Raw genomic sequence first — 72,089 nt, 5'->3', positions numbered from 1 at the left:
ATATCCCCAAATATCCTTCAATACAAAGGATTTATCAAGTCTCAAATGTGGATCTTTCATTGGATGACACCCTGACTTACCTTAAGTGTGACTCATTCTTGAATAATTTGGTTCATGCAGAAGGGAAAGGATAAATGTCCCACAGGTCTACAAATGGATATCAGTTTTTCAGACTAAATTTTATTCTTGGCTCCTCCCCTAAATCAGTTTTAAAGATATGGCCCATATCAAGATCAACAAACTTCAGTGTGAGCTAATAAATAGTTTAGGCTGATTTTTTTCCCCTCAGGGAAAATTGGGAGTTCTTAAATGAGAACAGATAAACTCATGTGTTTCCCACTAGGCTTGGGGAGAGTGTCAAGTCCCCCAAGTGGTCGGAAATACTGTTGGCTGTAAATATTCTGTAGAAATAAAGATAACTTTAAAGAGCAGGAATTGTAGTGAGATGACTCTAGTACTGAGATCCCAGCACTATGTTAATAGAGGAGATCTCAGTATTCCAACGACCATGAGTACTGCTTCCTGGAGTGGTGCCTGCTGAGGTGTAAAGGAGTGTGACCTTCCAGTGGGGGCCGGCCTCTGTGTTCATATGCCTCACAGTTCTAGCTTCACAGGCTTTAGAATAATAGGAATCCGGGTCCCGGCCTCTTGCTTGTCATCTGCTGATCATCACCAGCTTGGAGTTTATATTTCTCTACCTCCCTCTTTGTGTTTTGCTGGCTTCCTTTTCCTCTGAGAGGATTATTTAATCTCAACTCAAGGAAATTTCTTGATGTTGTTATAGGTATTTAGCGACAGCAAAATTTAACTTAAACATGACGGAAATTATATTTAAATGCTGTTTTCTAAGTGGAATCATCCTGTTTGGATTTTCCATGTAAATAAAGCTTTGCATTTCTAGCCCTTGAGGTACAGTTTAAGTCACTGAAAGATGTCTGCATTCAATTGAAGTACTATGTTAACCAAACAATAGCAAAGCAAAAGAAAAAAATCTTCTAGACTAAAAGGCACAATCTCCTCCCCACTCGTTAAACCGGTGCATTTATAATGAAAGAATCTTGGTCTGATTTTATTGGCAGAGTGGTTATTAATGTCTAAGTAAATTAAATACTTCATGTATTTTATGTAAAAAAGAAGTAATTAGATAAATATGAAAGGCTCATTTTTACTTCCTGAATTAGATGCCCAATTCATTTTTCCTATCAACAACTATGACTGACATCAACCCAAAGGAGAAAGGGTTTATTTGGACTTGCAGTTCAAGACGGGATATATCCATCCTGCTGCGGAAGACATGGTGGCAGGATTGTGACTGCTGGTTTCATCACAGCCCTATTAAGGAAGCAGAGAGAGATAGGAAGGCAGGGCCAAGCTATCAGCTCTTGATGCTCAGTCCTGAGATCACTTCCTGCAGTTTCTAAAGGTATCACAGCCTCCCATGACTGCACTTGTAGCTAGGTGTCAAACGTTGAAACACATGACCCTGTGGGAAATATATAACATTCAAGGCACAGCGTCTCCTTTTCTGTGCTCTTACAGAAAAACGTGCTTCCTTTTCTACATGTTCCTTTATTCAACTTTATTTGAGTCTATTTTATTTATCCATTCTATTTGAGTCTTCAGTCAGCTGTATACTTAATTTCCTTGAAAGTCATACTTACCTACTTTAAAATAGATTTTTTTTCTCTTGGAAGCACCATTGGAAGTGGTAAGAATTCCAGCAGCATCGCCATTATTCTGCATTTGAAGCTGCTCGTGGTGCTTGCTGTCAGCAGTGGTCGTGGAGCTCTGTAAAAGATGTCCATGAGAGTGTAACAAGATAAGAAAAATCGTGTCTCATAATTGTGGATTTTCGGCTCATCTCTGAATCAGGATTTTGTTCAGGCTTATATCCTCAATGATTTTGCTTTTCTCTTTCCATATTCTAGAGCACGTATTTACAAAGAAATATAATAGGTAGAATAGTGATATGTTGTCTTGAGGTGTCCATGGGGCATACAGCTAGGGTTTTCTCCTAAGGAATGTATGACAGAAGTCTACCTAGGAGAACACATCTCCTTTTATGGCCTGGACTATACAGATAAGACTCTAACCCTCTACTGGACTCTCTCATTTTTCCTTTGAATCTCACACTTCTTAATATACACTTTAAAAAGTTCCTGCTGTATATCCAGTAGATATCTCCTAGCCAATACAGCCAAGACATCCAATACTGAACTTATTATCTTTTGCTATAAACATATCCTTCCTGGGTCTGCAGGGGTTATTTGGGCCAATTTGGTAATTATACTGGCCTGAGAAACATCTGATATTTCTGTGCCAATGTCCACCCACCCCGCAGCCCTAATGACTGGTAGTCATGCCAAGCTTCATATTCAAAACGAAACTTTACTATGACTGTTACCATCTTATCATTTTTGTCCCTTGTTTTTTTCTCACTGGTAATATCTTGTATTAGTTTTAATAATCTTATAAACTATTGCAACAATATATCACTTGACCTTCTGTAGACAGTATTAAATCCCTTCATAACAGTGTAGCTAGAATGATCTGTTAAAAACTAAGATAGAATTATGTTACTTGTTGAATTTAAAATTTTAGAAATTTCTCAGAGTCTCTTCAGGTGAAACATACACGTTTCAGCATAATATATAGGCTTCTAACATCTGGTCCCACATCACTACCAGCCAATAGTTATTTATTTCTTGGTGATATCAACATGCTTAATAGCATTCTGCACTAAGTTCATACATCTGTGTAATTACAAAACATCTCTGAAATCATTGTCCTATTTGTATTACTATTTATAGTTGAGGAAGTGGGTTCAGAGCTTTTAGGAATTTATCTACAATCACTCAGCTAAGAAGCTATATGTTTATCACATAAACTCAAATGGCTTGATTCCAGAGCAGCAAATGCTCTGTGAAGTTCCTTCCCATTGGCAGGAGAGAAAAATTGCCAAGGAGTATATTTCTACTTCTCCATATTTGGAGCACTGTTCCCCAAAATTGGCCTAATGTTTATTTTATGATGTATGCTAAATATTTTCATGCAGGAGTAATTTATTTTCTAATAGTGTAATGGATATTCCAAAATTCTACCCCAAGCACAAGGTAAAAATTTAGCAGTAATTTAAACCTAAACTATAGCATATCTGTTTTATTTCATCTTCTTACTTATCTTAACTAACCATTATTTTGAATTTAATTTTAAAAGTAGTCAGTCTTGTTGACTCCCTGGAAATGTCCGAGTCGTGCTGGCCAGGGAAGCAGGTCTTCTTTGATTATACTCAGCCATCATCAGAGGAGCTTCCCATGGCAGCAGATGGGAACAAATAGAGAGACTCACAGGGAGACAAGATGCTGAATATTAGAGACCTTGGAACACTCCATTCTAAAAGGAATGTCTACATTGCATGTCTCTCTTCAGGGACCAGGTAACTGTGAAAGAGGAAGCAGAAATAATGTGAGAGGATATGGAGGACAGCAAGAAATCAAGGGCTTCTTGATCCATAGTAGGCCTGGTATATATATGCTTTCACAGAGACTGAGACAGCATACACAGGGCCTACATCATTCTGTATTATATGGAGATCTAGAGATGAAACAACGAGTGAACCCGTGTCCCATCCTTAACCCAGAAGATATCTCCAATGATAGTCCTTGCTTATGGAAGATCCCACTTCAGGATGTGTCAAGAAGAACTGGTCTGAAAAAGTGTGTTATTTCCCTAAGAAAAGTCCGGCTTTTCTAAACTTGCACTTCTGCTTAAATCTACTTAGAAACAGAGTACCAGAGCACACTGTGGTGGAACATGCCTTCAGGACTCATGGGGGCAGAGGCAAGAAGATTTCTGTGAATTCAAGGCCAGTCCTTACAGAGCAGGGTCCAAGTTGGCCTGAGAATTTGCCTCAACCTATCCAAACCAAACCAAACCAAACAATTCGAAACAAAGTGAAAAACAACGCCCCAAAATCAAATAGACAAAAATATGACTGTTCCTTGGTTGATGAAGAACAATTGAAATTCCTGAATTTCATGAATGCCTGTCAAGACTGTGGCATTCAATGTACAGGAATTGTGGTTATTTTGCATAAGAATGAGCCTATACACATCTATCTATGGAAGAGAAAGAAGTTTGTGTGTCCCAAGACAAAATAAACAAACAAGCAAACAAACAAAAAACACAAAATGACATAACAGTGAGACAGAGTTGGTGAAAAGCTGATGAGTGGGGGTCAAAGGTGTATCTGAAAGGGTAGGTGGGTGAGTGTGCTCAGAATCAAATAAATATGCTTGTTCAAAATGAAAAATCAACACATGCATTTTAAAAAACAGGCTGAGAACTATTTCTTCATTCTAAGAAGAGGCTGAAGTGCTCAGCTTCAAATTAAGGACTGGTGGAAAATCTACAAATTCTGATAGCCTTCATATACCTTAATTCTAAACGGACATTGCCAAGATGCAGAATTAACAAGGAACTACTAAATGGTGAATGTGATGAACAGGTCTTTTGGACAACTCAAATTCGGCAAATGGCTTTGAAGTAATAGCAGGTGACACTTATCACTTTGTTATGGATAAGAAGGGAGGGGAGGAGAATGAGGAAGAGGGAGGGGCAGAGGATCTTTTGTGGCTTATCTATTAAGGGAGATTTGAAGAGCAAAGCATGCTTTCTCTAAAATATTGATTTTTCATTTTAAGTTGAAGCCAAATATCAATATAGGTGAAATTGGTAGTTCCCAGAACTGATGAGAATTCATAGACCTTAACAAAATGAATGCATGGCTTGATCTTAATCCAACATATTTACAAGGAAAAGAGAGTATTGATCAACTCGCTTTAGGACACCATCTGAAAATTACTATTGTCTGCAAATAGCCTTATCGCCAAGAAGCATGTGCATGCTATATTTTGTTCATTGTGAGGGAATTTAACTTTGTATTATTTTGTTCACTGGAAAGGAATTCTCAGAAACTTTTCTGTTTTTGAGAAATGGCTTAATATTAGGTGTGTCAAGGAGATATGTTTTAATATGTAATATGCGAGTGCTGAGCTTCTGCTCAGTTGTAGAATCATCTTTTAATATATGAATAAGTACACTATCTCTGCCTCAGTTGCACTCTTGGGGATATTAAAAGTATGATGTATTGCTCATTGTTAATCACAAAGGAAGAAGATATCTCTATAAAAATTCATCTCATTGTTATACTCTGGGCTACTAAAAGATAAAACCCAACCTTCTGGAAACTAGAATGATTCCTGCAGTGTCTTTACATCTGTTCTACTTTTCTTACAAGTCAGCTTTTATTATTTTGAATTACAATTCATAAAAAATTTCATAGATACAACAGTGACAAAAAGTAGACATGCTTTAATTGCTTCACACATAACATTTACTAATTACCAACTTGACACACATTATTTGTCTAAATTTACCCAGCTATAAAGATAGCAGCCCATGTAATATTGTATTGTATGACAGATAGTCACCCAGTCCTCTTATTTTAGAATGGTCTCTAAAGAGGCCACAGAATGAGGTTCTATATACTATAAAATTGCAGACACAGGCCTTTATATCTGTTTGAAGGTATTGAAAATAGAAGAAAACAGAATTGTCCTTATTAAGTTAAATTCTGGAGGAAAGAATTAGCAGGGAATCTATAATAATGGTTATAAATGGGTAGCTTCTAAGGGTATTTTGTTTTCTATTGAGTTAGTTTTGCAGAAATGTTGAATTGAGACAATAAATACCAAGTATCTAAATGCTATTAAAAACATAGTTAAGGAAAATACAAAGCAAGAATCTGACACTCCACATACTGTTTTTCAGATATATAGAATGCAGTTCAGAGGGAATGGCTAATACTTCACTTGGTTTAAGAGCAATTAGTGATACTATTTTATAATGCATTTTGTGAAATTGTATAATTAGGAAGACGAGTGCCAAGTTAGTGTTAAAGATACAAGCAGTTAGGGACTGAACTTTTTGTGGACAGAAGAATTGGAGAGGCCATTTTAAAAATGGCAACCTTCTGTTACCTAATCATGAGTAGATGCATCAAATATTGATGAATAGACAAGTCACACCATGAGATTTTCAGTGGGTAAAATGAAAAAACAGACTTGATTGTGGGAGTTAGTAAATATATTTAGATGTCCATGACAAATAGAGCAGTCATTCTAAGGGGTGCTAGGAATTGGGAGTCATTAATTTGATTTGCATGTGATAGGTCATAAACTTGATCCACTAGCCTATTGATTAAAAAACTCCAAGTGTTTCATAACTGAAGTAGTGATTTGAACAAATGATCGAATGTCCTATGTGAGGGGATAATGAGAAGCACTGTCAGTTTATCAGGCCAAAGAAGCCTCTTCACTTACCTCTAAGTCAGCTAGACTTCTTGAGCATATTGCATATAACACATTGCTTGGAACACTCAAGATGACCAATAAAAACATATGGAGTTTAATTATAGTTTTATCTGTCACAGGTCTATCCAAGTTCAGGTGTAATTTGTTTGATTTATGTAGTTTATATAAGAATATGTGAACAATAGGGCAAACCAGAAGACTCTAACCTTACTAAGATTCAAATAAAATTATAAAATAAAAATTAGTTAAATCATATATGTGCCATTCCTTCATCCATCTAATATAGAATTAATTTTTCCCACACCCTTGTTCACTTGTATACTTATTCATTCATTCATTCATTCATTCATTCATTCATTTATTTTTATTCGATATATTTTTTATTTACATTTCAAATGATTTCCCCTTTTCTGGCTTCCCACTCTCTGAAAGTCCCATAAACCTTCTTCCCTCCCCCTGTTCCCCCATCCACCCCTTCCCACTTCCCTGTTCTGGTATTACCCTATACTGCTACACTGTGTCTTTCCATAACCAGGGACCACTCCTCTGTTCTTCTTGGACCTCATTTGATGTGTGGATTGTGTTTTGGGTATTCCAATTTTCTAGGCTAATATCCACTTATTAGTGAGTGCATACCATGATTCACCTTTTGAGTCTGGGTTATCTCACTTAGTATGATGTTCTCTAGCTCCATCCATTTGCCTAAGAATTTCATGAATTCATTGTTTCTAATGGCTGAATAGTGCTCCATTGTGTAGATATACCACATTTTTTTGCATCCACTCTTCTGTTGAGGGATACCTGTGTTCTTTCCAGCATCTGGCAACTATAAATAGGGCTGCTATGAACATAGTGGAGCATGTATCCTTATTACCTGGTGGGGAATCCTCTGGGTATATGCCCAGGAGTGGTATAGCAGGATCCTCGGGAAGTGATGTGCCCAGTTTTCTGAGGAACCGCCAGACTGATTTCCAGAGTGGTTGTACCAATTTGCAACCCCAGCAGCAGTGGAGGAGTGTTCCTCTTTCTCCATATCCTCCCCAACACCTGCTGTCTCCTGAATTTTTAATCTTAGCCATTCTGACTGATGTAAGGTGAAATCTCAGGGTTGTTTTGATTTGCATTTCCCTAATGACTAATGATGTTGAGCATTTTTTAAGATGCTTCTCAGCCACCCGAAATATTCATTAATTTCTATTGAACACCTACCTTGTGCTTAGAATTGCTCTAAGTTTTGTTTGTTCATATGTCAAAGATTTTAGGTGTAAAGATGAATGGATTTAGGGATCCCAGATAGTCAAAAGCCTTGTTCATGAATATGTCTTTGAAGGTATTTCCAGAAGAGATTTATATTTGAATTGGGAGATTAAGGAAGGAAGATTTTTTTTTTTTAGTTATGGCAAGTAACACACAATTGATGGAGCACCTAGACAGGATAGGAAGAGGAAGTGTTGAATTTCTACACAGTAGTTTTTTAATGATTTCTTTGTTTTTATTTGTTGTGCATTGCGTTTGCCTGCCTGTGTGCACTATATGAGACCCTTTGCCTGTGGATGCCAGAGGGCAAATCCTTTGGGACTGGAGTAATAGGTGTTTGGAGACAGGTAAGTAAGTCTTGAAAATGGAAGTTGGACTTCTGTAAGAGCTTATAACCTCACTCTGAGCACCTCCCAAACTCCTGACACTGAAATATTAATTTTTCCACACTGGAAAGCACTTTCAATTACATGTATACCAGCTGGGGTTGAAAGCTGAGACACAAACACCCTTCTGTAAGCTTCTAAGTAAGTCTCAATGTATCACTTCTGTGATTACTCATTACGTATTTGACACTGGGTAGGATTTTAGGATCCAGGCTCTGAAGAAATTCTTGTGGGCTGGTGTCATGAACGACTCTTCTTGGAACAAGCTAGAAGACAGCTGTATGTTGTCTGTCATTTCTACTAAAAGGTGTCATCATTTTCCCTTCCACAATAGCACTTTCAAAACTATCTTAATGACTTTGTCTTCTCTCTCAATCTTTTGCTGCTGAGGTGGAGACCTAAATCATTTTCTTACAGTAAAGTTTTACTTAATGTACATGGTAAAGCAAATTTCCTGCTTTCCTTCAGAAATAAACAGAAGCACATGAAATGCGCTAATGTGATCCCAATTAACACATTCATTAAGGATTATTTTGAATGCAGTAATGAACTTTTTGCTTCTGATTGAAGATGGAACTCACAATGATAAATTAGTGAGTATATCTGTCAAATGATTCTAAATTATAGGGTTGAATGAATGCCACTAATAAAAAAAAATCATTCACCACCCACATGAAAATGAAAAGTATGAATCCAAACTACCTGAAAATTATCCTTCACATAAATATAGGCCTTTTTTTGAGGAAATGGCAAATAAAAATGAAATTTGAACACTAACATGGCTTCTTTGTCTTGATTTATCAGAACAAGAGATAGAGTTTGAGGTATTAGGTTGCCTGTGGTTCACACAAGGGAAACTATTAAACCCGGAGTAAGGCAAGGGCCTCCCTTCGCTTCAGTGTACTGGGTGATGTTAACATTGGATGGATTATTTAAGTTTACCGATTGTTAATTGGCTGGCAAGAATGTGAACTTGCTAGAAAAAGGCTCCAAATATGTTGAAAATCCCTGTGAAAAAGTCATAATGAAACCCATGGTTTCCTAAATCAAGTAAAAGAAATTTATCAAAATAGACAATAAAAGCAAAGACTGTGACAAGCGTAGGGGATGAAGGACATCATGTAATACAGATGTTATCATGTCATACAGATGTTATAGTCAACTTGTCTGAGGCCAGGAACATGGAAATCTGAGTTTTTGCTAAAGATGTTGATTTTCATGACAATGGTCATTACAAATGGCTTTTGTTTGTTGAGTTCTCCCTTGGCCAGGCAATGTTCTAGACATGCTCAATATGTACTTTTACATTACCAAGGGGGAAATTATTAGTATATTTTTCACTTAGAAGAAGTAGAAAACATTGATCATTTTCCTTTTTCCTTTTTTTTGCTTAACTATAATTTATTTAGTTTTTCATTTTTTTAATTTTTTAATTTACATTTCAAATATTATCCCTTTTCCTGGTTTCCCTTCTGAAAACCCCCTATCCTACCCCTCTTCCCCTGCTAACCAAACCACCCACTCCCACTTCCCTGTGCAGGCATTCCCATATACTGGGACATCAAGCCTTCTCAGGACCAAGGGTCTCTCCTCCCTTTGAGGTCCAACAAGGCCATCCTCTGCTAATAAGTATCTGGAGCCATGGTTCCACTCACTAATTTACCATTGTCCCATAGTGGTTTAGTCTCTAGGAGCTGTGGGGTACTGGTTGGTTCATATTGTTGTTCTTCCTATGGGACTGCAAGCTCCTTCAACTCTATGGGTCCTTTCTCTAGCTCTTCCATTGGTAACCTTGCATTCAGTCCAATGACTGGCTGAGAGCATCCACTTCCGTATTAGGTACTGGCAGAGCTTCTCAGGACAACTATATCAGGCTCCTGTCAGTAAGTTCTGGTTGCATATACAATAGTGTCTGGGTTTGGTGACTGTGTATGGGATGGGTCCCTAGGTGGGGCAGTCTCTGGATGGTCATTTCCTTATGGAATGTGGAATTCTCGTGCATATTTAGAATCTTTCTGTACTTTTCCGAATAGTTCCTTTCCTTGAAGAACCATCTTCTTCCTTTTTTTTTTTAACCATAATACATATATATTTTTTATTTTTATACTGCGGGTCATGGACTAAAGTATCTCAAACAATTCTCTTTTAGATCTATAATCTAGCCTTTTTTGCCATTGTGAAGTTTTCAATAGGATGAAATATTTGTTCTTAATAATGACTGTTACCCCACCCACATTTCCATCATTTTTTATATTATGAATTGAGAAAAATTGGCTGACATGACTATCTAGTATCTGACTTGAATAGCTAACCAACTTCACTGTAGTTCAGAACTTTTTATAGCTTGTGGTTTTCTATCTGCCCACTCAAAGGTCTTTAAAAGGTAGAGAATGAATTGTTTCTTTTGAATCCTCCCCAGACTCTCTAGTAAAGCATTCTGCCAGAACAGAAATCCAATAAATGCTGTTATTTAGAAAAATGAGATTCTCTCATGTTTTTAAATACTACTGAAAAAATGAGGTGCCTTTGCTTCCCTTGTTATCACATCCCAAGGTCTATTAGTATTAACTGTTGGGGATATTAACTTAGATCCTTATCTGTGTATCTCATGCCATTTCCTCTTTGTCCAGAGTCTTTCCAGTGCAGCTAACTCTTCCTACATAAGAAAGTTTTATTTTTTCTTTCAACTGTCTCTCAAGATGAAATAATAGACCTTTAAGCTATTATTTATGGCTTAAAAAACTTTTTCCAGTTTAATGTTCAAAGGAATTAGGAGAGGAAACATGCAAACAAAATCAACCCCAAAGGGTTATTTCATTCCCTTGCGGTTTTATGCTAAACTCACATCATACAAATATTCTCCAAAATTGTTGTAACGATTACTTTTGAAGGGTGTAGCTGGGTTCCAAGGTTCTGTAAGCTTAGATTTTTTTCATAAGCTATACACATTAGTATTCCTTTCTTTGCTGTAGTAATGTAGTTTTGTTTAAACAACTTTTGATTAAAGAAGTATAATGGGAAAGTCTAAATTCCAAAAGTGCCAGATTGCTTCTGTCAGAAATGCTGGAGTCTGTATTCCATTTCTGGAGTGTTTGTCCCTATGAAGTCAGAAGTAGGTCTATAGAGCTAGGTTTCATTGTGGCAGTAGAATAAGATATCTGTACTAATAATGGATATATTTCAGTGTTTCCCCTGAGTAGACCCAGTCCATAATCCCTGTTTTAAAAAAATCTTCCTTTTCATGTCACCTTGCAAAATGAATCTTTCCATTTGCCACACCCCGCACAGTTTAATACCACTCGACTTCACATAAAGCACCACAAGAGCTCTAAATAAAAACTGGATAGGGCTAAGTTGTGGGCACATTGTGTTTAGGATTAAGAAACTAAATTCCATAGGTAATGGAGTCGGATTTAACTGTTCTATAATGCTAAATGGTGAGGTGTCACGTCAATCATCTGTCCAAGAAATAGAAGCTGTAAAAGGAGAGTGAGATGTATTTCAGATGCCTAATCTCACAAGCAAAGGGTTGGTTCCTTTAGGAAGGCTAGTGTGCAAACAGCTACTCTCCTTTTCTCTGTAGGGGACTCCAGAAGTTAAGGCTGCCATACAAATAGGCTTATTTGCCCGAGGATTAGCTAGGTTTCCTTGGAGACAGGATAAAGATTCCCCTGCTATAAATGGCCAATTCCTCATATTAAATGAGGAGAAGACAAAACTTTAAAGCAGTGAAAGATTGAAAGTTGATGCCTTAGAGAATGTTTCTGCTATATTTACTAGAGAAATCAAGAGAGCTATAGCAGAGAGGTAAACTTCAGAATGCTCTCAAAGAGAACTACCTATAATATCAAACACCTTCTCTTATTCTCAACGACCAGGAAGTTTTCAACTCAATTTTATATTTGAATGTAGTAGCTATATCACTCTAATTCCCTGATAAGTTTTATTCTTTGTACTGAATACAATTATTTTGCCATCAACATTAGCTGTATTATTCTTTAAGCCACAATTTTTGAAGGCAGTAAGATGTAATTAATAAATAACAGATAAGACCTCCTCTACAAATAATGATTCTCTCTATTCATTTGTCTAGTATGAAGGATGACCCTGAGACGGCTCGGAACTGAATTGTTAAAGTGTATGATTATGCATTTTGTCCAGAGCCTCAACTTGATGTGCAGTGCAACTCCCATTAATGATGATTGTCTAATTTAGAGCTTCATTAATGAGCTATAGACCACTTGTAAGTTTCACACTTAGGGAATCAACCACATCTAAAGTTGTATTCTCTTCACCTGACAAGCTAATAAGGAATTACCTTCTTTCATCCACTTAACCCTTTCCATGTCATGGTTGGAGTTCTCTTTCCTTAAACTTATCTAATGCCTAAAGCAACACAAACATATATATATATATATATATGTACTTGTTTAATTAATTGAATAGTTGAGAGTTTAGGTAAATTTTCTAGGATTATAAGTCTGACAAGAACAGGATCTAGAATTTGAAATGGGAAATTCTAGCTTTAGAGTTGCATTTTTTAAGACAGAGAATATACACTCAATCCTAGGAAGTTACAAAGGCTTTGTAAAGAAATCAGTGGACTCCCTACAATATCCAGAGTGAAGCTATATAATAAGTAAGCTTTACATAAAAATATTTGTTTGTTTGTTTTGTTTTCTTAATAATCTTTAGTAGCTATTTTTAGTCATTTCATTAGTTGAAGGCAACATGCAGACACTTTGTCTTATGTTCATAAAACTGATAATTTGAATGTGAGCACTGAACTAAGTTAAAAATAAATAATTGAGATTTTTAAAATCACTGAACATTATAGTAAGATCAGAATGCCCTAAAAGCAACAGGTAATAAATTTGCAAATTTGAAATATCACCAACACCTGTGATCTCTTAAGTATAAAAAATGAATAAGAATCCATAAACTTATTGATAACATGTGTTAGAACTTGACTTTGAAAAATGAGAAAGATACTGGAGTATCTTTTAGCCTGAAGCTTGTATGTGTATGTGTGTGTGTGTGTGTGTGTGTGTGTGTGTGTGTGTGTGTGTGTGTGTGTATGTGTATGTGTATGTATATGCCTAACAAACACACACACATCTGCGCACGCACACACAAACATTATAATATTTTTATTGCATGCTATTTTGTAAATTTTCTGTTGTCAAAATGTCCACTTTTGTGTCCCCACTTTTGTGTATATTTGTAAAACAAGTCTGTAACTGACAGCCTCGAGTTGCACCTAGTAGTTTCTTGCTTCTCAACTGAGTCATGGATGCATTGGGGGATGAATGTATGCTACATTCCTTCCTTGAAGTGTAAAGACTGAGTATACCCCAACACTGTGAGAGAAAGTTAAATTGAAGAAACAATTATATATAGAAATCCTAATAGAGAAGTGACTTTATCTTCCAAATCAATTTGAGTGGACATATTTTCAACAGAGCATCAAAAGGGATACTCAGACTATTTTGCTGACAAGTTAACTGTTTTATCTACATCAGAAAGCTAGTAACCTAAAATGTCATTGGTTTCACATAAATGGCGGGAGAATCAAAGGACTGTGATAGCTTAATGATAGATTTAAACAAAGATAGTTGTCTGAAATGGTAGACCCTATGTGGAGAACTGAAGAGCTAGACCATATCAAAAGTTACCCATTTTCAAAAGTGAGAGAAACATTAGAATGAAACATTTAATTCCTCAAAAGAACAGATTCTGTTAGAAGCTTTACATGTAATAGGAAAATTTATGTATACAAACACACACACACACACACACAAACACAGACACACAAACACACAAATTTTCTCTCTTACTATTCAGGCCTTTTTATTTTACTTCTGAGCTTAATGAAACCTTTTTGGATTACTGATTTGCCTTTTCACATTCTTTGGAGCTGGGTAGATGCCCCATGAACTCAACTGTTTCAGTTTGTACTTTAGATTAATTTCCTGTTGATCAATATTTGTTAGATGATTACCCCAATTCTCTTATACCATATTATTGACTGTAGTTTATGAAATATATCATGAGCACAAGCTACTGATGAGTCTTATATGCATTTTTGTACATCTTTCCCTAGATGGCAATACTCATTCTTTGGGAGAAATAGTTGGGAGAAATAGTTATGCCTGAGTGCCACGATTAGATGTAGGAAAAGCCATACATCTTGGATTGGGTCCTCTGAAGACCCTCCATGAACATCTTGTAGATTTTATTTAGTTACAAACAATACTTTGTCCTTCATCTCTGTTTGTCCTAAAACCTAGTTATGTAGTGCTATACAAATGAAACTTTTTTTTCAGAATATACATCCTTAATGAGTAATTATATACCTTAGCAAGAGTTTCTTTTCTAAATAAAGTATATCTGTTCATATTTTGATTCATTTTTGATCTTTTTGAATCATAACTGTTAATAAAATGTAGCTTTTAATAGAAGACTCTCCTCCCATTAATTTTTCAGTTATATTTAATAATCGAGAGGCCAGGACATGAAAATTACTTCTTAGAGATGTAAAACCATGTGAACAATGTCTGTATTTATCATAAAATATGGAAGGAAACATGAAGAATGATTTGAATAGACCCAAGAAAATACATTGTTTTTAGTGTGTGAAGGGTGAGGTTCTAAAATGGTGGTAGTCTCCATGCGCTTTGGTATCATGGTACCAAACAATACAAACGATAACAAAAGGCACAACACTGAAGCTACTGAAGTTTAGATTGTTTATGCAATTTACACAGAAAACATACTTGTTTTGGAGTTGAGAATCCTATGGGAATATGTCTGATGGCAGAGAGGATGTGCAGCTTAGAAACACAAATGTACAGTTCTTCCCTTGGGGTTAGGATGTGGATGTGTTTTTCTAAAGTGCCTTTTGCATTTACATCCATAGGAAATAGGAGAGAAAAAAATTACCATCACTCCAATTTTCTTGTCTGTTTCATTAATCATATTAGCAATGTTTAGGGAAAACAGAGACAGAACAAAACTCAATTCCAATTGGCACAGTTCTGCTTTTCAAGCTTCTAGGATGCTCTTAAGACTCCAGAAATATACTATATCTTCAAAGAAAGAAATCATGTAAAACTCTAGCAAATGCAGTGTTTAAAGGCTCTGAGTTCATCTTAAGGTATATGACATACTGCAGTTACATGGTAACACAGTATAATTTGAATATTTTAATGAATATGCAGGTGACAGCACTCTTAACTAGAGATAGTTTCCTAAGGAAAATAAGCATTTCATTTGTGCTGAGGACAGTCAAGCCTTTATCCTATCCAGGAATTTGGATATCTGTTGTCACCTGTGGTTCATCAACAAGTCTGTATCTGGACTTTAGTTGTTCTTTCAAAGGTCAGCTTTCTGTCCTCACTATTGCTGCTACATAACAGTTCCTTAGCTTATTCACACTTTGATGCTGGAAGGTTGTCCAAATATGGGCCAGAGAGTCTCAGGGCGGAATGCTGAGATTCCTTTTATACATCAGTTACTCAGTCCCTGTCTTAGTCAGGGTTTCTATTTCTGCACAAAACTCAAGACCAAGAAACAAGTTGGGGAGGAAAGGATTTATTCAGCTTACAGATTCACATTGCTGATCATCACTAAAGGAAGTCAGGACTGGAACTCTAGCAGGTCAGGAAGCAGGAGCTGATACAGAGGCCATGGAAGGATGTTTCTTACTGGCTTGCTTGCCTTGGCTTGCTCAGCTTGCTTTCTTATAGAACCCAAGACTACTGGTCAGGTGCCACCCAAAATGGGCCCTCTGACCCTTGATCACTAATTGAAAAAATGCTTTACAGGATCTCATGGAAGAATTTCCTCAAGGGAGGCTCCTTTCTCTGTGATAACTCCAGCTTGTGTCAAGTTGACACACAAAACCAACTTCACTTTTAACTAAAAACTTCTCGTATTTTTCTTGTGCAGATCCTACTTGTAGATTATTATGGATGCCTCCAAGCCCGTGTGTGGGAATGCCTCTTTTCCTGATATTTTCTATTATCCTAGCAACTTTTCAATTGAATCTTACTAATGCATTATTGCCATGTATAATTTCCTGTACTTAAAAGCATTTGGAAATTTAACCTGCCATTGCATTTAATGCCAATTGCTTCTTTATGGTCTTCAAAGGCCTAAGAGATGACCCCATTATTTTTTACCCAGAAGGAAACATATACTAATGGAATAGAAAGTTCACTAAGGCTTCTCAAGACACTTGGAATATAAAGGCACTACAGAATATGAGCTCTGTCTTCAAGGGACTGGAGTCTAATTTGGGAAATTTCAAATTTATATGTAAAAGAAGTATTTGATTCAGACTAAATGCTACCTATGCACACATTATTATTTTAATGTAGACACCTTGCTACATTGTACTTCTTACTCAAAACAGACCCTATTTACTCTTATTTGTTTATTGTTTTCTATTATGTGTTCCATCTATAATTAATTTGAATATTAATAACATAAGATCTTTGACATCAAGAATATTTATTAATTATCAGCAAAAATATTCAGAATAGAATTAAAAGGCAGAACCATTCATTTAAATGGATGTCAATAATAATAATGTCTGCTAATTATACTCACTACATATATTTTTATAAGTTTTCAGCAGACTGAGACATAATCCCGACAATAATCCAGTAATGAATTATGTATAACATAAGCGAGACCAGAACACATATACTGAAGAGAATATTATCAAATATCTCTGCGTTGGGCCATTTGGTAAGTGTATATTTGGGGAACACTTTAAGAAAATGGTGCAAGTGTGAGATTAAGAATAGAGGATTCCCCACCATGTAATAAGGATACATGCTCTACTATGTTCATAGCAGCCCTATTTATAATTGCCAGATGCTGGAAAGAACCCAGGTATCCCTCAACAGAAGAGTGGATGCAAAAAATGTGGTATATCTACACAATGGAGTACTATTCAGCCATTAGAAACAATGAATTCATGAAATTCTTAGGCAAATGGATGGAGCTAGAGAACATCATACTAAGTGAGGTAACCCAGACTCAAAAGGTGAATCATGGTATGCACTCACTAATAAGTGGTTATTAACCTAGAAAACTGGAATACCCAAAACATAATCCACACATCAAATGAGATACAAGAAGAAAGCAGGAGTGGTCCCTGGTTCTGGAAAGACTCAGTGAAACAGTATTTGGCAAAACCAGAACGGGGAACTGGGAAGGGGTGGGAGGGAGGACAGGGGAAGAGAAGGGGGCTTATGGGACTTTCGGAGAGTGGGGGGGGGGCTAGAAAAGGGGAAATCATTTGAAATGTAAATAAATTATATCGAATAAAAAAAAAGAAAAAAAAAGAATATGGATTTGGGGTTGGAGAAATAGCTCGGTGCATAAGAGCACTTTCCTAGTATCCACATGCCAGCTCACAACTATCTGTAATTTCATACCTAGGAAATTCAATACCTACTTTTGGTCTTCTATGGGCACCAAGCAAACATAATGAACTGTATGCATGCTGGTAAAACAGTCATAGAAAAAAGTTAAAATAAAATAAAGAACATAAACTTTTGAGCCAATGAGATAACTCAGTAGGTTGGATACTTGCTGTCAAGCTTGATGATCTGAGTTTGATTCCTGGGGTCTTCATGGTGGATGGGGAGGACTATCTCTTCCTCTCCATCCCTGTCCACAGGACAAATTCACAAGTTGTCCTGTGAATTCGATGTGAGCATTGGGGCATGCCATGTACATAGAAGCATATAATACACACACACACACACACACACACACACATACAGAGACAGAAAGATAGAGACAGAGAGAGACAGAAAGACAGAAAGATGAGACAGACACGCAGAGACAGAAAGAGACATATAAATAGAAAGATAGATAAATAATAAAAACAATAAAACATTTTCAAAAATCAATATGGACTATGGAGTTATAACTATCCAGATACTATGTTAACTTCTGAACATTGGTTTGTCCCTGTGCAAATAATATTACTGTATATTTTCAATGTATACAAAGTATAATTTATGATTATATTTTCTTAGAGAACTTCAATGATGGCTATTAATGAAAAATATGACTAGTTAAAAGAAAAACAATTGGAAACAGGTGATTCTATATGCTTGTATATTATCTTCTCTGGTTATTAAGGATTAAAAGGAATGATTAAGAGCAAAATCAAGTTGTAGTGATGCTTTTAAATTTCTTAAATATTATTAGTTGCCATGCTCTGGTTGGTGGACCTTGCCTTTTTATTCATTGTGTCTGTTTCCCACATATTTATTCCTATTTCTTTATGTGTACTTCTGTAAAATATTCTGAGCAAAGCTTGTTTTCCTGGAGCTTGTAGTTCTGTAAATGGTGACTTTATAACAGTTCTGACTAATCATGAGGAAGGGCAGTGTGTGGTGCTTTAAAGATCCACTTAAAGGGCACCAATGCAGTATAAGGGGAACCAGAGAAAAGAATGTGTCCCAGTAATTGAAATTTAAGGTGAAATTAAATGACCGGAAGGATGCAGGAAGATACAGGGAACAACTTTTCAAGAGAGAGATGCTTGTATATAAAGAGCCAAAGGGCTTAGAGATTGCTATCTCTGCGATGTGATTGGAAAAAATGAAATATGAGGCAGGTGTGTGGCTGAAATGGGACATTTGCTCCTAGCCTCATTCATCTTCCATATCAAGGATGTTGATCACTGGACTTTGATCTAAGAACAATTAGAAGACTCTTAAGGGGACTTTCAAGCAGACGATGACATCATCTGTGTTTTAGTTTAGTATTTAGTGAGTGGAAACTTACTGTTACCTTGGGCAGCCATATAAATTTCAGTTTTCTTAGGTTAATTATAGTGTTCATAACAAGAGTCCTCCAAGAAGAGAAGAGAAAAGGAGAGGGGAGGAGAGGAGAGGAGAGGGAGAGGAGAGGAGAGGAGAGGAGAGGAGAGGAGAGGAGAGGAGAGGAGAGGAGAGGAGAGGAGAGGAGAGGAGAGGAGAGGAGAGGAGAGAGAGAAGGGATTCATAAGGGATTCTTTATCTCTAAACACTAGTCCATGCCCCCGTGGTAGTTAAAGTTCTAGGACTTTTGAGGTCAGGATGGGGAGAAGAATATAAAAAACTTGTGAATGACAGACAAGAATGTAGGAATTAAATTATTCCATTTTTGGAAGTTGAGATTGGGAATTTTGTCTGACTTTCAGAAACTTTTAGATTTCTCAGGTAATTTCAGTTACAAAGACTAAAACGTGCTGTGAAGAGGATATATAATTTCATTGTTTTACTTGGGGGAGCATAGATGATTCTTAGTATGTAAAATGATGCTCTGCACAGTGACGGTAACTGGGTTGTGAAGAGAGAGACCACTGTGAAAACATTCTCTCTAAAACACTAACATTAAATCAGAAACCCATATGCCTACAAGAAGAACAATGAATATACATTTACTACTATGGGTCTTGAACTTGCAGTAACAATAGAACTTAATTGTTTGGGTCAGCTGAGACCCTCTGTCTAGTTATTAAAGATCTCCGGATCCACACCTGAAATTTTCTTATTGAAAAACTTTGTGGGTAAGCTTCCTTACAGAAAAAAGCACTAAGCCATACTCGAGGGTTCTTTCAGCACAGTCCTTTATATAAGCAAGAATGTCCCAAAGAGAACAATGCCAAAGGCCAGTCTGATTCATTGACTTATCCTGGAAAAGGGATAATGGATTTGACTGTAATAATCCTAGATGTATTTACCCAGCACCCATTAGTCAACTGGCACTGTTCCAAGCAAACCGTCCAGGTAGCTAAAGACTGGTGGTTTTCTGCAGAGATGGAAATTGAATTGTTACCTGGGGTCAACTTTATGGGGAGACGACCATTTTGTTTTATTAATGGCTTGAATTCAGCTCCCTGCTGCAATAATTCAAATTCTGGAGTTACAGACCTTCTTCCTGTTTAGATATTGACTGAAAAGGGAGTCCTGTTAGAGCTGGCTCCTGCTGCTAGTTGCAGGAGGTTTGGATTTATGCTAATGAGTGGGGTGCAGGCTTTCAGGGATTTGCTTTCATTGTGAGAGCCCAAGGAAACTTTCCAAGGCCCTTGGCTGGGCTTCCCAATAAGAGCAGAAGTCTATATGCACCATGCTGAAGGGTAATTATTAGTCTCAAAGCAGAACTAAATAAAGAAAACCTAATGGAAAAGTTTAGTTTCTTAATATAAAATTCTCTGTCTGAGTAAACAGAAAGTAGAGGAGGAATACTTAGCAAGCCAGGGACCATAGCCAGGAGGTGAGAAAATACTTCTCAAGCTAGAAGATCCAACTTAACCACAACTGAAATAGAACTTCTGTAACTTTTAAAAATAATTAGCTATCGGGCTACCCACTAGAGTGACCAGCTTTAAGAAAGTGAATCCCAAAGAATTTTGAGAGTTTTCTAAAGTAAAGAGCTTACTTGAGTCTTTTTCTTAATCATTAAATTCCTGGGGCTTATATGCATTCTTTACTGACAGCAGAAAGCCGAGGGTCTATGTACAAATCAATTCTCTGTGAGGACAGACACTTTGCTGAATGACAATAGGGTTATGGACAAGTCCTTTTGAAAATACAGTTGTGGGACTCAGAGAAATAGCACAACCCGGTACAATATGGTCCCATGTTAAATGATGCACTAGGCCCTTCTGAAGTGAATTTGCAGTACAAACATAAGTAAACCAAAACCAAAAAGAAAACAAAAGAAAAATAAACCCATCTTTATTTTGAAGATACAAGTTATTAAATCTGAAAAATTTGAATTCATTTTCAATAATACCACAAAGACCCAAAACATCTAAAAATCCCATTGAGGGAATTTCACTGCTCCCAATTTTAAAATCCTTTCTGTCTTTTATGTGAGGATAAGTCAGACCTTCAAGTTTATTGAGATCTTTTCAAAATATAGGCAAAAAAGTTAGTTTCCTAAATTTTGATTTAGCCATTAATGCATTTAACAGCTTCATTTTTTTCACATATTCCTTTGAAGAACAAGATATGTTTTCTTCCAATTCTAGTCTATGTAACATTATGCTCCAAATTATAGCATCTCTATATAGCATAGGCTTACTTAAGTTTAAACTTTCTATTCTCCTACTCTGGTTCCCCAACCAGGAGTAGTGAGATTACAAGTTTGATCCATATCCCTAGACTAGCTCTTTGCTTGGAAGCCTATCCATCAGTTTTGAATATAATCTTGGCAAACTGAGTCATCTGGGGAGCTAGTAGGCAGCAGAAGGCCTTTAGCACACACATCAGCGTTGACCATGAAGCAGTCTGCTTGCCTAAAGTTTTCTTTAAGAGCTTTGTAAAAAGCTAGCAAGTCTCTAGACTATGGGTGCAGATTGTTCATTCAGTATGCAGGTGTGGACTAACTACTGCATTTATTCCCAACACATTCCTGTGTAAATAGACATTACCTGTGCCCCAGGAATTTCAACTCGTCAAATAGGAAAAGACAGGCTTAGCTACATTCTAATGCTATCAGATAATTTGAGGAGTCCAAGGGAAGCATCCACATGTTCCCAGGGAAATCAACGTCCCTTCTTAGGGTTCCTCATCTCATTAGTAAAAGAACATTGGAATGAACCCAAAAAGAAGCTCGAGGCCGATTTTATTAGAGTTTAAAAGAAAAACCCCAGCGTAGGAAGCTGTCATTTTTTACAGCTGCCTAAAGAAAGAAAATATAGATGAAGAAGAGAGACAGTCATGGTGCTGGTCAGCAGCCGTATGGTGAAAGGGCAAGGGTGAGGGTTGGAGATGTCTAGCTTTAGAGAAAATGAGTAACAGGACCCTATGTACTGGAGAAAGTCCTTGGGCTCTTGGTACCACCCAGAAGGCAGAGACAGAAAGAAAAAGATAGAGAAGTTATGCTTTTTCGAGTCAGGACTCTGACAGGCTGGTGGACCTTAGGAGTCTCTGTGTGGCCACATAGAGAGAGATTCTGCAGAAAATAGGAATTACGGGGGCAAAAATGTTGCATCGTCTCATTAGAGGGATAATTATGTTAAGGGATAAATTATGTTCAAACTGTTTAAAAATTTTATGAGAGGTAGCCTCTCAGTCAGGTGACTTGCCTGTGCTGCTGAAATGCTGGGTAGAGGTTCTGCGTTGTGTTCCCCTGAGACGGAAAAAGCACAGATCATTGCTTTTGAACACTTTCTACTGAATTGGGTTCATCAAGAATGCAGGTTCATATTGTTCCTCCTATGGCGTTGCAAACCCCTTCAGTAACCAGAGTACACATGGAGGGACTCATGGCTCCAGATGCATATGCAGCAGAGGATGGCCTTGTTGGACATCAAAGGGAGGAGAGGCCACTGGTCATGAGAAGGCCTAGATGCTCCAGTGTAGGGGAATGCCAGGACAGGGAAGCAAGGAAGCAGGAGTGGGTAGATAGGTGAGCAGGGGGAGAGGGAAGATGGGTTAGGGGGTTTTCGGGCTTGGGGGAAACAGAAAAGGGGACACTATTTGAAGTGTAAATAAAGAATATACCTAATTTTAAAAAAAGAAAAAAAGGAATGCAGGTGAAGCAGCAGTTCGTAGTTTGAGACTTGCCTCTGCCAAAATTTCTTCGGTTGCAAAGATCATAGCTACTTCCTGGTTTCAAATGTGACAGTGTGACTGCCCATCACAGAACTATGAGACAATGCTTGGTGAAGTTGTGGGAATGTACTGCTTAAATGAACCACGGCTCCATGGCTTGCGATTTTGTATTGGTACTATTACATTTACTACACTGGTTTTACAAGTTGGTATTTGCCTTTTTTTTTTTTTTTAGAATGTAGGCTTCTTGAGTCTGTTTCTATTTACTTCACTGTACCCCAGCAGGCTGTCTTCTTCACCTGCATGAATGAGCCTTCAAAACGAATGAACTCACAGCTCACCTTTTTTTATAAACACCATAAGGTCAAAGACATTTTTCATTTTCCTCTCAGCTTTATTGCCTAAATTTGGCAAGTAAGAATTATGTGCTTTTGCAATGTATATCATGGAATTATGATACATAAAATCTTTGAGAAATAATTAGATCAAATTAATTATCAAATCCACATCTCGTATGTTTATCTTTGTGATGATAACATTGAATATCCTTTCACTTAGCAATTGCCAAGTGTATATTATTAGTAGCTGTAATTACCATGTAGTACAATGGAAGTCTACTGTATTCGCACCGTTTAAGATAATTCTTGTTCTCTTTCAACCCACTTCTGTCCATGACTGTTTATCTCCTGTGGCCTGGTGATCATCATTCACATCTCTATTTCCATGAGTTTGCATTTATACGGACAGGTGGGATCATGCAGTGGTTTCTCTTTCAAGCCTAACGTTTTATATAAAAGTTTCCTTCAGGTTTATCTGTCCTGTGGTAAATAATGGCATTTCGTTGTTTTTCAGGCTGAGACTATTTCATTTTTTCCTTTATTTACCTAGGTTTTATTACTTATAGCATTTTATTTAACTCAGCTTTGTTATGTCATGTTGATTAGTGAGTGAGACAATAAGTATGAAATGCGGATTATTTTTTACTCTATTATGGGTGGCTGAATCATACGATAATCCCAGTTTTGATTATTTGAGGAATCCTCACGGTGTTTTGCATAATTCATGGCAAGATTATATCCAGGTTAGGAATATAATTTTCCTGCCACTGCTTACTTTCTGAGGTCTAAAAATAACTGTAATGACTGAATAGAATGGTGAGTGTTTCTGACAATGAGTCTCTAGTAATGACTAATTTAGAATACTTAAGATAGTGGTTGAGAATTATACCTATCATGTGTGGAATGGCAAATGGATTTGTCATACTAAGTATATAGGAAACAAGGTTATATGCATCAAACTATAAAATCCTAGTGTATTTTACAATCGTTTCTGGTCCTTTCTCTCCAGCTGTAATCACATACCTAGTACTTGGCTGCTATTCCCTGGGCTTCCATGACCACTGGTTGGCTCCTCACTTGACTTCTATGAATTTTTTTTTTATTAGCTCACGAGGGCAACATGCCTGCGTAGCCGTGTCCTTACAAGACAAGAGCCACTATTGCTACACTTGTGGAGCTTGAGATTCCTGGAAGCTGGCATACCCTTTACTTGTGACATACCCTCTTGCAGAACAAACTTCTGTTTCAGAAGTCCTGTTACCCAGATATCTGGCTCCGAGTACAGACATAATATAAGGAAGGATTTACATTGTAAAGCCCCTATATGGGATGGGATAGAAGGTGGAATGTTGCCTAAAATCACAACTGAGTTGACTAGCTGCTTTTCATTCTCTTGCTCTCTTCTCTTTTCCCATTTCCCTAAGGAGCCTTCTCTTCATAAGCCACCTTCACCCATTTCCCCATGGCAGAGGTGCCGCCAGGAAGCTTCACAACAGGAGTGATTGTTCCACTGAGTATTTCTACCTAGCCTTTCTCCCTTTCTCTGCCTCATCTTCCTCTGTTCCCTTCTTCCTTCTCTTCCATCCTCAGTCTGACTTCCCAATGTCCACTGATGTTTTCTGGGCCCAACAACATTCATGACCTATCCTTGTTTCCAGCTAAAATGGTCTTAGGGCACCTTAGCAGCAGGAAAAGTTTCCCTGTTGTCCTTTCTTTGGCAGGAAGAGTGCAGCCTCACTGTTGAGGTCAAGCTGAAAAGTGATTCCCTGCTGGGTAGACCCGTGAGCTGTGTAACACTCCCTGCTGGTGTTACTAAGTATCTTCTCTGGCTACATAGCGTATCTGTCTTCACAAAATTTCCCAAAATACATGTATCGTTACTTAATTTCTTACTAATTCAATTTATCAGGTATCTAATACGATTGCATAGGTATATGATACATTCTGATTGCCCTCCTACCTATATGCACCCGTCCTTTTTCCATCTCACCGCTTCCTGACAATCATATATATCTGTTTTGTTTGAATTTCCATGATTTGAGCAAAGCTGTCCGTGTGGCCTTAGGGTTGGGATTGTCCCTTGGAGCCCAAAGGCTACATCGTTTAGTATATAATTGAAGAAGGTAACATTTGCTTTCCCTCAGCCCATTAGTAGTAGTAGCTCATGGCTCATCTGAAAGGAGCAGGTCCCATGATCAACTTCTTCATGCACATCTGACTGCTGGGAGCTCCCATCTTTCATAGGCCTAGTATAAGTAATAGTAGTCCCAGTGTGTTTGTTATAATGTTGCCTCTGGCATGCTGTGGCCTTTCAACCTGTCTTCCAGCCCTTAGATTTTTTTTTCTGTCACGTTGAATATTTTCTGACTACTGTGGAGAGTCCTTCATAAAACCTATGACCTCTTGAGGTATGTGCAACAGGCTTATAGCACTGGTCATGGGGTGATCTCTTCTGAGGAAGAGGCCTCAGGTTCAAGTAGAGAGTGCTTGGTTGTCCCTGTAATAGTCATATTGTTATTGCACATGTGGCTATATCTTGCCCGGCAGGGTGGTGGTGTAGTTTGTAGAATTTATTGCTGGGTAAAAATTTATTCCATTTTTCCTGTAGCAGCCTTCAGCACTTGGAAAGCTAGCCAGAAAAGAAGTTCTAGGCTCAATTCTACCTTGATTCCTTGGCATCTTGCAACCATGGAAAATGGTATAGTAGAGTCTTGCCATATAATTCTTGGGGAAAACAGAAAGTAAGAGGATGTATTGTTTGAGGGTACTGAAGCCCTCCCTAACCAATAGCTCCTATTGATATATCCCACACTTGACACTAGAATTTGTGTTTAGCATCTCATTGCTTTTAGAAACAGCAACCCCAGCCACACAAGAATCTCCTTCCAAGCTCTCAGTTTTACATTTTTAGTGGGGTTAAATGACAGTACGTTCCCAACACCTTTCTTAGTTTTGGTTATCCCTATCCCACCCTATTCTTTCTCCTTCCTTAAAGGCAAACTACAAGAGAAGGTTAAAATCCGGAGCCATTGTTCAAAGTCCCTGACTGTACCACCGACCAATCAAATTCTGCCTTTGAGAGAAAAGTCACTGATGTAAATTATATAACTAATGCCAGTGACAGGTAAAAATCTTAAATTCTTCTTGAGGTGTAACAGTGGACTTAAATTTGTCTTTATAACTTGTATATATAGCACGTGTAAATATGACAAAACCTAGTTAATAGGTTTTAGCTCCTGGTTTGTCTTTGTGTGAAGTATTGGCTGTAATTAAGCTCTTACATTAATATTCTTTATACAGCCGTAGGTTTTGCTTTGCATCTCATCTTGAGCACTGTTATTGCTTGTTCTTGACTAGCTAATGCAAGAAGCAGGTAAATAATTTAAAAGGTATAAAACAAATAAAGTGAACAGTAACTCTTTTTCCCATTGTTGCTCCATAGGGTCTGCTTTGTATGTAGAACTGTCATTCTTAGTTATTATGTTTTGTGTATCCCACTGGAAAATTTGCTCAGTTTAAAAGATATTTAATGCAAATTTCCATGCGCAAATGTATTGTTCATTACCTTGCTGTTTTCTTTTTGGAAAGAAGTATCACATTTAATTTCTCTCTCCCTTTGTCTCTGTTTCTCTGTCTTTCTGTCTCTCTGCCTCTGTCTCTCTGTCTGTGCCTCTCTCTCTCTCTTTCTCTCTCTCTCTCTCTCCCTCTCCCTCTCCCTCTCTCTCTCTCTCTCTCTCTCTCTCTCTCTCTCTGTGTGTGTGTGTGTGTGTGTGTGTGCGTGCACGTGCGCACATCCACATCCATGTCTCATTTATTCAAAAGTCAGAGGACACTGTGGGAATTTGTTCTTTTCTTTGACTGTGTACCTACATCTTAGGGACTAAACTCAGATCTCTGAGCTTAGAGGCAGGTAATTTTACCCATGAAACCATCATCCTTGTTTAAAAAATAGAAATCTTTCTAGTTTTTAAAACAATATATTTTGGAGAAAGCTCCAAATGGCATAAAATTGTTGACTATTTTTCTATGCATACATACTGTTAAATGTTGACAAATTTGGCTGCTGCATAACATTTTATCTTTTATACATTCAAATGTGTTTAAGCAGCTCTACTTTCATGTTTAGATCTTGCTAATATATTTTTTAGAAGCTAACACAGTGTTTCTTAATATATATTTCTGAGAATACACAAAAGGACATTTGTAAATAAACTTCCTCTATGTTACCTATGCTGGGTCAAATATAATGTATATGTGTTAAGTTTTTCACTCTTATGGAATTCTTAGCTAATTCCTCATAGTTACTTGATAAATTTACTTAAATTCTAAATATGAATTTTATATCAAAGTTTTAAAAATATTAAAATGTAGTAAATCACACATAAAGTAGCATTTTTATCAACTTAAAAGTATTACAAAAATTGTGTGTGCATATGGGGAGAGGGGTGAACTCATATACACCTAATCACAGAAGAGTGATTATATTAGGTTTACAGCCTTTTAAACAAAATCATCTTCTATTTTAGTGTATTTTAAGTTGAAATTAGTTGTGTATGCTACTCACATCCAACAAGGCACCCTTGATACCTTCTGATTTGTTCTCTAACCACACAATATTTCCCAGGTCTAGTTCTATATAACTGCAACTATTCAATTTTGACCCAAATAAAGTTTTATTAGGTAGGAATTGGAGAAAATAATTAGTTAGCGATTGGATACATGCCCGAAGAGAAAATGGCCTAGCAGATCTGTACACCTCCACCAAAAATTGGGGACAATTTATTTCCATGCTCTGTGGTAGACAGAAATCCAATCAAGAAATGCACCCTTGTTTGGAACCCTCTGATAGACTTTAGCTTTCAATTGCAAGGGAGCCTGCAGACAAATGGCTGCCTGCCTCTTTTTATGGTGTTAAAATTCTTGCTAGCTGGAGAAGACTCCAAGGAAATAGTAGAGAGGGAGGTGGCTGTGTGTGACCCAGCACTTGCTGCTGGAGTTTCTCTACCACAGGGAATTACTCCTCCTCTCTTGAATGGGAGTGACAGGCTCTATTGTCTGTCTCCTCTAGGTCTCGTGATGCAATATAAAATGGTACTATGGGAAGAGAGCAATGGTTGAGTAATGTAGGGATAACATAGGATTAAACTATGAAACTTAGAGTGGAACAGAAGGAAATTAAGAATTATATGAAAGGCCTACTCTTAAAAATTTTAACCCAACCTGACCCTGAAGAGGCTTACACATCTTGAGGTTTCCTTATAGCTATTATTTTGTTTCTCTTCAGAGTAGTACTGAGCCTAAGCTACCAATAACCAGCGAGGTGAACAGATTGGCTGCTGTTTTCTGTATATGTTCCTTGAATATGGCTTAGTAGCTCCTTTTATCAAGAGATGGATCCTTTCCTTTCTATTTTCTGAATCAGACCTACATTTATATCTTGCTTTGTTTAGTTGTGTTTAGAAAGAGTGAAAACCTGTTCTAAATACATCATTCTTCTTTTACGTTTTGAAATCCTGCATGCTCCCTAAAGTTAACTCCACATTAGAGGATTAGCAGGTGAGCAGAGTTAAATTATCAAGGCTGTCATGGCCAAGTCCCTAGGCAAGAGAGCAAGACCCAATCTAGCTAATCCAGACTAATTTGGCTCTAGACTCATGTGAAATAGCAAACTTACTTCATTAAAGACACGAAATATTATAATTTCTTATGGTACAGACACAGCTAACATCAGACTATGGATATGCAGATAGACAAAGTAGTTTACATGAGATAGTCCATCCAGTGTCTACTATATAAAAACATGAAAATTCTTTTCATTTTTCTTCATTGCCTTTGAATTTGTAGGTATCCCTTTAAAACTATACACACATTTCATTTCTTTATTTTTGAGAATAATAATGATGGTATAGCATATTTTTCCACTATATGTATCATTTATGTATATTAATACATATATATTTTTCAGTACCTGTAGCATTCATAAGGTTTCTTGTTGAGTTCTATTTTGTGTTTAAATGATTAAATGATGAACATGACTATTTAAAAAGGTCAACTTAAGAGCTAGGAGTTAGTTTTCCTCATTTGGCTTGAATGTATAAAAACAAATTTTGAAATATAGCTACTGGATGCTCAGTAGTTTGAGCTTCATGATGAAAACTCTTGGGTAGTGACCTTCATGGCTCAGGAATACAAAAATCACTCCAATCTGCTCAATATTTTTATTACCTAGATCTCCTATGATTACCAAGTTAATTTCTTTTAGGTTGGTCTTGGCATTGCTTTGGAGTTATTGTGGTCATTAGCTTTTAAGTAATTTGAAAAATTCTTGGAATCCCACAGAATCTACCTCCTTGGTTAGTTATGCCATGCCTAGATTTAACACTGACATGCATACATGTCATGTCTTCCATATTATCACATTGGCTCATGACTGACTATACTGAAGTACTGTCTGAAAGAAGAAAAGGCTAGTTCCTCCCAAGTCTATGAGTTTTTGAAGCTCTTCAAGACCTTTCAGTATGACTTCCAGTGGACTTTTCTTTAATCTTAGTCACTTCTTATTTAACCCATTGAGCTAACCTACTTTTTATGCTAGGAAAATGAGAATGAGTTCTTTTTGTTTCAAGTTTTGAGGTGAAAGAGTCTTTAAGGATCTATTAGAAAATGAAAAGGTCCTTAGCATTCTTTTACAAAAGTTAATTTTGTGTCAACGTTTCACCATACACTATTAATTTAACCAATATTATAGGATTATTGTATGAAAATTGTATAACATATTGGTTTGGGTTTTCTGGTGAGCATGCCTTGAGATAAAGATTAAAAGATAAGTCGCCTCTTTCTCTTGAATGGATGAGGCTTCATCCTATGGCTAAGTCTAGTACATGAACTAAAACAGAGCCTTTGTATTACTTGTAGAAAATGCAAAGGTGCTGCAGTACTCAGTGCATTTATTGCAGTATTGCATGACAGGATCTAGGACCGGGAATCAGAGTTTAATTTGAACTGGGCAAAGTGATTTTTCACATTTTTGGAAAAAAAAAAAAAAAGGTAGGTTAGGGAGCTCACTCCTGGTCTCCCAGGAAGGCTAAAGCCAGAAAATCTCTATAAGTTTCAAGCTAGCCTTGCCCATGCAGAGATATTAGTGATTAAAAGTCTATCAGGAGGCTATGGATTTGGTGAGCTATACTGATGGAGATTGGTATGAGGTCTACTACTGGAGGGCTGATTGTATACTCTATAGCTTAGCACTTCACACACAAAAAAAATCTCATTGTATCCTATGGCTACTTCATGAAGGGATTAAAAACCTGTGTTTTCATAGAGACAAAAGTAGAAGTTTAGATTAGTTATGTAACTGACCTAAAGTTTATAATAACTAGAGAAATACTCATAATTTAGACCCAGGACTTTGACAAGAATCTGTTGACACAGAAAGAATTGTGATTTGCAAAATGTCAGACACTTGCTGTCAAACAGAGCCAAGGCCTGACCTAAGGTCCTTGACATGCAGCTGAGCGTCTTATAAGGATTTATCTTCTTGTACTTAATTTTTGCTTCTCTTTATCTCTACTCATAGAGCAGAATAGTCTAACCTTTGAGTTTAGTTCTGCATATCCTTGGAAACATTGGATGCTCCTTCTTTGCTTGGATTTTCTGGATAGCACCAGCAGAAAGACTCCTATTTCAACTTGGGAGTGACCTGTTAGTTGGAGCAGTATTCTTTACAGTTATTTCAGTCGCTGTTAGCTCTATTATCTTGATATTATTGTACCACCTTCAACACTCCTGTCTTTTACATGTTCTTGTTTCCCTTCCCTGAATACACATATCTTTCTGCTTGTGCTTACCTGGATTCTGTTCCACTGTCTTATCATTTCACTTCTTTGGGAATGTCTACCCTAGATCTCTTTATGTAAAATTGAAGCACTATGTAGCTCTCTAGCACAACACTGGTATAGTTCCAATTTAATTTTTATTTCTCCAAGGATTTCATTAAAGCCTGAGACGTGTTAATGATGGAGGGTTATGCCTGTTTTTATTTGTCACTTTATCCACCTCACTTAGAACATAGAAGGTAGTGAATAAATACTGGATGAACAAATAGATTTCAGTCACAGAGGACTCTAAATAGTTTTATTTTGTCATTAGTTTCCTATCCTCTGGTCTCATTTCAGTACAGATTTAATTTTTTTTGTGAAAATATACTCCTAACACACACACACACACACACACACACACACACACACACACACACACACAAGCATGCACATACACACATACACACACACATGCACGCACATATGCGGGCACGTGTGTACACACCCCTGTACACACTAATGCACGCATGCATGCATACATGCACACACAGAGGAGAGGCAGCTTTCCCCCAGAGGCCACTATCTGTTATCCCTATCAACTTACTCCCAGTATGCAATCACACCTTGGAATGCATGGGTGCACAGAAAAGTGAAATCAGCATCCTCCTCTCAGACAAAAATGCTCAAGTCCCTTGCAGGAAATTTTAATGTAATTTTTTGTACATAACCTTTGTAAATAACAATATGTTATTGTCACATAACTTATAATATGGATTGGAATATAACTGCTATGAAAATTCTTGTTTTACTGCATTACTTAGGGAATAATGATACGAAGAACAAGTTGGTATATGTTCAGTGTAAATGCAACATTTCATTCTCAATGTTCTCCATCTATGGTTGGCAGACTCCATGAAGCAATTGTACTTGACATCATCCTGGTAAACTGTAAATCTGAACACATGCCTTCTATTGATTTCAGTTGCATTATTCATGGCAATAGTGGGCTACATCCAAGAAAAGAGCGTTATCATACAATGGTTAATCTTCTGCTATGTTTCTATAGAACTTTGAATCCTCTACTATACATGCATCTACCTACAAGATGAAACTTGTGTGAAAAGACAGTTGGATGTTTCAAAGTCTGTTTATGTCCCTTGTACTTGTTATATAATATTCATTTGTTGTAATTTATAATTAAATTCAACCTGGAAATATGGGGTCAAAAAGAGAGAGCTCTATTTCCATAAGTACTGAGTTGAATCTTTGAAGCAATTCATTACCTGTAAAAATAATATTGCTGGATTATGTATGAGCAAGGAAATTACAAGAGAGAATTATAAATACTAGATGGATTTTGACCATCACAAATCTCCTTAAGAGTAGACACTAGTGTGAAGCAATGATGCATTTTGTTATAGCTTGTGTAAAGATCATGAGGCAAATTCCATTTACCAGCACATTTTATGTTTTTCATGTGTAAACTAGGAAGAGAAAACCCTGCAGAGAGTTTTGAAGATCAGCTACAGTAATGGTTATGAAATGTCTTATCCAATGCTTGGCTTATAGCAAATGATTTGTCTATTTTGCCTCCTGGTGTGTGTGGAAGTACTTTGTAAATGATGGTATATAGATATCAGTTGTTGTTCTGAAGGGTCTGGGAGGAAGCTGCCAGGAAGGTAACTGGATTTGAAAAGCACAGAGATACATCTAAAACAAGGAATTGATCAAAGGCCATTGGTAAACATTTTCTAACATCAGGACCAAATCTACGCAGAAGTAGAAGCTATGTTAGGCTGGACCAGCAGAATCATGCTTTTATTCTTTAATTTAGGGGGCAATTTTGGAATTGAGAAGTTGATGGAAGTTAGACTAACTCAGGTTCACCAGAAGAAGCAAATGGTTTGGGTCTTGCTGAGCAAGTTCTCAGCAAGGACTAACTATGGTCATCTTTATTTGGAAGACACAATGCAGCACACAGCTCCAAGTAAAAACAGCAGGAGAAATGGCTTGTGATGGATAGAATGAAACAGCTCTCTGCAATCATTAAAGAGAAAAACTTTTTTAAAAAAATGAAAAGTCTCTCTCTCTCCACTCTCTCTCATCCTACTCTCACCTATCTGCCCCTTGGGCTCTCCTCCCCTCCCCCCCTCTCCACATGGTCATGGCTGGTCTCCACTACTCTCTCTCTCTCTCTCTCTCTCTCTCTCTCTCTCTCTCTCTCCTCCCTCCCCTCTCTCTGCCTTTCTCTACTTCCACTATACCACTAACTCCCAACCTCTACCCTGAATAAACTCTATTCTATACCAAAAAAAAAAAAAAAATGAAAAGTCTGAAAATACAAAAGTATGTTTAGCAGATTTCCTTTGGGTCAAGGGCTCACTCCCAAACACAGATAGCTGACTGGAGAGGTTTCACTTTTGCAAACTACCTATTTTTGTAGTCTCAGTGGGAACAGATCCTCTCCTCTCTTCCTGCTAAGAGCATTTAAGCACTCAGTAGAAGCAGAATGTTCTGGCACGAACTTCCTCAAGTGTAACCTCTGGAGAGAGGCAAGCTGGCAGTGCTGGGGACAGGGCATCTTTTTCACAGTGCATGCTGTATAACTTGACCACTCCAAACTGTTGACAATGCTCTCTCTCAGGACAGTGTGGCCTGAAATGGTTGTGCCTGGCCTGACAATTCTCTGATGAAGTCAGACCCTATAAATCCATAAACATGAATGAGTCAGCTGACTGGCTGTCTGCTAAATACAAGGAGAGATGTAAGGGCGAAGTGTAATGACTTTGAACTGAAATTAATGACTTGATTGAAAATGACTTTACGAAATTCCTTCTGGGTTTGATTGACTTAGATATATTTTCAGGATATTTTAAATGAGATCAAGATTATAGAAGGAAAGAAGACAAAGTCTTTGAAAACATACACATCTGAGTTCTTGATTTTTTGTTCTTCAATATTATTCCTATTTCCCTCTTTTGTCTTGTCATTGATTTAACAATAGGTACATCTGAGATGGCTCAGGCCTTTGGCATTACTTTTCAGGTTCAGACAGCCAGTCTGCACCCCCACCCCAACTGCAGCTCCCCCTTCCCCCTTGCCATACCTAGCATGGTCAATGTACTCACCAAAGGAAAAAAAAAATAAAAGGAACCGGGGACTCAAACTCAAATAAGCTTTAGAAAAGGAAAAGCTCAAAATCCACATGCCAATCTAGAGAGTCTTTGTCGATTATGTGGTTTGAGGCTATCTTGTCCAAGTCTGTGCCTTTTCTTATGATACCATAATTGGACTAAGTACTGGCATGTCAGTTTGGTTGTATGTCAGCTCCTAATACATCTCTAATTTGACATAATAGAAGAATTTGGGGCTTTGCTTAGAACTAAGTTCTGTTACTAACTATCAAGATCTATACTATTCCAAAGTCAGAATTTAGGAGGAAACAGAAAGATGGGGAAGAGGGTAGGGATGGTGAGTATGTGCTGGGCTATATTTATGGTAACATTTGTGTATGTTATACACAAGCCTACAAGCTGCAAGTTGATTACACCTGGAACTTTTAACTTTGTACCAATAGGTCTTCACACTACATTTTTCAAGGATGTATGGAACATTGGATATACATGAGACTGTACCGGGGATCTCATGAAGTCACAGTCACTTTTCAAATAATATTACAGTGTACTTTAGTATTACATGTTTCAACATCTGCCCTAAATTATAAAAAATGATCATTTGGGAAATTAATGGTCTTAGCATCAATCAAATTAATTAAATCTTGACCCTTGAGTATGCCATTGTATTATTTTTATGATAAAATAGCATGTTTATATATAGTACTTATGTGTACTGAAGCATAGTGGCCATCTAAACAAAAAAGAATTTCTCCAGTTGAAATAGTCACTTTGCTCCTGAAATGCAATTTCTTCTCAAAACTTGAATTACTGGCAGGTAGATCATGATTATGTGGATTTGTATTTGTCTGACATTTTATAAAAGATGAATGACGTGTGCCTGTCTCTACAAGGGAAACAACTGACAGAGTTTGTTGCTAGTGACAAAAGCAAGCTGTCAAGCAAAATGGAGAATTTTACAAAAATCTGTATCTATAATAGTGAGGTTTCCCAGTGCTTAATGAGATGGTAGTAATATTAATGTTATTTTAAGGGTGCATAATGATTTAATTCAAGAATTTTCAAGGGACTAATATATGATATTATGAAGTAACATATGGTATAAGCTGTATTAAAATTCAAGGAGAGAACAATGAATTTTAACATAACAGTATGAAAGGTTCAATGGTATGGTTTCACATACCACAGCACAGTAGATGTTTAAGAAACTACCACTTGTTGATCATCAGTGATGAATACGACTCTAGTTCCAAGATGCAAGAGATCATGAGGCGCTGGCTCAGCCTGGACCTACTTTCTATAAGAGGTATAGTGCACAGCTCCTCCACAGTCAAAGGCAAGCAGGAGATGGTGACCAGTGGTGCAGCCCACATCCTGGAAAATCTCTGGAATTATTGTCTTCATCCTCATCCTTTTTTTTCTTGGTCTCAGTTCTCAAGAAATGAAGTTGACATTGTGTAGCCAAGGCAGGGTTTTCTTCTCATTAAGCTTTACCCCTCAACAAAATGGCCACCAAAGAGCTGATAGTGTGAGGAAATTAGAAACAACTAAAATCATTAGCAAATGAGGAGAGAAGAAAAGTTTTGAGCAGACAACTTGCTCAGCTCTTCTGAGGTTATCTCACCTGGCTCTTTGCCCTGGGTATACATAATGTCATGGGGAAAACAAGGTTTATGTGTACTTTTGAAAACTATTGCATAGGGATATTTTTTAAATATTTATGAATGCCAACTTTACATGCAGCCACTTCAGAATATGTGTGTTAGGTAGTGAAAATTTGACTATATTATTTACATATCTCCAAGAGTATATTAAATTACAGAATTTAATAATTTGGACAGTTGTAAAGATTTTCGCAATGAAATTTGCCTCCCACTGCTTTTGGTTTATGGTTTAACTGGAAAGCATGAAAGGAGGAGATTATTTATGAATTAGCATGACAGTAAAGTATGGGAAGAAGCAACACATAACATTCTAAGAATGCTTAGAAGAGTTAGGCTTAAATAATTCCCTAATATGTCTTTGATTTTAAGGTTTCTAACATATTGAAAGCATCAAATATTTCATATTATGCACATCCACCATAATTCTAACATCCTTATTCAAATAAAGCTCACGACTATAGTGCAGGGCCAAACACAAACACTTCAGATTTCCTACTCAGAGGTGACCAAACTTTTCAAATTTCCCCTCAATTGATAATACTGTTGTGATCAACTATTGAAACTCTCCACATTCTGAATCCAAGATTGCATTTCTGTAATTAAGTAACTAAATAATACCCAAAGAGATTTACAAATAACCTTACTATCCACCAAAGTTTCATGCCGGAAAAAAAATTACTGCTAATGTTTCTTATTCAAGAGTGCCCATCCAAATGATTCCTCTGGGCAGACTGCATGTTAGCTCATCAACTGGAGAACCTGATATCATTTCCAAAACAATATGCAAATACTTGTTTGATTAAATAAGATGGAGAGTTTATTGCTGAGATATGCTTTTCTTTCCATTCATTTCACGCTCAGTGAACCAAACCTAACTCTAGGATATCTAATAGGAGAGAAACCCTCTGCTTTCTAAGGATCCTTCCTCAGGCTCTGCTTCCTTGTTGGTCTGAAAGGGTCAGCCTTAATCTTCCTCTGGTATATGGGTGACTGCTGCGGAGGTTAGGCATGCTCAAGTAGGGATATTTGTGACAAACAGAAAAATCCTCCTGTCAACAATGTCATGTGCTTCTGCTCTATCACCATGATTACACTGAGGCTTTACTTTCGAGTGTCCTGGATTTTAAATCGAAAGTCAAATGTAATTTGCCACAAGAAGCATGAAGTTAGTGACTAGAAAGCTGCTAGCGAAGCCTAGCATAGCAATTCAGTGATTCTGTGACAATAAGCATTGGCTGATGGCAGGTCACTGGGCTCTGGCTAAATGGTAGAGCTGGCAGGGTAATGTGCTAATTCAAGGCCCTCCTGTCCTAGACAAGCCCACTGGTGTGATGGCTCAAACCAGGTAAACACCACTGTTGAGGTATTGTTGATGTACAGGAGCATTATTTTAATTCTTATGTATGTGTGAAAATTATGGACAAATATAATATAATTTTTTGAATTATACTACTAATTAAAATACAGCTATTGAGGGTGAAGAGAACGTGCCTACAATGGAAAATAATGGTTTTAGGAGATGATATAGTTCTGGCACCACATTTGTACTGGGGACTGTGATACTTTATATGCATATTCTTAGCTAATACTCCCAACAGCTTTTATTACTCATATTGCTCATCTGAGGAAACTCTGAGAATTGATGGTCAAACACTTATGAGCAAGGTCAGGAGATGCTTCTGATTAAACCTCTACACTGCAGCTCAATGTTGTTTTCTGTGCCTAGGACAATTATTGATTAGTTCAGATTCATTTTTAACAGTACACATGGAAGTTGCTAGAGTGTTTTACAGAGGGAGCAACTGAGTCTTAGAGATGGTAAGTAAATTCACACAAGGTGAGAGAATCCAGTTAGGGATAGAAGGACGCTTTCATCTCAAATTTGCCTAAAAGCCAAACCCAGTGCCCTTTTTTCATGGCCCTGCTAATGATTCAATAAGTTGAATGCAGAACTGACTTTCAGATGTAAGCATTTATACCTCTGAGGCTGTTTTGAGAATCTCTACTATGCCTTAGTAAAGGATCCTGTCCAGTACCTCCTTAGAAGCATCTCCCCGTTGCCTGAGGCTATGCAGTCAAGCTGAACTTGGTTCCAATACACATAGTAAGTACGACGCAAAGCCCATGCTTAGTTCCTTTCCTTTACACACACAATTAAAATCACTTGAGCATGTATCCTTAGCCTATGTGAGGTTTAAAATTTACCCCCTACCCTGCCCATTTCTATGACCAATGCTGAGGACATGGGTAATTTAGTCCCAGAGTCAAGGAAGTCATTTGAAAAGCTTGGTTTTCTGATACATTGCATTTGCTGTGTGCCTTGCAGGAGGCCAGGTGGGAAAACAGCACATCAACACAAATCCATCTTAATGGGGAGTATTTTTTTGAGATTTTTTTTATGTGCTTAGAGTTAAAGCTTTCTCCCTCACTTGTGGCTGCTGCTAATTCATCAGTTTCTTGCAAGGAGCTAAAATATATATATACTTGATGTTAGGTGCAGAGCTTCAGTAGTAAAAGTAACACGAGAGAACTTTGTCACCATCTGTCTGGTTACTAGGTTTTTAACCAAATATCAGCGACCGCTGTATTGTGGGACATCAAAAGTTCTGTGTATTTGATTAGACAGTCTTGGGTTCAACTTGGACTATACAAATTTCTGCCTGGTTGAATTTGAACAGCATAATAACTCTCTAGAAATGATGTTCCTTCATCCTGTCTCAAAGGTTAAGAATTAATGTGACACATGCACTGTGGAAACATCTAGGGAATGACTTAACAGGTACTAAAGACTTGATGAGAGTGTCTCTTGTTGGATCAGACTCTCCTTTGTTAGCTGTGTGGTTTTAGGCAAGGCATTTAACCTTTCTGAGTTTCAGATTCTTGTACAAGTGGTAAAGATAATGCCTTCTACAAGTGGTAAAGAAGTGCCTTCTTCATAGGGCACTTGAAAGGGTTATATGGCATAATAGTGGCAAAGGTCCTGCTGGAACTCCACTGCCTGCTGGCTTTCTTGTTGCAATGCCTGTCCACATTACAGTGGGGATAACTCACACATTCCTGCATAGCCTTGCACTCCTGGTTACCTGAATCAGATCCTGAAAAATCATTACTAGCATATTCTTCACTCTCAGAATATTCTGAGTGAATTCTGTGGTGGCTGTTGATAAAACAAACATATGGACCAGAAGCTTGGCTGCTGCAAAGGAGAGAGCATAAATAATGTTCATCTAATTATTCTGGTGGAGATGTTTACTATCCCTTGCTTGCTATTTTTAAGATATTGCTTATTGTTATTAAAAGCAAGTCACCATCCGAAAGTTAGAAATCAGATCGAAACTATGTAGCATGAGTACTTAGAAAGGATGTCTCTCCTTGTTTTACTTATTTCCCAATGTTTGTGCAAATGTTAAAATGTGTAGAGCTTTTCTGCTGTCTCTGACTGTCCCAGCCCATGTGCTATGTAAGATGTGTAGCCCAGGAAGTGCTCTGGCCAGTGCTGCAGCTTCCTGAGGACACTGGGCAGCCTTAAAGAAATTGGATCCTCTCTGAATAAGCATTCCCTTTTTGGATTTTGCTGCTGGAATCTTTCTGTAACAACAAATTTTGGATAGGAAAAGCAGAGGAAAAGAATGTATAGTTCATATGTTCTACTCTTTCATGTTAAGCCCATACCACAGACACAGTGATATTTGGATCTTGCTTCAAGATAGGGCTTAGGAGGAATATCTTCAGAAATCTGCTGTTGGCTCTCTGCTATGTCCTCATTGTCCTTTGTTTAATCTGTTACATCCAGTGTCTTTCTTTTTTACTGAGGGTCAAACAAGAAAAAATAGTGGTCTTCCTTGCTCTTTGGAGCTAACAAATTTTTAGCAAAATCTGAATCAGAAATCCTAGGAGGGTTAGCCGAGTCAATCTTTTAAATTTTCTTCCCAAGAAAGTGGAGAGAAATTGGTCATTCTAGAGCCAACTTTGATCTCCAGTGACTGTTGTCTTTAGCTGACATGTTGCTGTTGATCTAAGTTTCTACACTTATATCATTATTATACCCCCAGACATCTTTTCCCTTGCTTTATACCAGTAGAAACAACATAAAATAAGGGAAAGGTGACTGTAAATCAGGAAATAAAAACTGTTTTTACAAACTGCTTCAGATAATGAATATTTTAGACATCGCAGCCCACATACAATTCTGTTGTGTAGTTCCTCCATCTACCTTCTCTTAACAGTGCTTTAAAAATGTATGAAAATGGGGCCGGAAAGATGGTAGGTGATTTATTACTTTAGTCTCATCCCCAGGACTTATATAAAAGCAAGCAAGCAAGCAAGCAAACAAACAAACAAAGGAACAAAAAATCAGGGCAATTGCAATCTCATCATTAAGGAGGCAGCATAAAAGGATGTCTGTAGCCTGCTGGCAACCCTGTCAAGCCAGTAAGTGAGCTCCAGGTTCATAGAGAGACTGTCTCCGAGAGTAGAGTAGAAAGCTGAGGAAAAGCTTGGTGTTTTCCTCTAGCCTCCTCATGCATGCACGCATACAGACACACAACTATACGCAGAAAGCAGTTCTTAGGTTGAGGGCCACACATAGATTAACTTGCCACTGAGATCGGCCACACAGGCTAAACATTCTGAACCCTAGTACTGCATAAAAATTAATAGTTGAAAACCAACCAAGTGTCTCTTCCCCCATGGGTGTAAGAGACAATCTGACACCAGTAGTGTTGAAGGTCACCATGTTGCACACTTCCTTTCTTCCCTCTAATCAACACTTTCTATTCTGAGTTTACAATGTCCTTGTTATATTTTACAATTTCACCTTTCATGGGCAGCTATCCCATGGCACAGAATGTTTGATTATTCATGTGTGCCCTTTCATTGTATTTATGCATCACAATTCTTCATCAGTTCTCCTGACGGTTTATACACAGAGAGTCTTAAGCTTTTGTTGTTACACAAGACGCTATGCTGAATATTTTTTATGAATATTCTCATGCTATAACTTCAATGGATGCTTTTTTTGTAATCTTTGGTAAGGCCAGAATAGATGTGTGACACAGAGCATGGTGTCAATGTTAGATGTAATCTTTCTTGGCGCTCTCAAATTCAAGATGCAGTTGACCCTGCTATTTAGAGATAGCTCCTGCTTATCAATTATTTCTTCTGGTCCTGGATTTTGTACATTTCCCATGGCTATAACTGATAAGGCTGAGCTAACTGGAGACCCATGCCCTCCTTTTCATCATCCCTTTGCAGATTGGCCATATTCCTCCCCTCTTTGGGGTCATTAACTGACTTTTAAATCTCCACTGTATAACTCAGGATATGCATCTTATTCAGACAAAAATATAAAAATAGCTACTTCTTCCAAGAAAAAGTCCTTTCTTTCATCCCAGACTGTGGTCTCAGAGAGGAATTACAGAGAGTTTCAGGAAATATTATAATAGTCCAATTCTAGGAGCATAACATTTGGACTGAAAGGACATGGGACATGAAGGCAGGTGGTGTTAGGGCTTAGAGTGAATTGAGCTGTGAACAAGCTTAATTTATTTTACCCCATAGGATTTGAAAGATTTCCAAATCTCTTTTCAAATGCTCCAGAACACTTTTTACATCTAGATCTTCCCCCAACACATAGTAAGTACAGCAAGAGTACGATGAGTCAATTGTAGGTTGTTATAGTTCTAAGACTGACGAACTCTGTCAAAATAGGTTTGACTATTTTTAGAAGCCAAAATAAATACTATTTTGTTTTTCTTAGGTCCACCACATATCACAATGCTTTGTTCTTTTGACATTTCCTGCTTACTTAAGCAGTCAGAAGAGAGTGAAACTTTGAGAGCCAAACCTGAAATGCCATAGTTACACTTAGAAAAACCATTGTGTGTAAGAACAGTTCAGGAGAGGGCCTGCTCACCTCTGGCTTGCTCATTCTCACCTTTCATGCAATTTTTATCAATAAGATAAATATTGCCATGTCTGAGGAAAATTCAATTCTATATGAAAATACACGAAGAAAAGATTTTGTAAAGGACATAATATTTTCTATTTACTTCCCAAGGATAACATTTTTTTTTGGTGGTAATATTTAAACACATCTTTTGGATTTGGTTTTCTTGTTACCTAACCTTAGCTGCAATCAAACATCAGATATACCTTAGGAACGATAGAACAGGCCAATATCTGATATTATAGCAACTACATATGAAATCCCTTCTAGTGCAGAAGCTTATTAACATTTAAAAGGAATGAGATCCATTTATACTTTGACTATGTAGTCAACGCCTGCTGAGCAGAACTCACTGTCTGTCATTCCCAACCTTTTCCCCTCTTTTACATTTACTGAAGTCCTTAAATATCAGCAGCATACTAAAAATTCTCTATAAATGCACCAAATGAAATCCCATCTTTAGTTTCAGCCCTCCCAACCCATTTCCCCAGTGTTCAAATAACACAGAGAGGATAATTTTTAGTGAGTTGTCAAAAGGAAAGGTGACAGTCCATTTAGCAGTCAGCTAGTTGCTAATTAGTACCCAACTAAAATGCATCAAAATTTGAACATTCCAATTGAACACTTTGAAAGATAAACATTCTACTAATTTAACTTTGCCGTAGGTTGAGTCGGGATTGAATACTTTCACAGCAAGATGATCTGTGTTCCAGTGATTTCCAATTCTGTGGTTTAACCCAGAGCTAAAATGGCTATCCAACTATGCCATTTATTCATCTGTGATTGACTGCTTTGAGTCTGTAAGACAGTAGGTCATCACACTCTGACACAGGGATTAAGAGACTGTCTCGTGCCATTTTGAAACCCCACACTTTATAAAAACATGATAGGGAAAGAGAGGATGTTATATGTATAAGAAATATGTGGTTATTCAAGAAGTGAATTATGAATGTGGCAGTCTGTCATCAAGGAGCTGAACTTGTACATTCTGCTAGGAATGGATCTGTCATTGAACAAGGCACAACATGGTTTCTGCATAATCATGTATATAGTGATGCTGTTTTATTCTGAGTGTTGAATTAATACATTTTTCCACAAATCAGTCCATGCAAAAAATAAATATGGGAAGAAGGATTATGGAAAGCTAGGTAGATAATCAACATAGCGATAGAAGAACCATAGGTAGATAAAAAGAGAAATAGATTTTAAAGCACTTACTACTAAGTACTTTATATATATACTATAAATAGTAGTCACCTTAACCCACATGTGATTTATACATTTGTATCCTTGGTTCCTGCAATATATTCTCCTCTCAAACTGGATACCTTTTCTACCATCACCTACCAAACCATCCAGTTTTTAGGAGAGACTCAAAAGCACTCATGAAATCTTGGAAGAAAATGGAGTTGTACTATTTTCTTTTCCTTGAAAAAGAAAATAGGTCAAAGTGTCTTCTAAAAGCATTGACTTGGAACTGTTCAAAAGTTTTTTTTTTTGAGAAAAGTATAAAAATGTACAGACTGAGCTCTAACGAGGCCAAGGTGACTGTGTAACTCTCCGATGCTGGCAACTCTGGGCTTGTTCTGGACAAGGTACATCATGGTGTGTCATTCATTTACTGTCCTGGTTTGTTCAATGACACTGTGGCAATAGCAATATGGACACTGAGGCTGAGAATGCAGGGATTGATTTCTGAAGCCTTAAAAAATGGCTATTTTAGAAGAATTAAATTGAGTCTCTTAAGCACCCCCTGTAAGTGAGATAAGTACTTGGGGAAGGGAGGTGCAGAATATGTAGGGGGCACAGTTGTGGGTAAGGAAAGGAAAACCTTGAGTGTTGGTCAGCTCCCCCAATCCCTGCCCCCAAATCAGCCTCTGAATCATGATTCATAGAAGAGAGAAAATGGAACCTTCTCTGGAATTAATTATAGGAAAATGCAGGTTTTCTTTCCTGGTCCTTGTCTTCTCCCTCAGCAAATGTTCTTTGAATTGTGAACCAGGAGACCTGGATTCTGTAGTACTCTGGAGACACTAAATACATTTCTTTTCTGCCCTGTGTTTGTACTGTCTATTTAATCAATGGTTTTCAAGTATATTATCTCTACTCAGTTCTAAACCATCACACTTTTGTGATTCTTATTTTTTATCAGAACTGTCTCTTCCACAGAGGAGGACAGGAGGACAGGAGGACAGGACATCAGCACAGCCACCACACGAAGCAGATACTCAATAAAAACCAGATGCTTGCAGTGAACAAATGACAAGCTTCATAAGCTCTTGGTTACCGTTTAGAAGTTTCCTGTTTGTAGGCCTAGCATAGTTCATGGCAAGACAGATTTCAAAGAGTTATTGATTGATCTCATTTTATGAAAACATTTATTTTTTGAGATTATAATATTAATACATTATTTTCCCTTCCCTTTCCTTACCCTAAATGCTCCCATGTACTCCAAGTCTCTCAAATCCACATCCCTTTAAAATATATATTAATAAACAAATGAATTATTAAATAATTTAATTATACATAAAATACATATATGAATATATAATTTATGCAGCATTATTATATAATATATACACAGATATGTCTATTCACACACACTAAAGTACAAAATATTCTAAATATAAAAATGTACTCTGATCTGTACATGTAATGTTATTTGCATCTCTATGTAATGCTATTTGCATGTACTGTGTATACATGTTTCAGTGTGGACTGTTTGGTAAGAATAACCAATTGGCACTCTCTATTTCCACCACATTTAGCATCCTGTGGTGCTTGTATTTTTACATAGGTTTGAGAAATCCTGAACTTTTCCCTCCTCACATTAGCATGCTGATTGGTATCATCATGCTTGTTCAGGTCATGTTTAGGGAGCCATGTTGGTGGTATTCCACGATAAGAGTTCTCTGACATTTTAGTATCCTCAGAGCTAGTCTTCAGTCAGAGGAAAATTTCATGTCAGATCCCTCTTAGTCTCCTAGGCTCTGTGTCTGAAGTTATGACTCTAAATAGAGCTTAACTTTTATAAATCTCTTTCATATTGGTTGTATAATGAATTTACCCATGTATATGATCTTAGCCATGTAGGCCCCTAGTCAACCAGAACCTCCAAGCTCATCAACAAGTATGTGTATCTAAATGCCATGTAGATTTGTCCCCAAAGATATGTCTGAAAATGTACATACACTGTTAATAGTTCTAACCCAAATCCCATCAAGAGTATAATGGGTACATTGTGGAATAGTCATGGAATGAAATCTGGTAGCAATGAAATGAGCCTTCTACAGTTATAGACATTGAAAATGACAGACCATCGTGTTATTAGGTTAAAGAGAACATAGCAAGAGAATCTGGAGTGCCTAATCCCATGTGCTCATATGAGATTAGAGAGGCAAGAGAAACTGTGGCCCTAAGAGCTGAGGACTCCCATGGAACACGCATAGCACAGAGTGGGGAAGGGATAGCCAAAGACTTGCTAGTGTCTAGGAGAAGGGCAGGTTTTGTAAGAGTTATCAAGCTGTCTAAAGTCTAGCAGGGTTGTCTATTTGACCTGCACAGAACTAGAGGAGAATTTGCATTCCTAGATCTTCTTTCTCTGTTTAAGAAGCATATGTCAAACCCCAGATCCCTTAGTAAGTGCTGTAGGAATGGTAGTTACCCAATAAGCATTCACCTCGCGCTTCTTCCCCCATTAGTTAAAAAACGCAATGAATAATCTTAGCATGAATGCCCACCTCAGACAAGCATTCCCAGAGGAAAGGTTGCCTTGAGCATTAGCAGATTGCAGAGGCAGAGGGTGTTCAATCCCGCCTCATCTGATTACCTCATATACTGGCACAAGAGTTGTCACACTGGTGACTCTGTTTCAGAGCCAGTGAGCGCTCTGACGCTTCGTAATTATGGAAACACATGTGCTAAGTCACTTTTCACTAAGCCACGATGAGAATTCTCAGTGCTCAATCGCCCTCAAAATTTCTCATCTCTTCCCTGGGGTGAGGTGCTTTGGTTTAGCAGCTACACACAGGGATTGCATTTAAATCATTTAAAGTCAGGAGTTCGATATCTCCTAAAAGCAGCCACTTTTGGCATTTCCCTTCAGGCACACCTGGATTTTTTTTTCCTCCTTCAAAGCTAGGGCTATTCTCCTATGGGGAGGCAATCTTTGGAAATGCATTAACTCTTTGCTTGCACCAATGTACTTGATGACACCTTCTGTTTGCCTCTTCCTGAGTAGTTAATCACTCCCTGGCAGTAACTCCATTAAGTCATTAGGATCCAATTCATATTTTACCCAGAAAAGTGCTAATACAGTAAATCAGATGTGTGAGGAGTCAAAAGAAGTAGAACGGGAAGTACATAAAATGAAACAATCCCACCAATGACAAGACCGATTTTACTTATAGAAGATACACGTTCTGATATAACAAAGAACCTCTTCAGGGTCTCCCCCAGTTTCAAAATTGTTTTTGCAGCTAAGCTTTACAGCAAAGCTATAGAGTTATAACTTCTTCATTTTTAAAATTTATTATTTATTATTTATTTATTCACTTTACAACTCAGTATCAGCCCTTCCTCTCCTCCTAGTACCTCCTCATGCAAATCCTCCTCTCATTTTCCTTAGTAGGGGAAGCCCCCTCCAGGTGTCAACCCTCCCTTCCTCCTCTATCCCCCTCCCACATATCAAGTTGCTGTGGGATTAGGCATATTCTTTCTCATTGAGGCCAGACAAGGCTGTCCATTTAGGGGTTCAGGATCCATAGGCTAGCAGGTAGGTAGGCAACAGGCTCAGGGACAGTTCCTGTTCTAGGTGTTTGGAAGACCAGCAGGAAGACCAAGCTGCACATCTGCTGTATATGTGCAGGGGCCCTAGGTGCAGCCTGAGCTCGCTCTTTGGTTGGTGATTCAGTCTCTGGGAGAACACAAGGATCTAGGTTTGTTGGTCTTCTTGTGGAGTCCCTGTCCTCCTCGGGTCCCTCAATCTTTCTCCCAACTCTTCTATTAGACTGTCTGAGCTCCATCTAATGTTAGAGTGTGAGTCTCTACATCTCTTTCCATTGGCTGCGGGGTGGAGCCTCTCAGAGGGTAGTTATGTTGGATTCCTGTCTGCAAGCCCTGATCAGCAAACTGAGTTATGGATGAGAGATGTGAGAGCTTTTTCCAAAGGCAAGTTTTAACTTATATGGAAGAGGTTCCTTTGGTTGAAGCAGAAAGAAATATTATCTGAATGTCCAAATACGTCTAACCATTTAATTGTCTTACTAAAGCCCAACTGTATTCTTAATCCTAGACCATTCCATCACCCTAGCTGTCTTGCAAGAACAAGAGCTCTATGGGATTTTTTGCTCAAAATTAAAACAGGAATTTGTAGCAATAGAAGGGGGATTGAAACAATAGAATTGCTAATATTGAATAAGGCCTAGCCTTTGCTGTTTTATGTATTCTGCCACTGTGAAATACTTTAGAGAAGTAAAAACACAACTACAGAAAACCAAACCAACTAACCAACCAACCAACCAGCCAGCCCAACCAGCCATCCAACCTGCCAGCCAACCAGCCAGCCAACCAGCCAGCCAACCAACCAACCAACTAACCAACCAACCAACCAACCAACCAAAAACCATTAATGTGGACTTACATGACTGTTCAGTGTAATCTATTTTGGCAAGAGTCTATAGGGCACCGAGAGTGGGCCAGACACACACTGTTATTTTGTAGGGACTTCTAGGAGAGGAAGTAAGTCTGAGCTCCTGTCTTGTCTCATTAATCATTACATATTGAGTATCCCGGAGTTGTGACGCTTTGTAGTAGTACACACCACAGGCCTGTGGGGAGAATGTCAGAAAGCTTAGAGAAGCCTGGACTCTCCCCAAAGTGACTCTCCAGGCCTGGCTCCCAGGTTACATGGAGAGCTCATCCATCTCCCAAGCATTTGGGATGATTTCCCAGTCACTAAGGACCCCTACTTTTATTTTTCCTTCCACTGAGCCATCTGCAGCTGGTGAAAAATGACCTACTACAGCTGGTGAACATTTCCTACTTCTTTTCCTCTGACTTCACACAGCTGTGACAGACGGTGCCCCAGCAGGGTCTAAATAGCTCAGCTGCCAAGGGTGATCAAGACCACCATGGACCTGACTTTAGATCTGGCCCTTTGATTCTGTTTGTTACATGGTTTCCTTAGCCCTAGGAACTGTGTGTCATTAGAACTGGCCAACACTGACTACTGATTAAAACACTGGAGAATTTTTTATTGTGAATGTTAAAATAACAGAAGTGGCTTCTAGGTCTACCTTTGTATTTTGGTAGAGGGACTCAAGTGCATACATTCAACTATAAAATTAGGACTGAGGCACAAGTTTCCTGACAAGCCTACTTCTCATCTGTGAATTCTTCACATTAATATTATCTCATGTGTATTACTTGCCCTCTTAAAATATGTTTTATATGCTCTACTATGTTCATAGCAGCCCTATTTATAATAGCCAGAAGCTGGAAAGAACCCAGGTATCCTTCAACAGAAGAATGGATGCAAAAAATTTGGTATATATACACAATGGAGTACTATTCAGCCATTAGAAACAATGAATTCATGAAATTCTAAGGCAAATGGATGGAGCCTGGAGAACATCATACTAAGTGAGGTAACCCAGTCTCAAAATATCAGTCATGGTATGCACTCACTAATAAGTGGATATTAACCTAGAAAACTGGAATACCCAAAACATAATCCACACATCAAATGAGGTACAAGAAGAACGGAGGAGTGGCCCCTGGTTCTGGAAAGACTCAATGAAGCAGTATAAGGCAAAACCAGAACAGGGAAGTGGGAATGGGTGGGTGGGAGAACAGGGGGAGGGAAGGGGGCTTATGTGACTTTTGGGGAGTGGGGGACCAGAAAAGGGGAAATCATTTGAAAGGTAAATAAAAAAATATGTTGAGAAAAACGTATCTGTTTAAAAAATTTTCTGCTTAGTACTTTAGTTTTGTTTAAGCTCATTTTAGCAATTGTTGACATTTTGTGTATTTTAGAAAGTTTCATGATTTTCACATACATATAATGATATGTGTGAATGTTTCTACTAGAGAGTTTTACCTCAGGATCAATCCAGAGTCCATATGGAACAGTAAGGAATGTCTAACGATACATGTGGTGGAAATTCAGTCTCTTATTTGCCAGACCCAAGTTATGTTATCTTTACCAGTTTTTAGAAGAGTAAACATTGTGATTTGGATGAGCTCAAATGTATCAGTAGTCTAGTAGTCTCTGTGTAAGAAGGTCTTCCTTCTTCTTGAGCATCATGTGGTCTGTGAATTGTAACTTGGGTATTCCAAGCTTCTGGGCTAATATCAACTAATCAATGTTTGCATATCGTGTGTGTTCTTTTGTGTTTGGGTTACCTCACCAGGATGATATTTTCTAGTTCCATCCATTTGCCTAACAATTTCCAAAAGCCATTGTTTTTAATAGCTGAGTAGTACTCCATTGTGTAAATGTACCATATTTTCTGTATCCATTCCTCTGTTGACAACATCTGGGTTCTTTCCAGGTTCTGGCTATTATAAATAAGGCTGATAGGAACATAATGGAGCATGTGTCCATATCAAGTGTTGGAGAATCTTCTGGAAATATGCCCAGGAGTGGTATAGTTGGGTCCTTGGGTCCAATTTTCTGAGGAACTGTGAAACTGATTTCCAGAGTGGTTGTACCAGTTTGCAGTGAAGGAGTGTCCCTCTTTCTCCACATCCTCTCCAGAATCTGCTGTCACCTGAGTTTTTGATCTTAGCCATTCTGACTGGTGTGAGGTGGAATATCAGGTTGTTTTGATTTGCATTTACCTGATGACTAAGGATGTTGAATATTTCTTTAGAATATTCAACTCAGCTATTCAGTATTCCTCAGTTGAGAATTCTTTGTTTAGCTCTGTACCCCATTTTTATTAGGGTTATTTGGTTCTCTGGAGTCTACCTTCTTGAATTCTTGGTATATATTGGATAATAACCCTCTATCAAATGTAGGGTTGGTAAATATCTTTTCCCAATTTGTTGGTTGCTGTTTTGTCCTATTGACAGTGTCCTTTGCCTTACAGAAGCTTTGTAATTTTTTGAGCTCCCATTTGTCAATTCTTGATCTTAGAAAGTATAAGCTATTGGTGTTCTGTTCAGAAAAATTTCTCCTGTGCCAATGTGTTAGAGGCTCTTCCCCACTATCTTTTCTATTAGATCCAGTATATCTAGTTTTATGTGGAGGTCATTGATCCACTTGGACTTGAGCTTTGTACAAGGAGATAAGAATGGATTGGTTTGTATTCTTCTACATGCTAACTGCCAGTTGAACCATTTGTTGAAAATACTGTCATTTTTCCACTGGATAATTTTAGCTCCTTTGTCAAAGATCAAGTGAACATAGGTGTGCGGGTTCATTTCTGGGTCTTCAATCCTATTCCATTGATCTATCTCCCTGTCACTGTACTAATACCATGCAGTTTTTTGTTTGTTTGTTTGGTTTTTTAACACTATTGCTCTGTAGCACTGTTTGAGGTCTGGGATACTGATTTCCCCAGAAGTTTTTTTTTTTTTTTTTTTTTTTTTTTTTACAGTTGAGAATAGTTGTAGCTATCCTGGGTTTTTTGTTTTTCCAGACGAATTTGAGAATTGTTCTTTCTAACTCAATGAAAAATTGAGTTGGGATTTTGATGGGGATTGCATTGCCTCTGTATACTGCTTTTTGTAAAAGATGGCCATTTTTACTATATAAATCCTGCCAATCCACGAGCATGGAAGATTTTCCTATCTTCTGAGGTCTTCTTCAATTTCTTTCTTCAGACACTTGAAGATATTGTCAAAGAGATCTTTTACTTCTTTGGTTAGAGTCACACCAAGATATTTTGTATTGTTTGTGGCTATTGAGAAGGGTGTCATTTCCCTAATTTCTTTCTCAGCCTGTTTAATCTTTGGGCATACAAAAACCTACTGATTTGCTTGAGTTAATGTTATATCTGGCCACTTTGCTGAAGTTGTTTATCAGGTTTAGGAATTCTCTGGTCGAATTTTTGGGGTCACCTAAGTATATCATCTGCAAATATTGGTATTTTGACTTTTTACTTTCTAATTGGTATCCATTTGATCTCCTTTTGTTGTCTAATTGCTCTGGCTATGACTTTGAGTACTATAATGAACAGGTAGGAAGAGAGCGAACAGCCTTGTCTAGTCCCTGGTTTTAGTGGGATAACATCAAGTATCTCTCTATTTAGTTTCATGTTGGCAACTTAATTGCTGTATATTGCTTTTACTATGTTTAGGTATGGGACTTGAATTCCTGATCTTTCCAGGACTTTTATCATGAAGGGGTCTTGGATTTTTTTCAAATGCTTTCTCAGCATCTGATGAAATGATCATGTGGTTTCTTTTCCTTGATTTTGTTTATATAGTGAATTAAGTTGATGGATTTTCATATTTTGAACCATTCCCATATCCCTTGGATGAAGCCTACTTGATCATGGTGAATGAACATTTTTATGAGTTCATGGATTTGGTTTGTGATAATTTTATTGAATATTTTTGCATCAATATTCATAATGGAAATTGGTGGGGAGTTCTCTTTCTTTGTTGGTTTTTGTGTGGTTTAGGTATGAGCATAATTGTGGCTTCATAGAACAAATTGGGTAGTGTTCCTTCCATTTCTAGTTTGTGGAATAATTTGAAGAGTATTGGTATTAGGTGTTCTTCGAAGGTCTGATAGAAATCTGCACTAAACCCATCTGGTTCTGAGCTTTTTTTTTTTTGGTTGGAAGACTATTAAGGACTGCTTCTCTTTCTTTTGGGGGTTATGGGACTCTTTAGATTGTTTATCTGAACATGATTTAACATTGGTATCTGGTATCTGTCTAGAAAATTGTCTATGTCATCCAAATTTTCCAGTCTTGTTGAGTATAGGCTTTTGTAGTAGGATCTGATGATTTTTTTTGGATTTCCTCATTTTCTGTTTTAATGTCTGCCATTCATTTCTAATTTTGTTGATTTCAATACTGTCTCTTTGCCTTCTGGTTAATTTGGCTAAGGTTTCTTTTTGGTTTTCTCAAAGAACCAGTTCATGGTTTGATTGAATCTTTGTATAGTTCTTTTTGTTTCTACTTGGTTGATTTTGGCCGGAGCTTGTTGATTTCCTGCCAACAAGCAGGATCTACTCCTCTTGGGTGTGTTTGCTTCTTTTTGTTCTCCAGCCTTCAAATGTGCTGTCAAGCTCCTAGTGTATTCTCTCTCCAGTTTCTTTTTGGAAGCACTCAGAGCTATGAGTTTTCCTCTTAGCACTGCTTTCATTGTGTCCCATAAGTTTGCGTATGTTGTGGCTTCATTTCCATTAAATTCTGAAAAGTCTTTAATTTATTTCTTTACTTCTTCCTTGACCAAGTTGTCATTGAGTAGAGTGTTGTTCAGTTTCTACATATTATGTGGGGGTTTCTATTATTTTTGTTGTTATTGAAGACCAGCTTTAGTCTGTGGTGATCTGAGAGGGTGCATGGGATTATTCAATCTTCTTATATCTGTTGAGCCCTGTTTTGTGACCAGTTATATGGTCGATTTTGGAGAAAGTACCATGACGTGCTGAGAAGAAGTTATATTCCTTTGGTTTAGGATGGAATGTTCTATAGATATGTGTTAAATCCATCTGGTTCATAACTTCTGCTAATTACACTGTATCTCTGTCTAGTTTCTGTTTCCATGATATGTCCGTTGATGAGTTTGGGGTGTTGCAGACTCCCACTATTATTGTGTGAGGTGCAATGTGTCCTTCAAGCTTTAGTAAAATTTCTTTTATGAATGTTGGTGCTCTTGTGTTTGGCAATAGATGTTCAGAACTGAGAGTTCTTCTTGGTAGATTTTTCCTTTGATGAGTATGAAGTGCTCTATCTTTTCATTGTTGATTAGTTTGGAAGTCGATTTTATTTGATATTAGGATGGCTACTCCAGCTTGTTTCTTTGAACATTTGCTTGGAATATTGTTTTTCAGCCTCTTACTCTGAGGTAGTGTCTGTCTTTGACACTGAGGTGGGTTTCCTGTTTGCAACAAAATATTGGGTCCTGTTTATGTATCCAGTCCATTAGTGTATGTCTTTTTTGGGGGGAAATTGAGTCCATTGATATTAAGAGATATTAAGGAATAGTTATTGTCGCTTCCTGTTATTTTTGTTATTAGAGGTGGAATTATGTTTCTGTGGCTATCTTATTTTTGGTTTCTTAAAAGAAGAATATTTTCTTGCTTTTTCTAGGGTGTAGTTTCCCTTATTTTGTTGGAATTTTCATTTATTATCTTTTGTAGGTCTGGATTTATGGAAAGATATTGTATAAATTTGGTTTTATTATGGAATAACTTGTTTTCTCTATCTATAGTAATTGTGAGTTTTACTGGGGATAGTAGTCTGTGTTAGCATTTGTGCTCTCTTAGGGTCTGTATAACATCTGCCCAGGATCTTCTGGCTTTTATTGTCCCTTTTGAGAAGTCTGGTTTAGTTCTGATAGGTCTGACTTCATTTGTTATTTGACTTTTTTCCCTTTCAGCTTTTAGTATTCTTTCTTTGTTTTATGAATTTGGTATTTTAATTATTATGTGACTGACAGAAGTAATTTCTTTTCTGGTCCAATTTATTTGGAGTCCTGGAGGCTTCTTGTATGTTCATAGGCATCTCTTTCTTAAGGTTAGGGAAGTTTTCTTCTATAATTTTATTGAAGATATTTACTGGCCCTTTAAGTTGGTAATCTTTTTTCTCTTCTATACCTATTATCCTTTGATTTGGTCTTCTCTTTGTTTCCTTGATTTCCTAGATGCTTTTGGTTAAGAGCTTTTTGTATTTTGCATTTTCTTTGACTATTGTGTCAATGTTTTCTATGGTATCTTCTGAACTTGAGATTCTCTCTTTTATGTCTTGTATTCTGTTGGTGATGTTTCTACTTCCACTTTTAGATCCTGGATGGTTTTGTTCTATTCCTTCACCTGTTTGGTTGTGTTTTCCTGTAATTCTTTAAGGAATTTTTATGTTTCCTCTTTAAGGGTTTCTACCTTTTTACCTGTGTTCTCCTGTATTTCATTAAGGGAGTTATTTATGTCCTTCTTGAAGTCCTCTATCAGCATTATGAGATTCAATTTTAAATCAGAGTCTTGCTTTTCCAGTTTGTAGGGGTATACAGGATTTGCTGTTGTGGGAGAACTGGGATATACTCATGCCATGTATCCTTGGTTTCTGTTGGTAAGGTTCTTGCGCTTGCGTTTGCTATCTGGTTATCTCTGGTGTTAGTTGGTCTTGCTGTATCTGGCTGGAGTTTTTTCCTCCTTTGGGCCTTTAAGTCTGTTTCAGTACTCCTGGGAGGCCAACTCTCCCTTGGCAGGCCATGTTCATGGAGAGATGTGGGCAACCCTAGCTCCCGGGTGCAGATGGTGACTAGAAGGATCCTGTGCCATCTGCTCCACTGTTCTTGTGCCCTATGTGGACCTGCCTGGACCTGCCTTTGACAGTCACCAGAGAGAAAAATGGAGATCTTATCTCCAAGCCTAGGAGTCCGAGCACTCCCTGGAGACCAGCTCTCCCCTGGCAGCCATGGGCACTATTAATAATACTCTGTAATGCTTGCAGACAGGAGTCTAGCATTACTGATGTCTATGGGGCTCCACCCAGCAGCTGTATATTTGTTTTCAGCCATCCTAATTTTCTTTTAATTTTTATTTTTAAAAGTCTATATTATTTCTTCAACAAATCCTTTTGTATTATTATTCACCTTGGCAGAAATCTAATTACATACTTGTGAAGAATTGGTTTTGATTAATATTAATCTTCTGCTTTATGAACATGGTCCATCTCTGTTCATTAGTCAATCTTCTGTTTCCTTAAGTTTCCTGCATTTAATAATTTTCTGTGTTTGATTCCCATACATCCTTTGTTCAGTTTATTATGATGCATTTCAAAATGAAATTATACTGGTTCTTTTTTTGAAGTTTATTTCCTATGTTGTCATCTATACTGTATTAAACTACAATCTTGCTCTATTAACTTTATATCCTGAGCCATTACTTGTTATTCATTACTTCTAGCCAACTTTTTATTGACTTCTTCAGGTTTGCTGTGACTATCACCATGCCTTCTATGTATGGTTTAATTTTATTCTTTTTGATTTTTATGTTAAGTGTTCTGGCCTCATTAACGTAGTCAGGGAACTTAGTGCAATATTAATGAGAAGTTGTGGGAAGACACACAGAGGGAGAGAGAGGGAGGGAGAGAGAGAGAGAGAGAGAGAGAGAGAGAGAGAGAGAGAGAGAGAGAGAGAGAGAGAGAGAGAGAGAAGGAGAGAGAAGGAAAGAGGGAGAGGGAGGGAGAGGGAGAGGGAGAGGGAGAGGGAGAGGGAGAGGGAGAGGGAGAGGGAGAGGGAGAGGGTATAAAAGCACCTTGCAGCTGGCTGACTCTGACTCTGGCTGCAGGGATCCCCAATGCCATGGCACAGCTTGTTTTTTGTATATATATGCTTTGTATTCATCTTTTCCTAAAATACCATCCTTTATTTTATGTATAGCAGTCCAATTTACATGTTCCACAGTCCTCCAATAAACTGATTTGATAAAGTTTTAAACAGAAGAGAAAAGAGAAAACTTTCAGTTATTACAACCTTCCCTCCCTCTGTAGAAGAATTTTTTTTAATCACCTCTTCTAAGTAGGTTAATGTGACACATATATTCATTAACTAAGCATGTGTGATTCCTACTGCATTAGTGGTAAATGGATTTCAACAAAAAAAGAAAACCCAGCTTTTACAATTTCTTACTCAAGTGAATATCACAGTTTGTATTACTTATGAACATAAAAATGGTTCTTACTCCTTAAACACACAGAAGGTTGAACTCATGCAGCAGCCGCGAAAATTGTGTGTGTGTGTGTGTGTGTGAGCTTTGTGTCCTCTCCCATGACTGACAAGTCCTTTTCCTATGGTCTGCTCTTCCTCTCGTTGCCCTTTCTGGCTCTCCTTTCTAAGTGTTTGGACTTTACCCACACTTACAGTGGTTTATCTTTATGTGAACCCATAGGTCAAGATCACTCTAAGAGTGAAAACATGAGGTCTTCTTCCTGGGTTGGGCTTGTCTCACTCACCTTTCAGAACAGATGTGGACTTAGAGTTCGTCTGCCTGTGAGGTTTTTGACTAAATTTGGATAGACATCTTTACATTTCCAAGACTGACATCTAGCTGGAGGGTTTTGGAAGCCTTCTGTCTTCTATTATTCTCTGAAATATTATATACATAGAATTGGTAGGAGGTTTTTTCCTAAATGTGTGATCGAAGTCCCTAATGGAACAATTCACTCATAGAGTTTTCTCTGTGGGCAGATTTTAAAATTACAAATTCAAATTTTGATTGACATAGAGGGTTCCAGTTTTAAGGTTTTTCTCCCGTGGGTTAAATCTGTCACTTTCTAACTGCAAGAAGTTTGTTCATTTTATGTAGAATGTTATACAGTAAGTAACCATCCTCTGTATATCTTTGGGGAACTAATTGTAAAATCTATGGCCAAGTCTAAAACCAGATAGCAACAAAACATGTATAACAATAGGATTTTTTCTCACATATATGAGATAATTTTCACTTTATTAATTAGAGCAACTAAGAGATTAGCAATGACTGAGAATAAAGCAAAATAATGAAAGATACTGTAATCAGAGTTATTGACAGCTTATGACTCGTGGCCTTACCAGACATTTCCATTTATTTTCAGACTGCTGTGACCTCCAGCAATTGACTGTGCAGATAAAGGGGACTGATACCTTGTCAGCAAGTTGATGCTAAGATGGTGCTATTATTCTTTCACTAGATGCAGAATCTATAGTGATGTTCCTTCTTTCAAATCTTTCATATTAATTTAACATACATTTGACCTATAATTGATTTTATTAATCATTGTGTATACATTTTTCTGCTTTGATTAAGTTTATTTGATTATCTTTATAATATGGGAATTAAAAAAATTAAATTTTAATTTCTAGCTTAGGCAGTGACATAAAATTATCTTCAATCATTGTTTTGGCTATATTTTTTAAACTTAAATTCTGTTTTTAATTGTCATTTAGTTCAGAATGCACCATAATTTCTCTTGGGCTATATTCTTTATCTTATGTATTACTAGAAATTAGGCTCTATAGTTTCCACATATTAATGTTTTTCTGAATTATAACACTTGTTTTCAATTTAATGTCACTGAAAGTCCAATATGTGCTACTTCAGTATTTTAAATATGTTGAGATATGTTTCACTCCATATCATATTATCTATCCTAGCAAAAGTATTTTGGATGTTGAAAAGATTATCATTCTGCTCTTAAATACAATTATTTCCATCTATCTTTTCTCAGCCCCTTGCTCTTTTGTTGTCTATATCATGCACGTATGTATGTATCTGTGTATATATCTGTGTATCTATCTGTCTATCTGTCTCTCTGTCTATCTATCTATCTACTATCTATCTATCCATCTATCTATCTATCTATTTATCTATCTATCTATCTATCTATCTATCTATCTATCTATCTATCTACCTACCTATCTATCTATCATTCATCTGTTATCTATCTACTAGCTCGTGTCATCTTTTTCCTGTGTTAATTACCCTGAGACTAGTATTGTTCAGCCATTATATTGTTATTTGTATGTTTGTCCAATTGTTCCATCAAGTGAATGAATAAATTAACATTATGATTCTGAAGCTTTCAACTTCTTTCTCAAAAGCTGTATTTTTCTTATTTACTATAAAGATCTATCTGTTAGAAAAATGTATATTTGCAAATATAACATTTTTGTATGAGTATAATATTATTATAGATGATCCTTTATAATTAAGTATACTTTATGGCAATTTATAAGTGATAATGTGTGTATTTTAAAATGTTCAGTTTGGAGAGCTTTAGTAGACAGATAATTATATACCCATTGGTATCTAATTCCAAATCATTTCATTTGTCCTTCTTGGCAGACAACTCTGAAGACTTTCTTCTCTTCAGGGAACTTGGAAACTCCTAATTCTTTTCCATTTCTCTGGATTTGAAGTTCTAGGCATTTCCTATCCTGTACTGCTGCTTGTGTCTCACCACTTCTGTTGGGAATGCTTATATTCTTTACACATGATTTTAATAGTCTAAGCAACCAATCCAACATTGTCATGTTTGTTATTATGTCTGCATGCTATGTCTTATATCCAGTTCTTTTGCTCCTCATCATATTCACCTTAACTTGCATAAACCATATTTACTTTATCTTTTAAATTGATAACTTGTGCCTTTGAATTGCTTTTAGTCCACTGCAGCTTCACAAAATTATCAGTATAACTGGAATTTGTAGCTATAATTTTTTTAGTATTGTTCTGTTATTGTTCTTCACCTTTGTTCCTTAATTTTTTTCTGAAGTTTGTTTTAATTTAAAATAAACATTATTTGTCTATATATCAACAATATTTTAGAACTGAGGATTAATATTAAGGTCTAAATTTCCATAATATGCTTAAAACTGATGCTATATTATTTTCTGTAAACCTTTCTTTTAGAATTGCAAGCTAATAATATATAAATCCAGACTGTCATGTTTCAGGAAGTTTTTTTTTTTTTTTTTTTTTTTACACAGCTATAGGATTCTCCAAAGACACCTTACATGGAAAGAAATACTATGAAGGAGAGACTATTGTTGATTACATGGATAAACAAAATACATACATATAAATCCTTAGAAAGGGGATATTCTTGACTAGGTAAAACAGGTAGAAAGAAGAAACAGTTGAAGAAGCAAATGAGAGTCCGAGACAGAATTTCATGAGAAAAGGAATATAAGCAGTTACTAGAAGTGAGGAATGAACCTTAGTTCACAGCCAGCAAGCAAATGTAGATCCTCAGACTTGGGAGGAACTGTATTTTGTCAACAAACAGCTTTAACCAGCAGCTTCTCTAGAAACTTGAAAGTGTGTACCACTGACATGAATTTTCCCAGGAGAAGCCATGTCAACATTCTGAGTCCACAACTTTAAGATAAATACATTTTTCTTTTTTTTTTTAATATTTTTTATTTACGTTTCAAATGATTTCCTTGTTTCTGGCCCCCTACTCCCCGAAAGTCACATAAGCCCCTTCCCTCCCCCTGTCCTCCCATCTACCCCTTCCCACTTCCCTGTTCTGGTTTTGCCCTATACTGCTACAGTGAGTCTTTTCAGAACCAGGCCACTCCTCCATTCTTCTTGTACATCATTTGATGTATGGATTATGTTTTGGGTATTCCAATTTTCTAGGCTAATATCCACTTATTACTGAGTGCATAACATGATTAATTTTTTAAGACTGGGTTACCTCACTTAGTATGATGTTCTCCAGCTCCATCCATTTGTCTAAGAATTTCATGAATTCATTGTTTCTAATGGCTGAATAGTACTCCATTGTGTATATATACCAAATTTTTTGCATCCTTTCTTCCATTGAGGGATACCTGGGTTCTTTCCAGGTTCTGGCTATTATAAATAGGGCTGCTAGAACCTAGTAGAGCACTTATGCTTATTACCTGCTGGGGAATCTTCTGGGTATAAGCCCAGGAGTGGTATAGCAGGATCCTCTGGAAGTGACTTGCCCAGTTTTCTGAGGAACCACCAGACTGATTTCCAGAGTGGTTGTACCAATTTGCAACCCCACCAGCAGTGGAGGAGTGTTCCTCTTTTTCCACATCCTCGCCAACACCTGCTGTCTCCTGAGTTTTTAATCTTAGCCCTTCTGACTGGTGTAAGGTGAAATCTCAGGGTTGTTTTGATTTGCATTTCCCTAATGACTAATGAAGTTGAGCATTTTTTAAGTTGCTTCTCAGCCATCCGAAGTTCTTCAGGTGAAAATTCTTTGTTTAGCTCTGTACACCATTTTTAATAGGGTTATTTGACTTTCTGGTGTCTAACTTCTTGAGTTCTTTGTATATATTGGTTACTAGCCCTCTATCTGACATAGGGTTGGTGAAGATCTTTTCCCAATTTGTTGGTTGCCGATTTGTCCTTTTGATGGTGTCCTTTGCCTTATAGAAACTTTGAAATTTTATGAGGTCCCATTTGTCAATTCTTGATTTTAGAGCATAAACTATTGGTGTTCTGTTCAAGAACTTTCCCCTGTACCAATATCTACAAGGGTCTTCCCCAGTTTCTTTTCTATTAGCTTCAGAGTGTCTGGCTTTATGTGGAGGTCCTTGATGCATTTGGAGTTGGGCTTAGTACAAGGAGATAAGGATGGATAAATTCACATTCTTCTGCATGCTGACCTCCAGTTGAACCAGCACCATTTGTTGATAAGGCTATCTTTTTTCCACTGGATGTTTTTAAGCTCCTTTGTTGACGATCAAGTGGCCATAGGTGTGTGGGTTCATTTCTGGATCTTCAATCCTATTCCATTGATATGCCTGCCTGTCACTGTACCAATACCATGCAGTTTTTCACACATGCTCTGTAGTATTGCTTGTGGTCTGGGATACTGATTCTCCCAGAATTTCATTTTTTTGTTGAGAATAGTTTTAGCTATCCTGGGTTTTTTGTTATTCCAGATGAATTTGAGAATTGCTTTTTCTAACTCTATGAAGAACTGAGTTGGGATTTTGATGGGTATTGCACTAAATCTGTATATTGCTTTTGGCAAGATGGCCATTGTAACTATATTAATCCTGCCAATCCATGAGCATGGGAGATTTTTCCATTTTCTGAGGTCTTCTTCAATTTCATTCTTCAGAGTCTTGAAGTTCTTGTCATACAGATCTTTCACTTGTTTGGTCAGAGTCACACCAAGGTACTTTATACTGTTGTGGCTATTGTGAAGGGTGTCATTTCCCTAATTTTTTTCTCAGCCTGCTTATCCTTTGCGTATAGGAAGGCTACTGATTTGCTTGAGTTGATTTTATAGCCTGCCACTTTGCTGAGGTTATCAGCTGTAGGAATTCTCTAGTGGAGTTTTTTGTGTCACTTATTTAGACTATCATATCATCTGCAAATAGTGATAGTTTGACTTCTTTGTTTCCTATTTGTATCCCTTTGACATCCTTATGTTGTCTAATTGTCCGAGCTAGTACCTCAGGTACAATATTGAAAAGATAAGGAGAGAGGGAGCAGCCTTGTCTAGTCCCTGATTTTAGTGGGATTGTTTCAAGTTTCTCTCCATTTAGTTTGATGTTGGCTACTTGTTTGCTGTATATTGCTTTTACTATATTTAGGTATGGGCCTTGAATTCCTGTTTTTTCCAAGAGTTTAAGCATGAAAGGATGCTGAATTTTGTCAAATGTTTTTTCAGCATCCTATGAAATGACCATGTGGTTTTTTTCTTTGAGTTTGTTTATGTAGTGAATTGCATTGATGGATTTCCTAAAATGAACCATCCCTGCATCCCTGGGATAAAGCCTACTTGATCATGGTAGATGATCGTTTTTATGTGTTCTTGGATTCGGTTGGCAAGAATTTTATTGAGTATTTTTGCATTGATGTTCATAAGGGAAATTGGTCTGAAGTTCTCTTTCTTTGTTGGATCTTTGTGTGGTTTTGGTATCAGTGTAGTTGTGGCTTCGTAGAAGGAGTTGGGTAGTGTTCCTTCTGTTTCTAGTTTGTGGAATAGTTTGAAGAGTATTGGTGTTAGGTCTTCTTTGAAGGTCTGATAGAATTCTGCACGTAAACCATCTGGTCCCGTGCTTTTTCCTTTTTCCTTGTTATCATTGAATTTATAAAGCAAGCATTTCCATATATATGGAACTTTTCAGTTCCTTTTCACTTCCCCATAGACTCCTGAGTTGAATGTCTGAGTTACCTCTCAGGTAAACCTGGTGGCTTCTGAGCATCTATCCTAGGCCATAGGCTTTCTGGTCTTTCTTGTCAGAGCTTACATATCTTTAGGACATATGTGTTCTCTTCCATGCTAAGTACCAATGACTAGGATTTGTTCTAATTTGGACTTGTGATTGGAGAAATAATGATAGCCATGTAGGGGACACAAGATCTCAATCAGCCGAGTCATAGTTCTCAAGTACTTGTCAGTAATTTAGGCATATTGAGAGCACCAATTTATTTCTCTTTAATTATTGTTCTTCCTAAGTTTAAGAGTCAAAGCTATGATACCACTCATCATGTCTACACAGACTAAAGTTGATGATAGAATTTATAATTGTATGTGAGTTGTCTTGGTATTGAGGGTGTAGGATATTTTTTCATGTTCATTCTAGCAGGAAATGTCCTAGTTTAGACTCAATCTAGTTAATTGTTTCTTTTTTAAAGATTTATTTTATTTTTACTTATGGGATATAGATTAGTCTCTGTGTGTATATGCCACATGGACAGGCATTCCAGGAGGCAAGAAGAGGGCATTGATCGCTTTGAAACTGGAATTATAGGTAATTGTGAACCACTTATATGAATGCTAGGAGCTGAATGTGGGTCCTCTGGAAAAATAGCAAATGCACTATATTAAGGAAACAACTTTCCAGTTCCAGATATAATTTTTAAGTTTTTAAGATTTTTGCAACTGCTGTCTTAAATACTTCACAGTTAGGATTCTAATGAGTGGAAGTAGTAAAAGGTCTTTCACAGTGATATTTAGGCAAACGTATTGGCTATCAGCAGAGACATTCATTTGGATGTTTTGTTATTGAATGAGCTATGTTTAAATTAAATGAAGACTTGAAGATAATAATTGTAGATGTGTGTGCAATCACAGCAAACAATGACAATGAGAACTTTGTGGCAGGCTATGTGATATCTGTCATGTCCTACTCTCTATCTCTAGTTAGTTCACTTTCTCTCTTGAATATTTCTGAAGAGCCATTTGAGATCAAAGGGATGGTAGATCTCATTATTCAAAACCACAAGATATTAATAGTTGAAGAGATCTCCTAAGATTAAGCCCAAAGCCTCTAGAATTAAAGATAAAAGCAATTAAATAGAGACAATTATGGCTATTACACAATTCCTTAAAATATTATTCATTAATACACAATATTTGTTAATAAGTCTACAACTTCTGCAGACTTAAGTTTTTCTATTTTTTAATAAACGAGGCAGTGCTTGAACTACAGTTATTTGAACACATTTTGTTATTTTTGACACTGGGACTTGAACCCATGTCCTTTAGAATTTTAGGAAAGCATACTATATATAAGTCACATTCTTAGCCAAAGTTTTAGCCCAGTTTACATGTTAGTTTCAGTGCATCTGCTTTGCTGTCTTGTGATGGAAATACAAGTGTGATTTCTACACTTTTCTGCTGCTCCAGTCATTTCTGCTCAGATTTTCAGCACTGGTCTCTAAGAGTGACTCCACCACAGTACACTCATGAGTGATTGTGGAATTAAAAAGCAAAAGTGTTTGATTATTCTTGGTAGTAGCAGATTACACAAGACATTGATGACTTGATATTGTAGGAATGGTCTATGTGTTGGAGTAAGAGTCAGATGTCTGGTGACAGTTGTGAGGTTGCCTTTGTGACTTGATTCATTTTATGGCCCTACACAATTCATCAATTTCTCTGTGCTTCAGTTTCCTTTTCTGGAAACTGAGGACTGTAATTGTACTTCCCTTCTAACGTGGTTGTGAAGAGTAATCTGATCATGTGTGTGGACTAGTTACAATGGTACCGGGCACACTGTAAAAAATCCCCTTGTTAGAGATTACTATAATGATCATGGTTACATTTTCCTTGGTTAAATATTTTCTTTTTCACATTAGTTTGAACTGTTCAAAGATTGTTTTCTTTTCTTTAAATGAAGACCATGAGAGAAGAGAATAGGAAAAACTCAAGTGCCTTTATTGTAACCTTGACTCTGTTGTCAGGTAGGATTTAAAGATAAATGAATAAAGGGTCAAAAATATACTAGCAATATAAACAGACCTATCTAGACAGGTGAGAAGGGCAGCCAGACACAAACTAGATCAGAAATGGGACTGTTGACAGATCTGAGGTAATTAATATTGTCCATAATACCCTAATGAGAAGAAAGATACAGGGTCATTTTATTTATTTATTTTTCTTTACTTTTCAGGAGTTCTCATTACCTACCAAAGTGAAGAACTGGGAAATAATGTAGAAAAGCTTAAGGGTCTTCTTCAGTCCCTAAGGAGTTCAGTTCCTCAGGCAGGGTTAAGTTCTTGGGTCTCACACAGTCTTGGGTTTTGAGACCCAAGAGAAAACTCAAGTCAGCTTTGTTCATGGCTGTAGTTTCCAGAGCCCCAGGTGAGTCTTAAACAGCTAAAGGTCCTTCCAGGAAAGGCACTCTAATGAGCTTTCCAGAGCCCCAAATCCTCTCTGCCACTTGGAAGAGAGTCAGACATCTACACAGGAATTAATGAATTAAGACAAAATTTATGGTAGTAGGCTAAGTCAGAGGCTAGGGCTCAGAAGTTACCTAGCATTATGGGACTGAATAGAAAATGTATGGTAATCATGGGTGGACAGAAATGGAAACATTGAAAGCTAGATGATACTTGTCCAAATTCAGCTCCAATCCAAACTCTGTTCCATCCACGTTTTCACTTACTCAGGTCAACTGAAGATAGGGTACTCTCAATTTGCTTCAAGTCTAATTTTATTTTAGTGTTGGAAGCAAAATGTGAAACTACTACACACCTTTGTTCATAGTGTTCAGTAGAGATTTTTTCTTTCTTGTTTATTGAATAAGAATTAAATGAGATAGCTGGAGAAAAATGTTTAAAATTTCCACAAATTTATGGAGCCAGAACATGATTTCTTACAAATCCTTACAATCCATACAAAGGATTATCTGGGGTAGGTTCGATGACTTGCCTCCATTTCTGAAAAATTCCTCAAGATATGTCAATATGAGAGAAGAAGGGCTGAGAACAGTGTTAACTTGCTGGGGAGAATAGTAGTTTTTCCTCAAACTACTGCCATGACTTTGTTATTTGTGTATTTTAATATAACAGCAAGGATATAGAGTTGGATAGGATGCTTCCATCTGTTGGGTGGGCAGAACGGATAGGGGCAGCTGCATCTGCAGTTCCTTGTGTGACACACATGCACATGCAGGCATACACACACACACACACACACACACACACACACACACACACATACACACATCCTGCTATGGGCTGTCCTTCATCTCATTGTCTTGGAATGAAGTCATCCATTCACTGTGGTGGCAAAAGACAGAGCTTATGGTTGGCCCTTGCTTCGATACCGTGCCCCTTGGATAAGACTGGTACACTGTATTATTTGAAGTACTTGGTTGAAAAGCTCAGTGGCTCATTCAGAGTGCTGCATAACTGAGATTAAGTGAGCAATCTACACATATACACAAAGCACTTTATGTTTGGACTCTTCTGCAGCACAGATAGAAATCTTGATCTAGTTGCTGAAAAAGTGTGAAGAATCAAAAATAGAAAGACTTAAAATAAATAATTCTTATATAAGCAACCAAATATTTGAGATGAAATATTATTTATATTTAATAGCATATCAAAGATAATATTAGGATATTTGAGCACCCAGTACCATTTACTTTGCTGTGTGTATTAAGCTTCCAATATATTTACTATCTCAGCAATGCTTATAGGTAGATCTCTATACCACTTAAGGATGGGAAAACTCTCACGAGACTGAGTTGTCTCTGTCTGTGGCCACTCAGTGAATCGGGAAGATGAATAGGATTCTGTGCAACCCACCTCCATGAAAAAAATGACCCACTAACAAAGCACAGAGTAACAAGAAACGAAACTATCAAATATTTATTACTGCTAATAATGGAAAGAAGTTTTATAAACAAAGTTTACAAAGAAACGAGGTAGAAAAATAATGTAATATCAAATCTGATCTAGCAAGGCCTAATTTCTGTAATTCCAGATATAATACAGAGTTGTGAATTCCAGTCACTGTATATATATGTAAAAAACACTCCTTCACCAAAGGCTCAAGAAACCTTGTGCCCAAGGAAATACAAAGATTGCAAGAGTCAGAGGATCAGGGAGTTTGAAGGAGAAAGGCAGTACAGATAAAGAATTATGGTTCTTAATATACTCTAAACTTTGAAAAATCATTAAAATATCATCAGAAATACAAAATTAAATATACATTCATGGATAGTGAATAAAAAGTTTTTATTAGATTGGCAAAATATGAGAAAACTGATATTTTTATATTGGTCTTGCTGGCTTATAAATATTTTTTGGAAGTTTCTGGAAAGCAATATAGCAATGGACATCAAAATTATTAAGGTGTTCAAATGTTAGCTAAATGAAATTCTTTTCTTCAAAGTACCCAATGTCTGGTGTTTTGTTATAGCAATAGAAAACTGGGCTAATTTTATAATCTTGGGCTGTTGAGTCTACTGTTAGCAGGATACTTTTTTTTAATTCAATATAATTTTTATTTACATTTCAAATGATTTCCCCTTTTCTAGCCCCCCACTCCCCAAAAGTCCCATAAGCCCCTTTCTCTTCCCCTGTCCTCCCACCCAACCCTTCCCACTTCCCCGTTCTGGTTTTGCCGAACACTGCTTCACTGAGTCTTTCCAGAACAAGGGGCCACTTCTCCTTTCTTCTTGTACCTCATTTGATGTGTGGATTATGTTTTGGGTATTCCAGTTTTCTAGGTTAATATCCACATATTAGTGAGTGCATGCAAATCCTTCAAGTCTTCTCTTCCCCTTCACAGAAGCAATTGCCTTGCTGTTGATGCACAGTCATCTATTTTCCTTCTTCTGCTATGGTGACTTGCATCTCCTCTGACTATAAATACCATATAACTGTATATCCTATTTGTTTTAGTATTTCCTTCTAAAGTTCTTCTAGCATATGTTCCTGTAAACAACATGCATTAACCTGGAGAAATAGCTCTATGGGTAATGTTGTTTCCCCGTAAGTATGAGGACTTGAGAACAGATGGCCAGTACCCCACATAAATTTTGGATACAGTAATGGGTGCACATAACTTCAGTGGTGGAAGAGTTGATATTGGTGGATTCTGGTGACTGCATGGCCAGCAATCTTAACTAAAACTGCAAGCTGTAGGTCTAATGAGAGATCCCGTCTCAAAATATGAAGTATAGAGAAATGGAGAATTTTTCTCGTTTCATTTCCTGTTGTGATAAAATACCCTGGCAAAGGCTACTTAAAGGGCTCATTAGATTTACAGCTTCATGTTATGGACGATTGTTGTGAGAAAGTGAAGGCAAGAGTGTGAAGTAACTGTCACATCCACAGGGTAGAGTTGAGACAGAAGTAAATGCATGCATGTCTAATAATGCTCATCTTGTGTTCTTTACTCTTTGTAATAACAGTTCAGAATCTAAACACAGGCAGGGAATGATTCTGACCACAGTAGACTGGGTACTTCCACATCAATTAATATAATCAAGACAATCTGCCACAGACATGTGCACAGGTTAACCCAATCTAGGTAGTTTCTCACTGATGCTCCCATCCCAGTTGATTCTAGATTATATCAAGATTATTGACAACTAAAATGAACCATCATAAGGAAGATATCTAAAGTCAATCTCTTGCCTCTACACATGAGCATATAGGTGAACATAACTTCAACCTCCAGTCTAGATGCCTGCACCACATATTTAAACATAGGAAAATAAGAACTTTAACCTTCTCTCTTTAATAATTAGTATATGGTGTTGTTCATGATACTACAAACCATCTAACTTAAAACAGTTTCCTCCAAATGAGCATAACTCATTTTAATCAGAACACAATTCCTCCCAAAACCAACAAACAGCTCAAATGGAAAATTGCTTCAAAGGGAATGTTGAAACCTACACCTAAATATAAAAATTATGATGATTTAGCAAGAAAAAGTCTATTTTCATTTAAAAATAATTTCATAAATTATTAGTAATTTAAAAATTACATGTCAAACAAATATATTTCAGACCATTAATTTATGTGACCTTGTGACATGTTCTTTATATTTCGCAGGCTGCATTGTGGAACATTACAATAGGGTAACCACATAAAAACTGTCCAGAGTTACATAAATGCATTTGTTTTTCAATGGTAGGGGTTTATGTTTTTAACTGGCACTTAATTGGTAATGACATACATCTGTTAACATTGAAAATTCTATTTTAGATCTCCTTAACCCACAAATACTCCTAATTTTGGCTTCCTATTATCCCATTTCTCCATTATATTAATTAATTATTTACCTTTTATTTAAAAAATGTTTTCTGGACATTTATTACCTTAAAAAGGGAATGAGTGCTAAGTATTCTTTCTCTTGTGTTTTTGAGCCTATTGCTAAAATGATGTCAGGTTTCACAGTAACTACTAAATATACTTTCTAAATAAATAAATTGATATTGATCAGATCAGTCTTTGTCTTAGGGGTTCATTGCTGTGAAGAAACACCATGACCAAGTCTACTTTTAATAAAGGCAAACATTTAATTGGGGCTAACGTAGGGCTTCAGAGAGCTACTCCATTATCATCATGGCAGGAAACATGGCAGCTTGTAGGCAGACATGGCACTGTAGGTGCCAAAAGGGTTCTACATCTTGATCTGAAGGCATCCAGGAGGACACTGGATATATTTCACACTAGGCATAGCTTGAGCATTCAAGATCTCAAAGCCTTACTCCACAGTGACAAACTTCCTCTAACAAGGCCACAGCTCCTCCAATAATGTCACACCTTCTAATAGTGTCACTCCCTATAGGCCACTCATTCAAACACATGAGTCTATGGGCAACAAGCCTATTCAAAACAACACAGCAAGCACTAAACTGAGTAGTAAGGAATACATTTCAAATTTAGTATCTAACATTTAATATATAAATAATATATTATATATATTATATATATATTTATATAATATATAAATTATTATATTATATATATTTATATAATATATAAATATATTATATAAATAATATATAAATTTATTTAATATATAAATAGTATCTGACAGACAGAAAAGCTAGGTCAAGGGTTGCCCATTTGCCTTGAGTCAAACTTTTCCTGATGTCTAGTACAGCCGAAGTAAATTATTTTAAGTTCTCTACATCTCTACAGAACTTAAAATGCTTTAACTATCTCTTGGTGATTTTTTCTTGTAGCATTGCTGTGTCTTTTGTAGATAACTGCTTTAAAAGTTTCAGAAACATCTATGAACTCTCAGTGAAGGGACAGGAACTTGATGCTGTATTTTGAATGCTAGTTCAATTACTTTATGATAAAGGATTTTCTTTATTCACAAATGAGTGCTGCTGGTTGAAGGTGGAGTTCAACTGTTTATATACTAACATGCAGCAATTATGATGAAACAGACTCATCCTAGAATTCCACTGTAACCATGGCAACCAGAATTAAAGAATTCTATTAGAAAAAAATAAAAACCCACTCCAGTAGGCTAGAGTAAATATTATCTCTTACTGATTTATGAAGGTTCTGACGATGAGACATGGTTAACACGTTTCCCCCATGAATCATTTTTGGGGGGCTTTTTGCTAGAGGTCTTGTATATTTAAAGAATCCTACCCAGATATTAATTTCTGCATATTTTTCAATCGTTTTTACTTTCACCACAAAATATGATCAGGCCTTTTATTATCATATGTATTTTAATTAGGATAATGCTTGGCTTAGAAACTATTTCTGATTATGTGTGGCTAAAATATGACGTGACTAACAATTTTTGATGGAGAACTTCTTAATTTTGAAATGTTATTGCAGTCACATTCAGCCAAAACACCACTCACTTGACTTCAGGTTGTGGCGCATGGAGTGGGATTTGTGAGGATAAGAAAATTAAACTTTTGGCAATTTGCTCTTAAAAGTAGACTAATTTAAAATTCCATTCAAGCAATAAGGCAAGGCTGAAATGGAACAGCATTGTGTAGCAAGATTGGGGTTCTTGCGTCCCGGGGGGCTGGTGCATAGGAGTCTTTACAGCTCTCCTTGTAAAATGGCAGCGTGCACTGTAGCTACTCACACCATCCCTAAAATCAACTCGACATTTTGCATCTTGATTAAAATATAAAGGTCACAGTGCCTTTTTCCCTGAAAAATATTGGTAGTAGTCATACAAATATTCTATCTACCAACCGGGAGGCCAACAATAAGCATAGACTAGGAAATGGTTGTAGATCTTTTGTTCTCTGAAGATTTCATTATCTAGGTATTTTCCTGTAATTGTTTCTGGCCACCTTACATCTTAGAGGAAACACTGAGACATGTGTTGTTATGACATGTTATGTTAAGGGAAACAATACATTTCTTTTCAGGCATGGAAACAGTAACACAGTGTGTTAGACAGATTGAAGACTTTAAGATCTTGGATTTCTTCCTGATGTGCTCTCAAATCGCTTCACATTTTAGATTTTTAGATTACATTTTGGGTGCCTCATGTAAAGTAACAGTTGAATTTATTCACTTTCTACATCTCAGTCTTCTTTTTGACAAAGTTTGTTCTAAATGTAGTGTCAACTACAGTTATTCAAGATCTTTATGCTCTAGCCACATCCAGCTATATATGGTACTCCCCCAAAGTTCCGAATTCTGCCCAGGATCTTGTCCACTCTGCCAAAGTAGACTCATACTGTCATTATAGGCTGATCTTTAGGACTGTGGAGCTTCAGGGTTTTACAGGCAGTTTTATTACATTTCACAGCATCCCCATGTCAGGTTGACATTCTGCTTCGAATCACAACATAGGAGAATTGAAAGAGATTACAGAGATCATCTGGTCTAAGCTGTTCATTTTTCAGATAAGAAATTGAGACTCAGAAGGGTGAAGCAAATTCCCCAAGGTCACACAGCTCATTAACAGCACAGCTAGCGTAAGACCTGTGGTCTTCCAACTCAAAATCCAGAACTCTTTCTATCACACACAAGCTCATGTTTTATAGTCAAGAAGAAGACAGCTCCAGTGCTGTCTCAGCATATGAAGCCACAGACAGAAGATAGGATTATCCATTTCTGCCCCAGTGATCTACCTGTTACTACTCATTACACATCTTCTCGGTTCTAAAGGCTGAAAAATAGCTTGAGCATTCTGCTTTTATATTCATTATCTACCCCGTGGCTGTTAGTTGCTGCATTTTTGGGTAATGCTTTTACTGATTAACTTAGCCTTGCAATATAAAATGGGGAAATGCATTATCCTGGGTAAATGTGATGTTATTAATGTGTTTTATTCTAGTTATGGGTCATTATTTCCAATAGATGTAATCGTCCCAGCACTGAGACCGAGCAGGTGGGCTCACTAGAAGTTATGACAGTTTTCTTAATGGTCTGGTAAGAATGTCATTTGCAGGGCAGTAAGGGCAGGGAGGAATTGGTGCTAGGTATAGCTTGCTTCTGTACTCTCAAGCTTGAACAGGCAAAAGTAAATACATATTTTCTTACTGCTCAGCTGGGTGTTTTCCTGCCTATTCATCTTCAGCAAAAGTGATAAGGACATATGTATATTTATTTCCTGTTTACAGCGTACTCCTCCATAATGTACCAAATGATTCCACAGTGCGATCCTTTTAGAATTCTTAGAAGAAACAGACATATTTCCTTCAGAGAAGAACTCACATCCATTCAAGTAATGTGTTATGATTAGTTAAATACAGAGGCCACTGGGAAGAAGAAATAAAGAAAGAGATTTCTTATGGTAGCTCATGCTTCTGAATGTACATTGGCAGGGTGCAAAACACAGACCTCAATGTTTCAGTTGACTTACTGTATATAAGAAGCATGTTCACTAGAAATCACTATCAAATACTATCTGCTTAAAATGGTTTATATTTTATTGCCCATTGGAAAATTTCCTTGTAGCAGAACAAAATGGCAGAAGAACAGTTTATTGTAGAATCCCAAACCTCAGTAATTCAATAGAATAAGGTACCAAAACTAAGCAAAGTATCTCTCAATATTGTATTACTTGGACATTCAAGTCGAAGTTCTCAGATAAGAAACAAGAGAAAGAGTAAAGAATAGATAGAGAGAACAAAGGATGTGAGCAGGGAAAGAGGAGGAAGAGGAGGAGGAGTAGTAGTGATTATTGCACAACTGAGGGTCAACGGAGGTGTGTACTGAGTTGTAGTTAACTCAGTTAGTACTACTTCTATGACATACTGGGGAGGAATTGATCTAATTCAGCAAGTCTCCACTGCTGTTCTCTTATTTCATCAACTTAAAACATGTGCCATTCCCCATCCCTTTGGTTGAGCCATCTCTGATGTCACAGCATCTTTCAGTTAATGTGCCCCAGAGGAGTTGCCCTCATTTCCATCAACTGGGAGTACGTGAACTTTAGTGCACAGTGTAAGTGTGTAACCTTTTTCTTGTCAGGCACCATTTACAGACTGCTTTAGAAAGGGAAATGAGATCCTTATTCTGAAATCTCTTAAGAAAATTTGAAAAATGGGCGCAAGTTGCTTAGCAGTAAACGCCTCTCTCAAGAAATGCTCTGAACACACTCTTGATCCAGTGAGGTAGTTCGGAGAACCGTATCTGAATTCAAAGAAGTTTCGAATGTACCTTAACAAATTTGTCATGTTCACACTTTCTTTTAGAAGGCTGAAAAAAAATGAGGTGTATTATGTGACAAAAAGCTATGTTTAAATAA

This window comes from Apodemus sylvaticus, chromosome 8 (assembly GCF_947179515.1).
Source record: "Apodemus sylvaticus chromosome 8, mApoSyl1.1, whole genome shotgun sequence".
In the NCBI taxonomy this organism is placed as follows: domain Eukaryota; kingdom Metazoa; phylum Chordata; class Mammalia; order Rodentia; family Muridae; genus Apodemus; species Apodemus sylvaticus.
The sequence above is the reverse complement of the archived record's forward strand: the minus strand, read 5'-3'. Positions refer to the sequence as shown.